This window comes from Mobula birostris, unplaced genomic scaffold (genome assembly GCF_030028105.1).
Source record: "Mobula birostris isolate sMobBir1 unplaced genomic scaffold, sMobBir1.hap1 scaffold_804, whole genome shotgun sequence".
Classification (NCBI taxonomy): Eukaryota; Metazoa; Chordata; class Chondrichthyes; order Myliobatiformes; family Myliobatidae; genus Mobula; species Mobula birostris.
Genome location: NW_027278521.1, coordinates 111,616 through 182,867, shown reverse-complemented (window position 1 = coordinate 182,867; position 71,252 = coordinate 111,616). Strand labels below are relative to the sequence as shown.

Genomic DNA, 71,252 nt, shown 5'->3' with positions numbered 1-71,252 from the left:
TTTCATTGAACAAAAGACAACTTTTATATCTACCAACTACGTCTCTCCAGTGACTTTGTTCACATTACAACGTTCTGTACTCCATCCTATTCTCTACATAAAACAACGAATGAAATGATTCTGTTCTTTTGCTTCAACCCATGATAATTTCATCATTCATATTCCTTGGGGGTCCCACCTACCAACCCCATCCTAGCCCATTTGGAAACATAGGTCCTTCTGCAGAGAACTGCGCCATTAAAGTCTTTTTGAGGCAGAAAGAGATTGAATGTTTGTATTTGGGGGAGAGACAATCAAGAATCAAGAATTAAGATGGTTAAGCAGGAAGTGGAAGTGAGGTCAAAGATCAGATCACGCCATGGTAACGTGTGCTTATACAGGTCGGGGCACTGGGGCATCTGTAAGGATGGTACATCCTTCCCATGGAATACATGGGTTTTCCTCAAGTGCTCCAGTGTCCCCCCACCACCGAAAGGCTTACTGGTTGGTAGGCTAATTGGTCATTGTAAATTGTTTTGTGATTAAGCCAGGATTAAATCGGGGTTTGCTGGGTGGCACGGCTCGAAGGGCCTGAAGGCTCCATTCTGCACTGTATCTCAATAAATAAATACAATTAAATCAGGTCCTGTCACAGGGACTCAAACTGAAACATTGACAATTCCTTTCTCTCTACAAATACTGCTCGACTGGCTGCTCATTTCTTGCTTCAGATCTGCCATGATCTCATTGACCGAGGGAGAAGGACAGAAACTGAGGGGCAAAGGGCCCAGATGCTGATATTATTTACTGCTCTAAAATGGATACACAGTACCTTGAAAAAGTATTACCCCCAACCTTTTGTTCACATAAATCCATATTACAACCAGAGATTTTGATCAATTTAACTTGAGAATTTTTATTTGTGAATCAAATGCTCTTTTTTTTCACAGTAGAGCCCAAAAAAAACACGGGAAGTTGTAAAGCATGAAAAACTAAAAAAATTAAAACTAATGTCAGCAGTTCAAAGGTATTCATCTGCTTTTGCTCAGTACTTGGTTGAACCACCTCTCTATACCTAATACATCATTCCTACTGTAAAGTATGGTGGAGGTAGCATTAGCATCATGCTATGGGGATGCTTTTCAGCAGCAGGGACTGGTATTCTGGTCTGGGTTGGGAATACGGAGAGATGCTGGATAAAAACCTACCAGCCTCTGCCAGAAAGCTTAAACTGGGGAGGAAACTCCTCTTTCCACAGGACAACGATCTAAAGCACACTGACAGAGCAACCATAGAGTGGCTTCAAGTAAGAAAATTGATGTTTTTGAGTGGCCCAGTCGAAGTCCTGACCTTAACCTCATCGAACATTTCTGACAAGACCTCAAGGTTGCTGCCCATGATTGATCTCCAACTAACCTGGCACAGCTTGAGCAATTTTGCAAAGAGGTATGGGCAAATCTTGCTCCATCATGTTGTACAAAGCTGACAGGGACTTATCTAAAAAGACTACGGGCTGTAACAGCAGTGAGAGGAGGTTCATCCAAACACTGAGCAAAGGCAGATGAATACTTTTGAACTGCTGATATTTCAGGTTTCGAATTTTTAGTTTTTCACGCTTTACAATATTCCCTATTTTTTTGGGCTCTACTGTGAGAAAAAGAAGAAAGTGATTCAGAAATAAAATTCTCAGTTAAATTGATCAAAATCCCTGGTTGTAGTATTTAATTATGCGAACAAAGGGTTGGAGGCTGAATACTTTTACAAGGCACAGTACCTGTATAATTCTGAACACTGATACCACCTCCAGGTACAAATGCAGCCCCAACACTGATGGCTATCTCTTCTTCACGCCTTCTCATCACAAGCCTTCATATGCCTGATACATCCCCCCATGCAGCCACAGTCCCACAGTGAATTCTATTGCTCCTGCTTTAGACACAGATTCAAAATGAACACTAATTTGTTACAGACATTAACGACGGTTACATCCTTCTCTAACACTGACACTACCTCATACTGACAATGTCACAGACATTGGTTTCAAGATGTTCAGAATATCCTGAGAAATTTTGGAACAGCATTTATTAAAAAATGGAATATGTTTTGAATACGTGTCGTATGGAGAGTGGAGGAGTGGTGCACTGACTGCTATTTGAGTTGTGGTTGGCAAATTTTCTTGAGCCATGGACCTGTTGCTAGGAGACTATCAGTTAAAGATCATCCTGATGGCCAGATTCACTGGATAAGCGAAAGACATGCATTTGAAATCAGATGCAAGTTTGGAATGAATTCTTGACAGAAAAATCCGCACAAATCTGCAGGAAGGAGACCACAGTAATTGTGCACGTTTGCTTCTGAATGAATGAATGAATGAATGAATGTGAGAAAAAGAATGGAATGATGAAGTGGGGGGAGAAGCAGATGATGGCAGAGAGGGTGAGAAAGGGAAAGGGAGGGAGAGGGAGAAAGGTTTAGGGAGAAGGAGAGAGAGAAAAAGGGAAAGAGAAAGAGAGGGATTAGGGAGTGAAGGTGGGAAGGAAGAAGGAAAGAGGGAGGGAGAGCAAGGGGAGATAGAGGGAGAAAGGATAAAGGAGAGAGAGAAGGGGAAAGGGAGAGAGAAGGAGAGAGAAAGGGGAAGGGAGATGGAGAGAGAGAGATGCAGACAATGTATTTGTGAATTGGGGAAAGATACAGAAACAAGGAAGAGAGGAAAGGAGTTAGGTAAAAGACAGCAGATAGAGATAGAAGCAAGGAGAAAGCAAAATGTATTTGGATTAAGATCTGTGCTTGTGGACTGCTGTTCTAGGTGCCCGTCACAGGCTCTGGTCTCCAGCCAGTGATTCCCACCCACTCGTTGATCCCAGGGCTGACTCCAATATTACTGTATATTTCCTACTTGCTTCTCTGTATTAGTGAAGGATTACTCTTGAGAGAAAGAAGAGACAACGAATTATCCTTGCAGTGCTGGGGTTCATGTGCTGAATGAAGGCAATGCATGTTGTTGCTGGGCAGGGAATCCCAGGATGAAAGATTAATGTGTGTGACTTGGAGGGAGCCAGAATGAGCCACAGTTCCAATATACCTGCTGCCCTTATCCCTCTGGACATTACAGATCACATGGAAAGGAGGCAATGGCAGACGAATTAGAAAGGTACTTTACCACAGTTTTCACCATGGAGGATCAAAGTAACATCCCAGAAGTAGCATTAACTTGGGAATTGGAAGGGAGGGAAGAACTCAGCAAAGTTACAACCACCAGAGCAGTGGTTGAGCAAATTGTTGGAGCTGAGGTCCAACAAGGACCTGTTGCTAATGGTCTTCATCCTAGGATGGTAAAAGAAATGTATAACAAGGGAGTTGATATGTTTGTTTCAATTTTCAAAAATTCCCTAGATTCACAAAGTTTCATTGGATTTGAAAATAGCAAACGTGACACAATTATTTGAAAGGGGACTCAGAAGACAGGAAATTACAAGACAGTTAGCTTAAGATCTGCCTGAGGGAGAACGCTTGACGCTATTATTAAATACATTGTAGAAGGAGGCTTAGAAAAAATTTAAAGTAATCAAACAAAATCAACATAGTTCTTTGAAAGGGAATTGATTTTTGACCAATTTATTGGAGTCGTTTGAAAAAATAACATGTACTGCAGATAAAGGGGAATTGATAGATACACTGTACTTAGATCTCCAAAAGGAATTTAATAAGGTGCCACACAAAGGTTATTGCAGAAAATTGAAGTTTGTGATGTAGGCAGTGATATATTGGCACGGCTGAAAGATTAGCTAGCCTGCAGGAAACAGCGACTAGACCTTCTCTGGTTGGTAAGATACGAGCCACCTGGTGATGTAGTCAGAAATGCACAGGCAGCACTTCCCAGTCTCCAACCTGCTCACAGGAGTCACCTGCCACTCGTTTCTAACTCATCACCTGCAGCCTATTTAAATCCAGCTCTCATCCACAGTCCTTGTTCACTCAATGAACCAGCCAGCCACAACCTGTTGCTCCTAACCTTCAGCTAACTTGTTGCCTGTTGTGTTTAGTATCTGTTCTCTTGTTTTGTGATCTGTTATTTGCAGTTTATTTGTAAGGTATCATTTACTGCTAAATAATCTCTGCTGCTCTGTGTTTGGGTCAGGTCTCCTTAACATTTCCTGAACTAGCGATTAACCCAGAAGAGTTTGCTTGCCTAAAGGAGTCATTTGTCAAAAAGAGCAGCAGGGATCCATTGACCATCTGCTCACCACTTTCAACCAGCTTTCTGTCTCGATACAGCTCCCTTAACCTCCACACCCTCCACCCCCAAGAGTATGAGCATCGTTGGAGAAACAATTTGTGCACTTACTGCAGACCAGCTGATCACCCGTGCACCAAATGCCCACTGCTTCCGGGAAATGGCTCCACCAGGTAGAGACGAGGGGTCTCCTATCTGATGAGCTCCCCCAGCCCCTCAGTCCAGCACCATAGCCCAACACACTTTCTCTGTCTTCTTCCACACACCAACAGTTCTACGTGCACAGCAGGCAACTTTCTGGACCAGACTCTGTGTGTGCAGATTGAACTCCTCTCTGAGCCCATTCCACATCCCTTCTCTGCCATGGCCATTGATCAACATCCCTTGGGGTCTGGGCTGGTCTGAGTGTGCACATGGCCCAAACACATGAGCACCGGAGAGCAGCACGAGGCCATCCAAATCCCCCCGATCGACTCACTCAACTCTCCTCTCATCATGACTTACCCCAGCCCTCCACTCAGAACCCTCAGATCGCCTGGCTATCTGGTTCACTGCTGAACTGGGATCCCAGCTGCTGGCAACCTCACTCTGTAAATCCGTGGAGACAGAGGAAACCCTGGACAAACTGCTACAGGAATACCATGACTTAGCCATTGCCTTCAGCGAAAGGGAAGCCAGCACCCTACTGTCTTACAGACCACACAACTGCGTGATTGATTTCCTTCCGGCACCCCATCTCCCTGAGGTTGCCTATTCTCCCTCTCCCCTCCTGAGACCCAAACTATGAATGACTATATTGCCAAAGTGCTACAACATGGCTTAATTTGCCCATCCCAGTCTCCAGCTGGTGCAGGATTCTTCCTTCTCAAAAAGAAAGATGGGAGGGTGATCTTCATCCCTGCATTGACTACCATGGACTCAACAATATCGCTATCGAGAACCAGAAACCACTACCCTCTTCCCTCGATGGATAGTGCCTCTGAACCACTCTGTGGGGCTCAAATCTTCACCAAACTGAATCTTCGGTGTATTTTCAAACTGATCTGCATTTGCCAGCGAGATGAGTGGAAGATGGTGTTCATAACACCCACTGGCCACTACAAGTACTTAGTAATGCCTTTTGGAATTTCCAACAGTCCAGCCATTTCCAAGCCTTCACTAACAAGAGGCATGCTACCTCTGTCTCTCTACCTATGTCTATCTCAATGACATCCTCATCTTCTCTAAGGACCCCCAAGACCATGTCTGTCTCATCTAGTTAATGTCTTCTCAAAGACCAAATGTATTGCAAATTAGAGAAATGCCAGTTCCACACCACAATCCTTTCCTTCCTGGGTCACGTCCATTCACCCCAGTGTCTAATCATAGACCGAGAGGAAGTGCGTGCTGTCATTGAATGACCCCACCCACGCTCTCTCAAACAACTACTGTGCTTCTTGGGCTTTTCCACTTCTACTGCTGTTTTAACAGAGACTACAGCCAAATCATGCTCCTCTCACCTCCCTACCTCACAGATAATCTGGTCTGTTGCAACAGACCACGGTTTCAAGAAGCTCAAGAGATGCTTGACCATCACTCACATTCTACACCGTCCAAACCCCCACAGGCCTTTTGTGGCAGAGATGGATGCATCTGCTAGGGCAATCTCTTCCAGCAAGCACTAGATGGAAGACATACTCTTGTGTCTTCCTCTCCTGCACGTTCAACTCCACACAGTTTTGCCTGATGACCTGGAGAGTCATTCCATAAGACGCTTATCGTTACGGATTGCCAGAGTGATAAGGCTTTTGAGGTCAGTGAGCATCTCCCAGATAGACATCTCGCAATAGGCCTTGGAGGAGTAGAGACATTGGCTGATGGGAAACACCAAGCTCTTCCTGATCTGGTCTGACCACCAGAACCTGATATCCATTTAAGAGACCTGCCAGCTTAACCCATGTCAGGCTCACCATCTCCATCTGACCCAGCTCCCGGAACACTAAGGTGGATGCCCGTTCGTACCAGTTTTACACAGCAGAAGCAGAGATTGACCCTCAGCCCATCATTCCATCCTCCCAGATCCTCACCCTGATCATCTGGGACTTTGAAGATGGCAGGTGAAGCTAGGCGGGTGGGAAAGGTAAAGGGTTGGAGAAGAGGGAATCTGATAGGAGAGGAGAGTGAACAATGACAGAAAGGGATGATGGAGGGGGACCAGAGAGAGGTGATAGGCAGGGAAAGAGAAGAGGTAAGAGGCCAGAGTGGGGAATAGAAGAAGAGAGAAGGGGGCAGGGATTTTTTTTAACAGAAGGCAAGTTTGATTGTAGCCTCAACTCTCCATTCCTGCATACATGGTGAACCCCCCCCCCACCCCCTTTTGTTATCAGGAATTAACTTCTGTCTGTTTGTGTCATAAGCAAGTTTAGTGACCACACCTTCACTGCCTTATTCCAAGTCATTTGCAAAAAGTATAAAAATGGAGGCCACATCTATTGGGAAATATAGAGGAGGTTGATCCAAAGGCAGAACTGTGGAGACAAATTAGCAGTAAACAAAATTTTACAAATAAACTACAAAATAACGAGCCATGAGGGGCCACAAAACAAGAGAGAACAGGTACAGAAAACAACAGGCAACAAGTTAACTGAAGGAACGACTGGTAGAGGCTGGCTGGTTCGATGGGTGAACAAGGACTGTGGATGAGAGCTGGGTTTAAATAGGCTGCAGGTGATAAGTTAGTAACAAGTGGCAGGTGACTCCAGGTAACTGGGTGGAGACTGGGAGGTGTCTGCCTGTGCAGACATGACAGGACCTCATATCCCATCCCTGGCCGGCATCTCATGGCCCAGGATGAGCTGGATGGACCAGATGGATCTCTCAATGAGTGATGGATCCAAGATGAACAGGGCGGCTCTGACTCTTGCATCCTGTGCATGTGGTTTAGCACACAGCTTCATGTGCTCTGGAGCTGTATGCATTTTGAAACCTCGCTGAAAATTGTTTCTGATGTTGCTTTAATCTCATTTGCGTGTGCCTTCCCTCAGCCGCACTCTGGTGGCTCCCAGACTGAATATCTGATTCTGCTGGTTCCAGCCCTAATTCTCGTGTCACACATGCCTAGTCCTGCTTCTTCCCAGCACTGCTCCCTATTCCTGGTTCTGTTGGTTTTCAGACCCAATTTCTATCCCAGATCCTGCAGCTTTCCAGCCCCTGTCACTACCCTTGTCCTCCTGTTTCCCAGGTCGAATCCCCACCCCAGATCCTGCCAATTTCCAGCCAAAAATCCCTGACCCTGCTTTTCTCCCCGAGCTGTTTTCGGCTCTGTATTCATGCCACGATCAAGCCTTGTTCTCCCCATTCAAATCCAGTGCCAGTCACAGGTTGTCTCAGGTTGTGTAGTTGAGAAAAAGGAAATTTAAAAAAAACAGGAAGAATCATTGTGGCAGAGGAACAGAGAGAATCTGAATCACAAAGGAAGTGTGAAAGAATTTCAGCATTGAGAGTCACATATTGGGAAATCTGGACATGAGATTTCACCTCCAGGATTACAAGGCTATTTTACAATATCAAATATTTTATTCCTCTTTGAATCAGGGAAGATGTTGAGATTCCATTAAATGATATAAGGAGAGATTCATGAAATTGAACTTAAGCTCCTCAAATTAAGAATTTGATTGATGAAGTCCTAATGATATTTCAGTGCATACACAGTACTATATATTTCCTGTTGAGATTTGAGTGTCACCGACAATGTCAGTCCACAAAGTTTCCTAACAAATAACAAGCAAGCTTGGAGTGATACTCAGCTGTGTTTACCTAACAATCTTCTGCATAATTATTCATTCTTATACTCATCAGGTGTGAAACCACGTCAGTGTGGGCTGGAACTATGATAGACCTGACAAGAGAACAGCATGTTCCACTTTTAGAAGAGACATTACCCAGTCCTGTTATTGCTCTGGTGCCTTTGTGGCTTAAGGATGAGGACAGATACCACAACAACTCACATTCATATCTAGTTCTGACACAGAAATAATTGGTGTGGTACTCACAGTGAGTCAGGTCGACAATTCTAGAGCTTATAAGTTTCAGAATGAGATCAGAATTTAGAAGAATTTTCACCTCTAACCTCAGCCTTGTGTCCCAGCAATAGATGATAATATTAGGGCAATTAGAACCTGTCTAAAGGATCTGGTAAACATTTCGCTGGAGAACAGAGTGAGAGGTGGCCCGGAGAGGCTGGCATCCGATGCCCTCCCTCAGAAAAGCAGGCCTGTTGGTGGCTGCTGCACAGTCCGTGAGTGAAGTGCTGGCTGCCAGTTTACCTGGGGACTGTCTGCTCACCTGAAGTGAGAAGCTGGGAGGTGATAAGTGGGAAGAGGTGAAGGACTGAAGAACAAGGAATCTGATAGGACAAGAGAACAGGTGGGAGGAAAACCAGACTGGCAAATGGAAAGAGGGTGGATGTGGGGGATTCACTAATTCATTAATTAGTGAAATTGATGTTCATATCATCATGTTGCAGGCCAAACCTGAGTGTTGGCCTTATTGTGGCAGCAGAGGAAGCCATGGACAGACAAGTAGGAATGGGAAGCAAATTAAAATGGGTGTAGAGGAGGCAAACGGGGAGCATTTTGTTGAGCACCTTCTGTCTGTTGCAAAAGGTAGGCTATCCCAGTGGACATCCATTTCAATTTGGCTTCTTATTCCCCCCCACTTCTCTCTTCTTCTGTTCCCCATTCTGGTTTCCCTCTCACCCATTTTCTTCTCCTTGCCTGCCCATCACTTCCCTCTGGTGCACCTATTGCTTCTCTTTCTCCCATGGTCTCCTGTCCTCCCCTGTCAGACTCCTTCCTTAGCCCTTCACCTCTTTCACCTATCACCTCCCAGCTCACTCACCCTCTTGCCTGACCCCTCAGCTGATTTCACCCATCACTTGCCAGCTTGTACTCCTTCCCCTTCCCCCTCTGGCTTCTTTCCAGACCTGATGAAAGGCCTCAGCCCGAACTGCTAGTTCCAGCCCAAACCAGATCATCAAGTTCACTGATGGCTGGCCCCATCAACAACGATGATGAGATGTTGTTCAGAGAGGGGTCAGAGCGGCTGGTAGAATGGTGTGAGCACAACAACCTGAGTCTCAAAGTGGACAAGACCAAAGAGGTGACTGTGGACTTTAGGAAGGTGCAGGCCGGCCACTCCTCGCTGCACATTAAAGGCTCCTCCAGAGAGAGTTAGGAACACCAAGTTTCTGAGAGGGCACATAATGGGTGATATCACCTGGTCCCTCAACCCACTTCGTTGGCCAAGAAAGCACAGCAGCATCTCCACTTCCTGAGGAGACTGAGGAGAGCAAGGCTCCCCAGTCCCCAGTTTTTACAGGAGCACCACTGAGAGTGCCCTGACCAGCTCCATCACCATCTGGTCTGGGAATGGCAAGACATCTGGCCACAAGACTCTGCAAAGGACTGAGAGGATCATTGGGGTCTCTCTTCCGCCCACCGGAGATATTTTTCAGGAACGTCACTTGCACAGGGCCCTTAGCATTGTCAATGATCCCTCCCATCCATCCAACAATCTCCTTCACCCCCAACCATCAGGTAGAAGGTACTGTACGATTAGGACAAGGACTGTTAGGATGGGAAACAGCTTCTTCCTCCAGGCCATGAGACGACTGAACTCCCTGCCACCACCAAGGTCTCATCACGTATGAAGAACCAGTAGCATTATACTGTTTACTTTTTAACTTTTATTGTAAATGTCCCTTATTATTTGTTAATCTATTTGTGGTAATATTCCCTTGTGTTGTGTGTGAGTTATATATATTGTGTTGAGCACCTTCGTCCAGAGTAATGTTGTTTCATTTGGCGGTGTACCTGTATGCCATTGAATGACAATAAACTTGAACTTGAAGTTGAACTCGAAATGTCAACTGTTTATTCCCTTCCATAAATGCTGCCTGACTTGCTGAGTTCCTCCAGAATTGTATGTGTGTTGCTTAGGCACACATCCTGCTCTGTGCTGATGTACCCCACAGCTGGTGACCGAGAGGATTCAAAGCCCCAGAAGCCAAGAGCAGCAAGCGAGAACACCTTGATAATCCACTTCAAGCCAACCGGATGGAAAAACTTATTTTCAGCAGAAGCACGGGACATCAACCAATATAAATATCCAAGCATTTCACAACTCCATTTAATATCCTCCTTTGCAATCAGGGTGTTCTTGGGCTATATTCTTACTTGGATTTGAAAAGGTCCTGAGGGAGAGACGTTACTCGGAGGGATTTGAACAGTGAGAAGGGAACGGATGGGCTTACAGCCGCCTTACCTGGACTTGCAGTCAGAGGAATACGCTCCCTCCCCAGCTGCAGGCTGACGAACTGACTGGCGATTCTGGAACTGCTGCATCGTGCAGCTTCTGGGCACCAATACGAGCAGGGTGGTGTGCTGAGTTGGAGGAAATTATGCAAGTCTAAAAGAGGAAAACCAGTAACATCAACTAGTGAAGAAATAAGCACCATTAGAGTGACACTGTGTTCAGAACTTTTCCGACTCAGCATCTGTGGCACACCCACTTATACATTGCGGTCACACTGTGCCAGCACCAAACTCCCAGCTTTACCTGCTGTGATCATTTGTGACTCCACTCAAACACCGTGGATGAAGGGTTAAGGGTCCAATGCACTCTTCAGATCAGATTCAGTTTATTCAAACTATAGAACAGATGGTTAGTGTTTCTGCACAATGATCCACTTTCTATTCATAAACTATGTAAATATACTTGCACTAACTTCCCCCTAGTACACACCACACAGAAACACAGAACCCTTACTGGAATACGTTGCACAAAAGAGAACATCCCTTTCGAAGTATAATGTATGGGTATACAAAGCCCCTCTTTGAATTCACTGCAGGCACATGGGACGTGCAGCATGGATGCTTGGAAACTTCCCTGAAGCACAGTCAATGGATACACACACCCAATCCTAGAAAACATTGCTTGGACCTCTCCGGGAGTAGACGACGTAAGTAAACAGAGCCCTAAATGGAACACACTGCATGTGTACACAGAACCACCCCTGGAATACTTTGCTAGGAGAACCATTCCTCAAGGCTGCAGGAATCGTTGATACAATACATACCAACAGTACATTGAATTTCTATAACAACCAACGTTATGACGAGCTACGTACAGGCCTCCGAACAGCAGCCAAGATGTAGAGTACAAATTACAGTGGGAGACAGAAAAAGCATGTCAAAAGGACAATGTTATGATAGTCATGGGGGATTTCAATATGTGGATAGATTGTGAAAATCAGGTTTGCGCTGATTTTGAATCCCAAGAGAGGGAATTTGTAGAATATTTACAGGATAGCTTTTTAGAGCAGCTTGTGGTTGAGCCCACTAGGGGATCTGCAATTCTGGATTGGGTGTTTTGCAATAAACTAGATTGGATTAAGGAGCTTTAGGTAAAGGAACCATTAGAAGGCTATGATCATAATATGGTAAGACCCACTCTGCAATTTGAGAAGTTAAACGTATCAGTATTATAGGCTGTTGGAGCAGTGCTGCCAGGATAATCAAGGACACGACCCACCCAGCCAACACACTTTTCGCCCCTCTTCCCTCCGGGAGAAGGCTTAGGAGCTTGAAGACTCGTACGGCCAAATTTGGAAACAGCTTCTTTCCAACTGTGATAAGACTGCTGAACAAATCCTGACCTGGATCTGGGCCATTACCCTCCAAATATCCAGACCTGCCTCTCGGTTTTTTGCACTACCTTACTTTCCCTTTTCTATTTTCTATTTATGATTTATAATTTAAATTTTTAATATTTACTATCGATTTGTACTCCAGGAAGCACGAAGAGCAGAATCAAATATCGCTGTGATGATTGTATGCTCTGGTATCAATTGTTTGGCGACAATAAAGTATAAAGTATATTACAGTGGAGTAAAGGGAATTACAGAGACGTGAGAGAAGAGCTGGCCAAAGTTGATTAGAAGGGGACTCTAGCAGGGATGACAGCATATGGCTGGAGTTTCTGGGAGCAATTCAGAAGGTGCAGGATAGATACATCCCAAAGAAAAAAGTATTCTAAAGCCAGGATGACACAACTATTGCTGACAAGGAAAGTCAAAGCCATCATAAAAGCAAAAGAGGACATACAATAGTGCAAAAATTAGTAGGAAGTTAGAGATTGGGAAGCTTTTAAAAACCTTCAGGCAACTAGAAATGCCATAAGGAGGGAAGAGATGAAATATGCAGGTAGGGCAGCCAATAATATCAAGGAGGATACCAAATGTTTTTTCAGATATATAAAGAGTAAAAGAGAGGCGAGGATAGATATTGGACCATTGGAAAATGGCGCTGGAGGGGTAGTAATAGGGGACAAAGAAATGGCAGATGAACTGAATAAGTACTTTGCATCAGTCTTCACTATGGAAGACAGTAGCAGTATGCCATAAGTTCGAGAGTGCTGGTGGCAGAAGTGAGTGCAGTTGCTATTACGAAGGAGGAGGTGCTTCGGAAGCTGAGAGATCTGAAGGTAGATAAATCATCTGGACCAGATGGTGTACACCCAACAGTTTGAAAGAGGTAGCCGAAGAGATTGTGGAGGCATTAGTAATGACCTTTCAAGAATCAATCGATTTTGATATTGTTCCAGAAAACTGGAAAATTGCAAATGTCACCCCACTCTTCAAGATGAGAGGGAGGCAGAAGAAAGGAAACTATAGGCCAGTTAGTCTGAACTCCATGATTGGGAAGATGTTGGAGTTGGTTGTTAGGTTTGTGGCTTCAGAGTACTTAGGAGACACATGGTACAATAGGCCAAAGTCAGCATGGTTTCCTTAAGGGAAAAGCTTACCTGACAAATCTGGTGGAATTCTTTGAGGAAATAACAAGCAGGATAAACAAAGGGAAATTGGTGGATGTTGTGTACTTGGATTTCCAGAAGGCTTTTGATAAGTTGCTGCACATGAGGCTGCTTAACAAGTTAATAGCCCGTGGTATTACAGGAAAGGCACTAGCATGGATAGAGCATTGGCTGATTGGCAGGAGACAAAGAGCTGGAATAGAGGGAGCCTTTTCTGATTGGCTGCCAGAACCTAGTGGTGTTCCACAGGAGTCTGTCGAGACTGCTTCTTTTTACGTTGTATGTCAATGATTTGGATGATGGAATTTGCAGAGGATATGAAGACAGGTGTAGGGGCAGGTAGTGTTGAGGAAGCAGGGAGACTGCAGAAGGAGGTAGACAGATTAACAGAATGGGCAAATAAGTGGCAGATGAAAGACAGTATCAGGCACTTCGGTAGAAGGAATAAAAGTGTAGACTATTTTCTAAACAGAGAGGAAGTTCAAAATCAGATGTGCAAAAGGATTTGGGAGTCCTCGTGCAGGATTCCCTAAAGGTTAACTTGCAGTCTGGGTCCATGATCAGGAAGGCAAATGCAGCGTTAGCACTCATTCCGAGAGGACTGAAATATAAAAACAAGGGCACAATACTGAGGCTTTAAAAGGCAATGTGAGGCCTCACTTGAGGTATTGTGAACAGTTTTGGGCCCCTTATCTAAGTAAGGATGTGCTGACATTGAAGAGGGCTGAAGGGAGTTTCTTGTAAATGATTCCAAGAATGAAAGGCTTATCACATGAGGAGTGTTTGATAGCTCTGGGCCTGTACTCACTGGAATTTAGAAGAATGAGGTTGGGGGTGGGGGAATTCATTGAAACCTATTCAACATTGAAGGGCCTAGATAGAGTGGATGTGGGGAGGATATTTCCTATAGCAGGGGAGTCTGGGACCTCAGAATAGAGGGACGTCCATGTAGATCGAGTTGAGGAGAAATTTCTTTAGCCAGAGGGCAGTGAATCTGTGGAATTTGTTGCTCCAGTCTGTGGAGGCCAGTCACTGGGTATATTTTTGATTAGATTATGAGAACACTCAGTCCTCTTTTATTGTCATTTAGAAATGCATACATGTGTTAAGAAATGATACAATGTTCCTCCGGAGTGATATCACAGAAAACAGGACAGACCAACACTAACACTGACAGAACCACATAATTTAGGGGCAGATTATAGCAGAGGTGTAAACACAAAATAATCTGCAGATGCTGGGGTCAAAGCAACGCTCACAACACGCTGGAGCAACTCAGCAGGTCGGGCAGCATCCGTGGAAACGATGAGTTGATGTTTCGGACCGGAACCCTTCATCAGGACTGCAGGGGAAAAGGGTAGAGGCCCTATAAAGAATGTCGGGGGAGGGTGGGAAGGAGAAGGCTGGTAGGTTCCAGGTCAAAAACCAGTAAGGGGAAAGATAAAGGGGTGGGGGAGGGGAGGCAGGGAGGTGATAGGCAGGAAAGGTGAAGAAAGAACAGGGGAAAACACAATGGGTAGTAGAAGGAGGCGGAACCGTGAGGGAGGTGATAGGCAGCTGGGGGAGGGGGCAGAGTGACATAGGGATAGGGGAAGGGAGGGGGAGGGAATTACTGGAAGTTGGAGAATTCTATCTTCATACCAAGGGGCTGGAGACTACCTGGACAGTATATGAGGTGTTGCTCCTTCAACCTGAGTTTAGCCTCATCATGGCAGTGGAGGAGGCTATGTATGGCCATATCTGAATGGGAGTGGGAAGCAGAGTTAGAGAACGTAGAAAATAGGTGCAGGAGTAGGCCATTTGGCCCTTCGAGCCTGCACCGCCATTCAGTATGATCATGGCTGATCATCCAACTCAGAACCCTGTACCAGCCTTCCCTCCATACCCCCTGATCCCTTTAGCCACAAGGGCCATATCTAACTCCCTCTTAAATATAGCCAATGAACTGGCCTCAACTGTTTCCTGTGGCAGAAAATTCCACAGATTCACCACTCTCTGTGTGAAGAAGTTTTTCCTAATCTCGGTCCTAAAAGGCTTCCCCTTTATCCTCAAACTGTGACCCCTCGTTCTGGACTTCCCCAACATCGGGAACAATCTTCCTGCATCTAGTCTGTCCAATCCACAGGATTATGGTGTCAGCCAACTCTGTCATGGGTTGAGGACATCTTCAAGAGACAACATCTCAGCAAGCTGGAATCCGTCATTAAGAACATTCACCATTTGGGCATGCCCTATTCTCATGACTACCATCAGGAGGGAGGTATAGTACCCTGAAGACCTACAATCAATGATTTAGAAACAGCATCGTCTCCAGCATCAGATTCCTGAATTGTCCATGAACATAACATTGTTTTTCCTTTATTCTGCACTATTTCTTTACTTATGTAGTTTTAATGTATTTTACTGTACTGCTGCGGCAAAACATCATATTTCTCATTATGTACAGCATTGGTAATAAAACTGATCCGGATTCTGATTCTGATGATAGGAGTTGCTACAAGTTATTTCATGCTATTTAGTCTAGCCCATCTGTTACCTTTGGGATATTGTAAAGAGAATGCAGATAGTCATGAGTGCTGCCAGTCCATCACTCAAATCAGACCCCTGTCCATTGAGTCTACTTACAATTCCTGCTCCTCAGAAAAGCAGCCAACATAATCATGGACAATTCCCATCCCAGTCATTCTTCTCTCCTTTCCTTTTGAATAGAAGTTACCAAAGCTTGAGAGCACACACTTACTGACTCAAAGACCATAGAACCATAGAACCATAGAACCATAGAAACTACAGCACAGAAACAGGCCTTTTGGCCCTTCTTGGCTGTGCCGAACCATTTTCTGCCTAGTCCCACTGACCTGCACACGGACCATATCCCTCCATACACCTCCCATCCATGTACCTGTCCAATTTATTCTTAAATGTTAAAAAAGAACCCGCATTTACCACCTCGTCTGGCAGCTCATTCCATACTCCCACCACTCTCTGTGTGAAGAAGCCCCCCCAATGTTCCCTTTAAACTTTTCCCCCCTCACCCTTAACCCATGTCCTCTGGTTTTTTTCTCCCCTTGCCTCAGTGGAAAAAGCCTGCTTGCATTCACTCTATCTATACCCATCATAATTTTATATACCTCTATCAAATCTCCCCTCATTCTTCTACGCTCCAGGGAATAAAGTCCTAACCTATTCAACCTTTCTCTGTAACTGAGTTTCTCAAGTCCCGGCAACATCCTTGTAAACCTTCTCTGCACTCTTTCAACCTTATTTATATCCTTCCTGTAATTTGGTGACCAAAACTGAACACAATACTCCAGATTCGGCCTCACCAATGCCTTATACAACCTCAACATAACATTCCAGCTCTTATACTCAATACTTCGATTAATAAAGGCCAATGTACCAAAAGCTCTCTTTACGACCCTATCTACCTGTGACGACACTTTTAGGGAATTTTGTATCTGTATTCCCAGATCTCTCTGTTCCACTGCACTCCTCAGTGCCTTACCATTAACCTGTATGTTCTACGTTGGTTTGTCCTTCCAACGTGCAATACCTCACACTTGTCAGTATTAAACTCCATCTGCCATTTTTTAGCCCATTTTTCCAGATGGTCCAACTCCCTCTGCAGGCTCTGAAAACCTTCCTCACTGTCTACTACACCTCCAATCTTTGTATCATCAGCAAACTTGCTGACCCAATTTACCACATTATCATCCAGATCATTGATATAGATGACAAATAACAATGGACCCAGCACTGATCCCTGTGGCACACCACTAGTCATAGGCCTCCACTCAGAGAAGCAATTCTCTACCACCACTCTCTGGCTTCTTCCATCGAGCCAATGTCTAATCCAATTTACCACCTCTCCATGTATACCTAGCGACTGAATTTTCCTAACTAACCTCCCATGTGGGACCTTGTCAAAGGCCTTACTGAAGTCCATGTAGACAATATCCACTGCCTTCCCTTCATCCACTTTCCTGGTAACCTCCTCGAAAAACTCCAACAGATTGGTCAAACATGACCTACCACGCACAAAGCCATGTTGACTCTCCCTAGTAAGCCCCTGTCTATCCAAATGCTTGTAGATTCTGTATCTTAGTACTCCCTCCAATAACTTACCTACTACTGATGTTAAACTCACCGGCCTATAATTTCCCGGATTACTTTTCGATCCTTTTTTAAACAACTGAACAACATGAGCCACTCTCCAATCCTGTGGCACTTCACCCGTAGACAGCGACATTTTAAATATTTCTGCCAGGGCCTCCGCAATTTCAACACTAGTCTCCTTCAAGGTCCGAGGGAACACCCTGTCAGGCCCCGGGGATTTATCCACTTTAATTTTCCTCAAGACAGCAAGCACCTCCTCCTTTTCAATCTGTACAGTTTCCATGGTCTCACTACTTGATTCCCTCAATTCCATATATTTCATGCCAGCTTCCTTAGTAAATACAGACGCAAAAAACCTATTTAAGATCTCCCCCATTTCCTTTGGTTCCGCACAAAGCCGACCACTCTGATCTTCAAGAGGACCAATTTTATCCCTTACAATCCTTTTGCTTTTAATATACTTGTAAAAGCTCTTTGGATTATCCTTCACTTTGACTGCCAAGGCAACCTCATGTCTTCTTTTAGCCCTCCTGATTTCTTTCTTAAGTATTTTCTTGCACTTCTTATACTCCTCAAGCACCTGATTTACCCCCTGTTTCCTATATATTTCATACAACTCCCACTTCTTCTTTATCAGAGTTGCAATATCCCTTGAGAACTAAGGTTCCTTATTCCTGTTCCATTTGCCTTTAATCCTGACAGGAACATACAAACTCTGCACTCTCAAAATTTCCCCTTTGAAGGCTTCCCACCTATCAATCACATCTTTACCAGAGAACAACCTGTCCCAATCTACGCTTTTTAGATCCTTTCTCATTTCTTCAAATTTGGCCTTCTTCCAATTCAGAACCTCAACCCTAGGACCGGATCTATCCTTGTCTATGATCAAATTGAAACTAATGGTGTTATGATCACTGGAACCAAAGTGCTCCCCTACACAGACTCCTGTCACTTGTCCTAACTCGTTTCCTAACAGGAGTTCCAATATTGCATCCCCTCTAGTTGGTCCCTCTATATATTGATTTAGAAAACTTTCCTGAACACATTTTACAAACTCTAAACCATCTAGACCCCTAACAGTATGGGAGTCCCAATCAATGTATGGAAAATTAAAATCCCCTACCACCACAACTTTATGTTTCCTGCAGTTGCCTGCTATCTCTCTGCAGATTTGCTCTTCCAAGTCTCGTTGACTATTGGGTGGTCTGTAATACAATCCCACTAATGTGGCCATATCTTTCCTGTTTCTCAGCTTCTCTCTCTCTCTGTTTTCACACCCCTGAATGAACGTCCCATGCAATAAATATGAACTCTTGATCTCCCAGTCCAGCTCAGAGACCCTTCCCTTTTATTTCTTTTTAACCTACTCTGCATTTTCTCTGTATCTATGACACTACATTCTGTTTCTTTTACTGCCTCAATGTCCTTATGTATGGCATAATCTGCTCTGATTGCACACAAATTGAAATTTTCTCAATGTACGTCAGTACACATGATAATAATAAACCAACACCAATACCAATAATATTTTCTGTGTGCTGCACTGTGAACTGTATTGTAAAGTATTGGTTTAATTTATCTGCCTTTCTTTATTTTCTGTTATGAATTCCCATCTCACTTTTCCCATCTACACCTTCCTTTTTGTATATCTATATCAGCTTTTTGCTGCTTCTATTGATACTACACGCCAGATTTCTCTCATAATAAGCTTTCTCTCTCATTAGCTATTTAGGCTTTTGCTGCTGGCTCCTCAAGCTTTACTAGTTCTCTGTTCTATCACTATTCCTTGCAGTAGTTTTAGGTTTATTGTTATCACTGAGTTTCTTTGGCACTGATGGTTATCTATTTCATTGAATCCCTCTTTCTAATTAGGTAATTTTTCTGTTGAGTATTATGATCTAGGTGTTTAAATATCTATCACTGTTCACCCATGAAAAAAACATAGAAAACCTACAGCACAATACAGGCCCTTCGGCCCACAAAGCTGTGCTGAACATATCCTTACCTTAGAAGTTACCTAGGGTTACCCATAGCCCTCTATTTTTCTGAGCTCCATGTACCTGTCCAGGAGACTCTTAGAAGACTGTATCGTATCCACCTCCACCACCATCGCCAGCAGCCCATTCCATGCACTCACCGCTCTCTGCATAAAAAACTTGCTCCTGACATCTCCTCTGTACCTACTTCCAAGTACCTTAAAACTGTGCCCTCTCGAGCTAGCCATTTCAGCCCTGGGGAAAATGCCTCTGACTATCCACATGATCACTGCCTCCTATCAGGTCAACTCTCATCCTCCATCACTCCAAGGAGAAAAGGCCGAGTTCACTCAAACTATTTTCATAAGCCAAACTCCCCAATCCAGGCAACATCATTGTAAACGTCCTCTGCACCCTTTCTATGTTTTCCACATCCTTCCTGTAGTGAGGCGACCAGAACTCAGCACAGTACTCCAAGTGGGGTCTGACCAGGGTCCTATATAGCTGCAACATTACCTCTCTGCTCTTAAACTCAATCCCACGATTGATGAAAGCCAATGCATTGGATTCCTTCTTAAACACAGAGTCAATCTGCACAACAGCTTTGAATGTTCTATGCACTTGGACCCCAAGATCCCTCTGATCCTCCACACTGTCAAGAGTCTTACCATTAATACTATATTCTGCCATCATATTTGACCTACCAAAATGAATCACCTCACACTTATCTGAGTTGAACTCCATCTGCCACTTCTCAGCCCAGTTTTGCATCCTATCAATGTCCTGCTGTAACCCCTGAAAGCCCTCCACACTATCCACAACACCCCCAACTTTTGCGTCATCAGCAAATTTGCTAACCCAACCCTCCACTTCCTCAACACACATGAAAGTTGCCGGTGAATGCAACAAGCCAGGCAGTATCCCCAGGAAGAGGCACAGTCAATGCCCCAGGCCGAGAGCCCCCACCAGGACCAACCGAAAGAAGAAACAGCAAGAGACCTGAATGTGGGAGGGAGAGAGGAGATCCAAAATGATAAGAGAAGACAGGAAGGGGAGGGATGGAGTCAAGAGCTAGACAGGTGATTGGCAAAAGGGATATGAGAGGATCATGGGATCCCTTTAGGATTTTGTACGTTTCAATAAGATCCCCCCTCAACCTTCTAAATTCCAATGAGTATAAGCCTCGTCGATCCAGTCTTTCATCATATGAAAGTCCTGCCATCCCAGGAATCAATCTGGTAACCCTTCTTTGTACTCCCTCTATGGCAAGGATGTCTTTCCTCAGACTAGGGGACCAAAACTGCACACAATACTCCAGGTGTGGGCTCACCAAGGCCTTGTACAACTGCAGTAGTACCTCCCTGTTCCTGTACTCGAATCCTCTCGCTATAAATGCCAGCATACCATTCACCTTTTTCACCACCTGCTGTACCTGCATGCCCACTTTCAATGACTGGTGTATAATGACACCCAGGTCTCGTTGCACCTCCCCTTTTCCTAATCGGCCACCATTCAAATAATAATCTGTTTTCCTGTTCTTGCCACCAAAGTGGATAACCTCACATTTATCCACATTAAATTGCATCTGTCATGAATTTGCCCACTCACCCAACCTATCCAAGTCACCCTGCATCCTCTTAGCATCCGCCTTGCAGCTAACACTGCCGCCCAGCTTCGTGTCAACACTTCGAGTTGAAGTGGGTGGCTACTGGGAGACCCTGTCTGTTTTGGCGGACGGAGCGGAGGTGCTCGACGAAGCGGTCCCCCAACCTGCGTCGGGTTTCACCAATGTAGAGGAGGCCGCACCAGATGCAATAGATGCCCCAACAGACTCACAAGTGAAGTGTTGCCTCACTTGGAAGTACTGTTTGGGGCCCTGAATGGTGGCAAGAGAGGAGGTGTAGGGACAAGTATAGCATTTGCGCTTACAGGGATAAGTGCCAGGTGGGAGATGCGTGGGGAGGGACTTGTGGACCAGGGAGTCGCGGAGGGACTGATCCCTGCAGAAGGCGGAGAGGGGTGGAGAGGGAAAGATGTGCTTAGTGGTGGGATCCTGTTGAAGGTGGCGGAAGTTGCGGAGGATAATGTGTTGGATCCGGAGGCTGGTGGGGTGGTAGGTGAGGACAAGGGGAATTCTGTCCCTGTTGTGGTGGCGGGAGGATGGGGTGAGAGCCGAAGTGCGGGAAATGGAGGAGATGCAGGTGAGGGCATCATTGATGACAGCAGAAGGGAAACCATGATCCTTAAAGAAAGAGGACATTTGAGATGTCCTGGAACGGAAAACCTCATCCTCGGAGCAGATGCGGCGGAGGAGGAACTGGGAATAGGGAATGGCATTTTTTCATGTGGCGGGGTGGGAAGAGGTATAGTTGAGGTAATTATGAGAGTCAGTGGGCTTGTAGAAGATGTCAGTGGACAGTCTTTCTCCAGAGATGGAGACCAAGAGATCGAGAAAGGGGAGAGAAGTGTCCAAGGCAGACCAAGTGAATTTGAGGGCTGGGTGGAAGTTAGAAGTAAAGTGGATGAAATTGACGAGCTCAGCATGGGTGCAGGAAGCAGCACCAATGTAGTCGTCAATGTACCGAAGGAAAAGTTGGGGAGCAGTACCAGAATAGGTTTGGAGCACAGACTGTTCCACATAACCAACGAAGAGGCAGGCGTAGCTGGGTCCCATGCGAGTTCCCATAGCTAAACCCTTGGTCTGAAGAAAGTGGGAAGAGCCAAAAGAGAAGTTATTGAGTGTGAGAACCAGTTCCGCCAACCGGGGGAGGGTAGTGGTTGTGAGGTCTATTCTCCAGGAAGTAGCGGAGGGCTTTGAGGCCTGCTTGATGGGGAATGGAGGTGCATAAGGATTGGACATTCAAAGTGAAAATGAAGTGGTTGGGACCGGGGAACTGGAAGTTATTGAAGAGGTGGAGGGCATGGGATGTATCCCGGATGTAGGTGGGGAGGGACTGAACTATGGGAGACAAAATGGAGTCCAGGTAGGCAGATACAAGTTCGGTGGGACAGGAGCAGGCAGAAACTATGGGTCTAGCGGGACAGTCAGGCTTGTCAGGCTCACCCCATCCTCCCACCACCACAACAGGGACAGAGTTCCCTTTGTCCTCACCTACCACCTCACCAGCCTCCGGATCCAGCACATTATCCTCCACAGCTTCTGCCACCTTCAACAGGACCCCACCACTAAGCACATCTTTCCCCCTCCAACCCTCTCCGATTTCCGCAGGGATCGGTCCCTCTGTGACTCCCTGATCCACACATCCTTCCCCACGGATCTCCCACCTGGCACTTATCCCTGTAAGCGTAAGTGCTACACCTGTCCCTACACCTCCTCTCTTGCCACCATTCAGGGCCCCAAACAGTCCTTCCAGGTGAGGCAACACTTCACTTGTGAGTCCGTTGGGGTCATCTTTTGCATCCGGTGCTCCCGGTGCGGCCTTCTCTACATTGGTGAAACCCGACGCAGATTGGGGGACCACTTCGTCGAGCACCTCCGCTCCGTCCACCACAACAGACAGGATCTCCCAGTAGCCACCCACTTCAACTCTGCTTCCCATTTCCATTCAGCTATGTCCATACATGGCCTCCTCCACTGCCATGATGAGACTAAGCTCAGGTTGGAGGAGCAACACCTCATATACCGTTTAGGTAGTCTCCAGCCCCTTGGCATGAACATAGAATTCTCCAACTTCCAGTAATTCCCTCCCCCTCCCTTCCCCTAACCCTATTTCACTCTGCCCCCTCCCCCGGCTGCCTACCACCTCCCTCTTGGTTCCGCCTCCTTCTACTACCCATTGTGTTTTCCCCTATTCTTTCTTCACCTTTCCTGCCTATCACCTCCCTGCCTCCCTTCCCCCACCCCTTTATCTTTCCCCTTACTGGTTTTTCACCTGGCACCTACCAGCCTTCTCCTTCCCACCCTCCCCCTACCTTCTTTATAGGGCCTCTGCCCTCTCCCTCTACAGTTCTGACAAAGGGTTCCGGCCCGAAACGTTGACTGTTCGTTTCCACAGATGCTGCCCGACCTGCTGAGTTCCTCCAGCGTGTTATAGCAGAGGTGGATAGATTCTTGATAAATCAGGGTATGAAAGGCTATGGGAAGAAGGCAGGAGAATGGAGCTGAAAGGGAAATAGATCAGGCAGCCATGATCAAATGCTGGAGCAGACTCGATGGGCCAAATGGACTAATGCTGTACCTATGTCTTATGAGTGTGCAGGGCAGCACCAGTATTAAGTTCCGCAGAATTACTCCTTAGGATTACATATTTTGGAGGACAGAATCACTTCAAGAATATATTGCAAGGGTACATGGAAGACCTTCAGGAATCCATCACACAAACAGAGAGGGTTCCTCTGCTGCATGGATACACAGAATTCCAGAAATAGACTGCATGGTAGAGGAAATCCCTCCAAGATTACACTGCATGGGAACAAAAACAAAACACCTCAGGAATGCGTACATAGATTAAAATGAAAACCTTACCCACCCCCTCCCCATCACTCCGAATACACTGCTCAGGTGAATAGATCTCTCTCCTGGAAAGCACTGTATGGGTACAATTAAAAGGTCCAGGAATCCACAGCACAGGTACAGGGAACCTCTGCTTGAACAGACTACACTAGTTCACAAAACATTTCCTGGAATCTATTGCAAAGGTACATAGAACCTCTACTAGAAAACTGGATGTGGGGACCCAGGAACCCACCCACTCAGGAATCAATGGCAAGGTGCACATGTCACCTCCTGAAATAAGCACCCCTCTGGCAGTGTACCAAATGGTTATTACAGAGGACATAGAAACCTACAGCACATCACAGGCCCTTCGGCCCACAATGTTGTGCCGACCACGTAAACTACTCTAGGAACTGCCTAGAATTTCCTTAGCGCACAGCCCTCTATTTTTCTAAGCTCCATGTACCTATCCAAGAGGCTCTTAATAGACCCTATTGTATCCGCCTCCACCACCGCCTGCAGTGCATTCAACGCACCCACCGCTCTCTGTGTGAAAAACTTACCCCTGACATCCCCCCGTACCTACTGCCAAGCACCTTAAAACTATGCACCCAGTGCTAGCCATTTCAGCCCTGGGAAGAAAGCCTCTGACTATCTACATGATCAATGCCCCTCATCATCTTATATAAGAACTGCTTTGGAATACACTGGAGTTACACAGAATCACTCCGAGGACGTATGGCATGGTATTCCTTCAGCAATGCAAGACAAGATAAAGAGAACTTGGGGAATACACTGCAGAGATATACAGATACAAATGTAACGCCCTGGGAAAGGTTTCACTGTCAATGTAATGGTTTCTCTGTAGCAGCAGTGTTTGGGTTATGGCTAGAGATAACAGGGGCTTTGGAATGTGCACCGTCCAATGAAGGGAGTGTTTTTTTCTTGTGTGCCTGAGAGCGGGTTGTTCTAGATCTTTTGTTCGATGGAAGATGGAGAGGGAAGATGCTGGAATGGAGAGGTCGTAGACTGCAGGACGGAGTGGACTTGGATGGGGCTGGGAGTCGATGACGCCCGGGGGAAATCGATGGAGGACTAACGGACGGGAAACCGTGAGCTCCAACGTGTGCATTAGACTGTTTCATTAAAATGGGCCCTTTTCTTTCTGTTTTCTTTACCAACCCTATAGTGAAATTAAGAATTATAAAACTAAATCATTTAATTGCGTAGGGTGTACTGTCTGTTATTCTGTGATACTGATTTGTAACGGGGGAACAGATCACACAGCATCCTCACAACAAGAGGTTTTGCACCTCAGATTTCACACGTTTGGCGGGGCAGAGACAGTCTTCCCGGACAAACCTGAAGGTTACACAAAGCATGCGTACTACAATACATAACTCCTGTATTTGCTGTGCAGTTGCACAGAATTCCTCTGAGAATAAAAAGCACGTACACAAATCTCTCCTCAGAAATGAACTGCACCTGGCCAGCCCCTCCCCCCTTTTCATTAGCATTTTCTACACGATACCCGGTATCTCTCCTGGAATATATTGTTACGGTGTGGGGGATCCTTTTGGAAACATGAATAGAGGGAAATCCTAGGAATAAACTTCACGAGCGGATAGAACCCCTCTGGGAATAAACGGGATCAATTAACTTTGTGAATACCATTGTTTGAAAGCTGTCTGGAAATAAGCTGAACGACTCCAAGAGTATACTATTATAGTTCCACAAAGCCACTGGAAAATGCGCACAAGCCGACAGGGAATAGAATGGCAGCATAGAATTCTCTGTGTGGGCTTAATGAACCCCTCTGGCATAAATCCTGTCTGGTATGATCCTCTCGGGAACTGCAGAATTCCTTTGAGACACAGAGAACATCCTGGAACACATTGCACAGGTACATAGAATTCCTTCTGGAATATCCTGCAAAGGTACACAGAAGCCCTCCCAGAATACAGCCCAGCGTCTCCAGGAAGAACAATGCCCGAATACAAAGAATCCCTCCAGGCTCATGGAATCACCTTGTGTATACACACTGTACAAACGCATGGAATTCCTCCAGAAACACTTAGCATGGGTTCACTGGATTACTGTGGACATGCACTAAGTACACAGAGTTGCCTGGGAATCACTACTTAGGCAGAGAAGCATTTTTAACAGTGTTCAGCCTTGATCCATAGAATCCACCTTTCAGCATAAAAATAAAAAAGTAGGCATCTGTTAGTCTCATGAGACCATGGATTTGCGTCTGGAAGGTTTCCAGGGGGCAGGCCTGGGCAAGGTTGTATGGAAGACCAGCAGTTGCCCATGCTGCAAGTCTCCCCTCTCCACACCATCGATGTTGTCCAAGGGAAAGGCACTAGGGCCAATACAACTTGGCACCGGTGTCATCGCAGAGCACTGTGTGGTTAAGTGCCTTGCTCAAGGACACACACGCTGCCTCAGCTGAGGCTCGAACTAGTGACCTTCAGATCACTAGACCGACGCCTTAACCACTTGGCCACGCGCCAACACTCAAATGCTGCTCCGGAAATGTACTACAAGGGTACATGGAGCTTCCAAAGGAATGCACAGCACAGCTGCACAGAATGCCCCTTGAAGTATAATGTATGAAGACACAGAATGGGTCTGGCTAAACACAGTAGAGATTTAATGAAGGACAATCAATCGCTTAGAATGCTTTGGAGGCTGTAACCAGCAGGACGGATGAGGGTGGACCAGTGGACGTTGTGGCTTTGCTATGTATCTGTGATTTTCAAGGGGCTTCGAAGTTGCCACACCAGATAATAAATCAGACTTAGAGTACACCATGTTGGGGGTAATATACTGCCCCATACTGAGCTTTGGTTAACAAACAGATACCACAGATTAAGGACAAACAGGTTCTGAATTCTGACAAAGTTCTTCAACATGAAATGTTAACCCAGTTTCCGTTTCACTGATATTGCCTGACTTGCAAAATGCTCTTCTCCTATTGATCTTTCAGGACCAAACGAGTCGATAGTGTTTTCAGGGAGTGTGGTCAGTGAGATACCACAGGGAAGGGTGTGGGCACCCCAGCTTTGAATATTCTGTATCAACAACTTGGATGAAGCAGCCGGGTGTAATATATAAAAGTTTTTTGGTGATGCAAATCTAGGCACTAATGTGGACTGTGAGGAAGATATAGAGAGGTTTCAGGGGAATAAATGCCTGGATAAGTGAATAGGTGACGGCATGGCAGATGGATTATAATGTGGGAAAAATGTGATGTTATTCAGTTTGGCAGAAGAAAATAGTTAACACGAAATATTTTTGAAATGCTGAGACACTGAAAAATTTTGGTGTGTAGAGGGACCTGCTGTCCTTGTACACAAATTACTCGAAGTTAATGGATTAGTGTAGTGTGGCATGTGGCCAAGTGGTTAGGGCATTGGACTAGTGATCTGACTATGTGTGTCCTTGAGCGAGTCTACCCAGCTGAGAATGGGTACCGGCAAAAATGCTGGGGGTTAACCTCGCGATAGAATCCAGGGGGGAGTCTCGTACTCTCAGTCGCTTCATGCCATGCCACAAGGCTTGTGACAGACTTTTAAAAAAATGGATTAGTACACCAAGCAGTTAGCAAGTCAAATGGTATGGTGGCCTTAATCTCAACATGATTTGAGAAGAGGGGATAAGTGGCCTGCTGTCTAGTGAGAATGCACCAGGAATATTCTGTTCCTCTCTGGTCTTACTACCTGAGGAAGAATATACATGATAGTCATGGAAGGCTCACCAGATTGCTTCCGAGGATAGGGGGTTTGTCCTTTCAGGACAAGTAAAGTGTCTGGTCAATCTTGAGTTTAGAAGAATAAGAGATGATCTCATTGAAACATGCAAAATTCCTACTGGGCTTGACAGGGATAGTGTTTCCCCGGAAAAGAGCCGAGACCCAATGTCCAGCATCCAGGATTGAGATGAGAAGGCATTTCTTCATTTCGGGATTGGATGACTCTTTGGAATTATCCATCCAAGGACATGGTGGAAACAGCCACTGTCTCTAGATTAGAGAAAGAGATAAAAAAGATTTTCAAATACAGCATTAAAAGAAGGGATTTGGGATGTTTGCAGAAGAGTGATACTGAGTTGAAGTAACCACTATGAAGGACTTCATTCCTTGAAGCATTAGAGACTTAGAGGTGATCTTATAGAGGTGTATAAAATCATGAGAGACATCGATAGGTTGAATGCACTCAATCTTTTTTTCCCAGAATTGGGGAATCAAGAACTCGAGGGCATGGGTTTAAGGTAAGAGGAGAAAGATTTAAAAGCAACTTGAGAGGCAACTATTTTTTACACAAAGGGTGGTATCTATGAGGAATCAGCTGCCAGAGAAGTTGTTGAGGCAGGTACAATAACAATTTTTAATTCGCAGTTAAACAGGTACATGGATTGGGAAGGCTGAGGAGATTATTGGCTAAACACGGGCAAATAGGACTAACTTGGATGGGTGATCTTGGTCGGCATGGACCAGTTGGGCTGAAGGACTAGTTTTCTTGTTGTAGAACTTGATGTTTGCAGCACTGCAGCTTGATAGCTTCATGATTCTCTGCAAAGACAGGAGAGCTGGGTCTTTTAAAGGCAGGGGAAGTGGGGTATGCCTTATGATTAAGTCATCGCAATGCACACATGTGGTACTCTGACTCAGTCCTGCTCACCCAACCCAACATCTCGTAGTCAAATGTCATCCAGTTTATCTGCCAAACGAGTCTTCCGCCATCATCCTGGTAGTGATGTCCATTCTACCTCAGGTCAACGTCAGGCAGGCTCTGGAGAAACTGAGCATTGTAATCAGCAGACTCGAAACTTTACCCATCACTGAGGGAGATTTCAACCAGGCCAGCCTCTGAACAACTACTACCAACATATTACTTGTGGAACCAGAGGAGCCAACATATTTGATCACTGTTATAACACCATCAAGTACGGTGACCATACAAACCCACGTCCACACTTTGGAAAGTATAATCATCTGGCTGTACTTCTACTCCCAGAGTATAGGCAGAGATTAAAGACCGCAGCACCACTGATGAGGACCGAGAAAGTATGGTCAATGGAGGCAGAGGAGTGCTTACAGGACTGCTTTGAGTTGGTGGACTGGACAAAATTCAGGGTTTCATCTTTGAATATGAATGAATAAGCCACAGTTGTCACCAACTTCATCAAGATCTTTGTGGATACTCACAACACACTGGAGGAACTCAGCAGGTCGGGCAGCATCCGTGGAAATGATCAGTCAACGATTCGGCCGGAACCCTTCATCAGGACTGTAGGGGAAAGGAGCAGAGGCCCTATAAAGAAGGTGGGGGAAGGGTGGGAGGGAGAAGGCTGGTAGGTTCCAGGTGAAAAACCAGTAAGGGGAAAGATAAAGGGGTGGGAGAAGGGAGGCAGGGAGGTGATAGGCAGGAAAGGTGAAGAAAGAATAGGGGAAAACACAATGGGTAGTAGAAGGAGGCAGAACCAAGAGGGAGGTGGTAGGCAGCTGGGGGAGGGAGCAGAGTGAAATAGGGTTAGGGGAAGGGAGGGGGAGGGAATTACCGGAAGTTGGTGAATTCTATGTTCATACCAAGGGGCTGGAGACTACCTAGACGGTATATGAGGTGTTGCTCCTCCAACCTGAGTTTAGCCTCATCATGGCAGTAGAGGAGGCCATGTATGGAGATATCTGAATAGAAGTGGGAAGCAGAGCTGAAGTGGGTAGCTACTGGGAGATCCTGTCTGCTTTGGTGGACGGAGTGGAGGTGCTCGACGAAGCGGTCCCCCAATCTGCGTCGGGTTTCACCGATATAGAGGAGGCCGCACCGGGAGCACCGGATGCAATAGATGACCTCAACAGACTCACAAGTGAAGTGTTGCCTCACTTGGAAGTACTGTTTGGGGCCCTGAATGGTGGCAAGAGAGGAGGTGTAGGGACAGGTGTAGCACTTGCGCTTACAGGGATAAGTGCCAGGTGGGAGATCCGTGGGGAGGGACGTGTGGACCAGGGGGTCGTGGAGGGACCGATCCCTGCGGAAGGCGGAGAGGGGTGGAGAAGGAAAGATATGCTTAGTGGTAGGGTCCTGTTGAAGGTGGTGGAAGTTGCGGAGGATAATGTGCTGGATCCGGAGGCTGGTTGCTCATATGATAAGCCTGCCAATTCTGGAATCATTTTCACGAACCTCCTTTGCACCCTCTGAAACATCAGCACATCCTTTTTCAGATAACAGGAACAAAACTGCTCACAATACTCCAAATGAGCACTTACCAGCACCCTATAAAGCCTTAACATTACATCCTTGCTTTTATATTCTAATCCTCTCAAATCTACTGTGAGAGATTTGGGAGGTTGGTCATGGCTAGAATCAACTCCTGCCGAAGCAAGGACTTGGACATGCTGCAATTTGCCTATCGCCACAATGGGTCTACAGTAGATGCAGCCATACTGGCTCTTCACTTGGCCTTGAATCACCTGGACAATAGCAACCCCTAAGTCAGGCTGTTGTTTTTAGACTTCAGCTCAACATTCAACACAGTCATGCCCTCAGTTCTAATTAGCAGGCTCCGAAACCTAGGTCTCTGTACCTCCCTCTGCAACCTGATCCTTCACTTCCCCACCAGGAGACCACAGTCTGTGTGGATCAGAAATGACATCTCCTCCTTGCCAGTGCACTTCAAGGATGTGTGCTTAGCCCGTTGTTTTACTCTCTCTATGACTACGAATGTGTGGTAAGGCACAGCTCAAACACCAGCTATAAATTTGCTGACAACACAGCCGTTGTTGGTGGAATTTCAGGTGGTGAGGAGAAGGCATGCAGGAGCAAGATGGATTAGCTGGTAGAGTGATGCCCCAGCAATAACCTTGTACTTGGAATCAGAAAGACCAGGGAATAGATTGTGGACTTCAGGAAGTGGAAGTCGAGGGAATGCACACTAGTCCTTGTCGAGGGATCGGGAGTGAAAGGGGTTTCAAGTTCCTGGGTGTCAACATCTCTGGGTATCTGTCCCGGGCCCAACATTTAATGTAATTACAGAGAAGGCAAGTCAGCAGCTATATTTCATTGAGAGTTTGGGGAGAATTGGTATATCACCAAAGACACTCATGAATTTTTGTGGATGCATCGTGGTGAATATTCTAACTGGTTGCATCACTGACTGGTGTGGAGGAGCCACTGCACAGGATTGGAAAAAGCTGCAGAGAGCAGTGAATTCTTCCAGCTCCATCATGGGCATTGGCTTCCCAGCAACGAGGCAATGCATCAGGAGAGCAGCATCCATCATTAATCACCCAGGACAAGTCCTCTTCTCATTGCTCCCGTCGAGGAGGAGGTACAGGAGCATGAAGACACACACTTTGCAGGAACAGCTTCTTCTCCTCCGCCTTCAGATTTATGAATGGACAAAGAACCCATGAATATTACTTCAGTATTCTTCCTCTTGTTTTGCACTACTTATTTAATTTCATTTTCTTTTTTAATATGTACTTCTTATTGTAACTTATAGTTTTTGTTATTATGTGTTGCAATGCACATCTGCTGAAACAACAAATTTCATGACATATGCTAGTGATATTTAACCTGATACTGATTCTGACTCTAGGATCTCACTAGATGGCAGATCAGGCAAGAGTGGCTGAATGGTCAACTCCAGCTATATTTTATGATCTTAGGAGTCAATGATTCAGTGTACTCGGAGAGCTATCAGTAGAGCAATGCAATGAATCCCAGCATTTCCCCCCACTCCCACCGCCAGCTTCCATTCTTTCTCTGGACACTTGCAAAGTATTCTCCCTCAAGGTCTTCTCCAATTCCCTTCTCGACTGCAAGATCCAGTTCATAAGTATGCTCCGTAAAAATGTTTATCCTTATATTCTCCTTGAACCTTTGGCCCCAAAATTTAACCCCCTGCCTCATTAATACTCAGTCTGCATTAAATCATGGAACACATCCAAGAGTATACCAGAAGGGTACACGGAACCAATATGAAATACTACTCTGAGAATACGTAACAAGGGTGCATAGACTCTTTTGGAGTTACCTGTAGAATTCTCTGGGAACACACCGCCTGGAATACACCATGTGGGTTCATGAAACCAACACAATGGAAATGCACAACCTGGGCACAGAACCTCTCCAACTGCAGACTATTTTGGTACATAGAAGATAATACAATCCACAAATATACAAGAAGAGTCACCAAACGTTGCCAGAGAAGTAGCATTTCAGCTGCAAGGAGAGACGGGGTGGGGGTGGGGGAGGTTATTAGTGAGATTGGATTTCTTTTTCTTTGAGGAGAGAAGACTCAGGAGGGGTAGCGGAACTGTTTAAGATATAGAGCATCATGACTGGTATAGGTAGGAAAGCAGGTGAGAATATTTTCTCCATAGCAGAGGGGTCCGAAGGGAATAGACATAAGAGAGGGCCCTCGAGGAAGATCAGAGGATAGTTGAAATCTGAACATAATGCCTGTTAGAGGCAGGTAGTCTCGAGTATTTTAAGAAATACTTAGGTGAACATTGGAAACCAAATAGAAGTTTACAGGCTGCATTAAAAAATCGGATTAGAGTAGGTAGATTCTTGTTGGCTGTCACAGTCACGCTGGGCTGAAGGGCCTATTTCTATTCTCTACGACTCAATGACACTGCACAGGTACACAGCACTTCTTCTAAATATAATACATACCGGTGCTCAGACAGTCCAAAGGTGCACGGAGCCAGCATGGGAATAAACTTCAAAGGTATTAATAACACCTCAGGGAATATGCAGATATTAGCAGTACTGTATCTGTCAGAGACCTGGATATTGGGACTACCTGTAGAGGGAGAGAGTATATTCTCAGAGGAATCCCTGCCATGCATCCTTAGAGAAATTCTGTCTACCTGTGCTCTCAATACCCTGAGATGTTTTATATACCTGGCTGCATATTCCCAGAGGTCCTTTGATGTCCTGGTGCCCAGCATACCAGGACGTGTTCTCACAGTATCCAATCCTCCAGTCGTGATCTAGTAGGGCCCAGCCCACTTATTGAGAACTGTTGCAATGGGATCTAGCCCACTGACAGGTGGTCCAAGGGGATCTAGCCCTTCAACAATGTCCAGCTCTCCTGCAGGTGGTCTCCCATTTTTGGCTGTTTTCCAGCCTGGTTCTCTAGAATGTTCTCCACTTGTCTCACTGTGTGCATCAGAGCAGAGAGTCGGCATCCAATGAGCCATTCTCCAGCAGGTGCTCAGCCCTTTAACAGCTGATAGTCCATCCTCCAACGGGTGGCCTTGCAGCCACCCGGGTGGATTCTCCAACCCTCCTGAGTTTTCCAGGCGTCCCATGCCACAGGTGTTTTCCCAGCCCACCTCACCACCACCTTCCAGCCGAAACAGTCGCCCAGCTGCTTCGTCCTCTAGCAGGAAGGTTGCTGGTTGCTGGTCCACGACAGCAGGGTATCTGGCAGTCAAAGGCTTCTCTGCTCAGTGTAAACCCCATGGTTGTGACTCTGCCATGGCACATTATGGAGACTGCAAATACTTAATTGTGTGTGGTTTTCTCTAACGCAGCGGGGAAGAGCAGGAAACAGACAGTCGTTAGGTTGAACCCTTATGCCGAATTATGTGTTTAATTGCGTTTTAGTAAGGTTAATATATGCGGATTGGCAAGTGGACATGCTATTCGCTTGCTGGGGCTGGGTATCTCAGCAGCTTCGGCTGGTATCCAGGCCAAGTGGAAATGTTGCAACTAATTTGGAAGTCAGCCCGCATGCCAGGATTGGAACCAAAGGCACCAAATGCCAATGATGTGGGCACAGGGGAAGGAAAAGGTAATGTACCAATCAAGGATTCTCGAAAACCGTGTTGTGGTAGAAAGGAAGGAAATGTACTGTACGCAGTCAATCTTCACAAGCAGAGAACCCGCCAGTCCATCAGCCTCATCCATCCGCTGGGCGTTATTGACGATTCATACTTCGGTCTTGTGACATTCCACTTGTTGCTCCCTCCCACACATCTTCGGGTAAGTGTGTCCCCACTTCCCAAATGCGTGTTGTGAAATCGGCCCAGACATACCCACGGCTGCCGTTCTTCGGCGAATTAAATCCCATGAGCTGGTTCCTCAAGGAAGCTCAGGGCAGTTGAGGCGGCGCTTTGATCCGACATTCTGGACTGAACTTTGTTTCACTGTGTCTGGGTAAATCAGTCTCGCCAGCATGGTGAGCTACTTGCCATCCCTGCTGTGTGCGGCACCTGTTTGTGACTCTGTTACTCAGCAAGGAGACAGTAATTATTCCTAACGCGACTGCTCTTTCAGCAAACACAACGACTGGCGGAGAGTGGGGTGGGTGGAGAGCACGGGGTTTTGAGCTTTTGAGGTTAAAATCGATTAAAGTGAAATATAACGAAAAAGGGAGATCTGCGTGGGAAAGCTAGCTCGACGTGGAACTCGATTAGAAACATTCAAGGGGGTTAGAACAGAGGAGAGTGAGGAGGAGCAGACGGCTAGTGATGGAGTGGTGCAAATGCACCCGGAGTGAGACTGTCGAGACGCAATAAGCGGAGCTCGGTCCACCTCTCATTCACACTGTAAACAGCACAGAGTCTGGCGTCATAGACTGGGGCAAGATAGCGAGAGGGAAGTGACAGAGCGGGGGCGGGGGGAGAAATGGAGGCAGACGGGCAGACACAGACATAGGTAGAGACATACGCACACTGGTACTGAGAGGGCGCGACAAGACGGCGAGGATACTGGGAGGGAAGGGTAGTTGAAAATGAGACTGGGGAGGGAGAAGGAAGAGACTTCGATGCACTTCAATAAAAGGGGGAAAACAACCAATCCTGTGGATTTTCCCAATCCAAATAGACACATGAAATATGAGGTGTTCGGACGAAAAGGATGAGGGATTGAGGAGGCGATTGGGGGGGGGGGTCAGATGGAGACAGGATACAGCGAGGGAGATAGACAGAAGGAGACATACACAGAGAAGATAAAAAAACAAGGGACAGAATAGTGTGAGAGAGGGACAGAGTGGGGGGTGGGGGAAGGAAGGAGGGATATTCCTACAGGTAGAAATAAAGTCTTTGGAAAGGCAGCGGCTGCCGCAAAGTGAAACCTCTTGACTGCGAACGCACCGCTCCGATCATGCTCCCCACCCACTTCCACCCCAGGTGCCCCACCTGCACCAGCCTCCCCTGGCCCCAGTCTCGGGGCTCCTTACCTGCTGCAGCCGGTCACTGCCTCGGGCACTCTTGACAGTTCGAGACACATCGCGCTGAGGATGGAAGAAGCAGAGAGGAGCCGCCTACAGGGCGAGCCAACCTATCAGAACTTTGGGAAAGCGTCCAGACACAAGGGCGGGGCCAAAGTTTCCCGGTTCAGAAATACCAGTTCATCCTCCCACGAGTGGCGTCAATCAGACCCCAAGGCATCGAATCCTGCTTTCACACATTCATTTCATCTTAGTTCAGTTTAGAAATCAGTGCTACTGCGGGTCCTTTCTCACAACGATGTCCATTCCAGCTCTGTCAAAACCGGCATTCACTCTCCAAATTCTTCATTTATTACGCTTCTCTCCAAACCAATTGCTATTATCGAAACAAATCTTGTCCAAATTATAGTGTTGATCAAAACACTAATTTATTACACCTACCTCCAAACTCGCCCCCCAGTCCTCTTGAAAACTGTTATTTAATATGTTATTACGAATAAAAGTTACAGTATTGTCAAATTAGTGTTTTATAAAGCCCAGTCCAAACCAGTATTTGATATAAGTCTAATCATAATCCTTGTTAATTATATCCCCTGGCAAACCAGAATTTATTTCAGTCTTGCCAATCAGTGTTTATTAAAATCCCAAACAAACCAGGGTTTATTACTTTCCTGAAACAAGAGTCCTGATGAAGGGTCTCGACCGGAAATGTCAACTGTTCGCTCTTTTCCATTGATGCTGCCTGGCCCGCTGAGTTCCTCCAGCACTTCGTGTGTGTTGCTTTATTACATCCCTGTCCAATTAATGTTTAATTTTGCCCAATCCAAACGAAGATTTAATATAGTTCCCCAAACATTGTTACTTATATCTTGGCCCATTAAAAACATTGTGAATTACAGTTTAATTAAAACCAAATTTCATTATATGCAGATCAAATCAGTGTTTATCACAGTCCTGTTGAAGCCAATGTTGATGAAAGTCCAATACGCACCAATTTTCATTATATAACCCTGTACAGATCAGTGCTTGTTAATGTTCAGTACAAACTATTTAGAATCAAGTCCAAACTGGATAGCTCCATATGAACATACAGTACAGACTATGGGAAGAATAGGTCACTTGGCATTTGGATCCTTCTGCATCGTATAATATGTTCTTGGCTGACCTGTTTCATACTATAATCTCAACTCCCATTCTTATCCATCTTTCAACTTTTACCCTCTTGTTTATCAGATATCTGCCTATCTCTGAATTCAAAATAATCATAGACTCTGCTTCACAAACAAAAGAAAATCTGCAGGTGCTGCAAATCCAAGCAACAGACACAAAATGCTGGAGGAATTCAGCAGGCCAGGCAGCATCTGTGGAAAAAAACACAGCCGACGTTTTGGGCTGAAACCCTTTGACTCTACTTCCACTGCCATTTAAGGAAAAGTGGTCTAGAGATTTACTGTTCTTTGAGTGAAAAAAGATAGCTCATCTCTCTCTTAAATGGATGACTCCTTTATTTTTAAACAGTGAGCCTTAGTTCTAGAATCTCCTGTAAGAGAAACCATTCTCTCCAAATTCACCATGTCAAGTTGTCTATATGATCCCTCAAGAGGGAATTTCATTGACATATATATTTCAACCAAGTTCCTTCTCTCCTTTCTACAGTCCAACAGGCACAACTTTCTTCAAAAGGCAATCCTCCAACTCCAGGAAATTTCAGATTCCCAGATTATAATAAGCAAAATGCAAAAAAAATCTGTAGATGAAATATCTTTGACCTGAAATGTTAACTTTATTTTCTGCAGATCCTGCCTGACCTATGAATATTTCCAACAATTTTTATTTCAATTGATTACAGCACTGTCAAACTAAAGCTTTTTTTTACAGTCCTCTCCAAACCTAGGTTAACAATAGATAAAAGCAGCTTTCATCATAGTCTAGTCAAGAAGAATGACTCTTAAGGTGCTTTGGAAACAATTGTTCATCACTACCCAACGCAGGTTATTACAACCTTGTCCAAACCTATGGTTGATACAGTCCAGTTCCAATAAGGTTTCATTACAACCTAGTCCAATCTAGTGTTTTATTGACCAATTCAATCCAGAATGAATTATACCCATCCAAGCCACTGCATATTAAATTCCAATGTAGCCTAATCTAAACTAGAGTTTATTACACAAGTTTCCAAATAAATGTTAATTACAGCATAGTCAACCATACCCTAGAACAAATCAGAATTGCAGAGTTGTTATAACACAGAAAATGACTGTTAGGCTAGCCAAATTCAAATTGTCCCTACTAAGAAAATCCCGTTGCCCCCAGCTTCCTGACTGTTCCCCAAAACTTTTTATTTTTTCAGATATTTTGTATACTAAATTATGAGGGGTACAGATAGGGTAAGTGCAAACATTTTTCACCGAGGTTAAGTGAGACTGGAACTAGAGTTTATGGGTTAAGTAAGAGTGAAAGGTGAAATGTTTCAGTGGAACTTGAAGGGAAAGTTCTTCATTCAAGAAGTGGTGAGAGTGGGAATGAGCTGCCAGTGAATGTGGTGGATGCAGCTTCCATTTCAACATTTAAGAGAAATTTGAATAGGGAGGGGCATGGAGGGCTTTGGTCCAGATGAAGGTCGATGGGGCGAGGCAAATCAATAGTTCAGCATGGACTAGATGGGCCAGCTGGTCTGTTTCTGTGCTATAGTATTCTATGACTATGACTCTCTACTTATTGACTCCCTTTTGAATGCTACAATCGAAACTGTCTCCAAAGCTGCCCTGGCAGTGTGTTTCAGACCTTAACCACTGCACTAAAATGTTAACACGAGGAAATCTGCAGATGCTGGAATTTCAAGCAACACACATAAAAATTGCTGGTGAATGCAGCAGGCCAGGCAGCATCTATAGGAAGAGGTGCCTCTGCCTGGCCTGCTGCATTCACCAGCAATCTTTATGTGTGTTGCATTAAAATGTTGTTTCTTTTGTAAATCACCTTTAATCATGACCACTGTAAACTGCCCCCTAGTGTATGTGACTGGGAGAGAATCTGGGGGGAGCAATGGGACAATAGGTTACAGGGAAATTAGTGGTGAATGTGGTTGCCCTGTGAACTGGCATAGGCCCAATGTGCTGAAGTGGCTTCCTTCTGTGTCATACAGAAACAACCCCCAGTTATTTGCCCCTCTGCCAATGCAAAACAGCTTCCTTTCATATCCTTGGTGACTTAAATACCCATTAGATCCCCTTGCAGCTTCCTCTGGTCCAGGCAGAGCAGCCCCAGTTTCTCCAGTCCATCCACATAAACAAAGACATATTTGTACATCCCTCGAATCAGTTTAGTAAATCTCTTTTGCATGCTCCCAGAAGCCTTTATATCTTTCTTAAAGCATAGTACCCAGAACTGGACTGTATTTCAGCTGTGTTCTTCTATATTTGTAGAGCAAGGAAGTCACCATGAAACTTTACACTGGTTCTACCGCACTTGGGGTTCTGGAATGGAACAACTGTGGATAAAGCCAAGCATTGTATTCACTCTATTAACCACCTCCTCAGCCTGTCCCTTCACTTCCAATAAAATACACAACGCACCTTCAGGTCTCTGTTTCAGTACTCCTTTTAAAAATGTTCCCTCAATTTAGATTCACTCTTCTAATTTTTCTACCAAAGATGTAACACTTTACATTTCTCAGCATTAAATTCCATCTTCCACCAACCATTCCTGAACCTGTTTTATTCCTACCCTTCCCAGTTCACAACACATAAATGGATCATGACACTAGTCAATGCAATTAGTATTTATTATAGAATAATCCAACTCAGGCATTACCATTGACAAAGCATCTTCAGCCTGAAGCATTAATTCTGTCTCTCTTCCTCCAGAAGCTTCCTGACCTGCTGAGTTTTTCCTTTTTCCCTTTATAAGTTCAGTTTATTATAGCACAGTCCAAATCATTTTTGTAGGTCAGGACAAAAGAGAGGTTATTACAATTCTGTCCAAACTAAATCATCATCAAGTTCAAACCAATACTTATCTTCATTTTCTCTAAATCTGTGTTCAGTATTGCCGAAAAATAATTGTTTATTACAGCACAGACAAGGCATCATTTACTTCAGCCCAGCTCCAAACCGTATGTGGCATTCCTGCCCAAGCCAGTGTTTATTACAATGAGAGATAATTGCAGTCCAGTTGACAGTAGATAATTTTTTGACCAAGTCCACAGCAGAGTTTAAACAAACCAATGTAGATTATAGCCTTGTACAAATGTCAGTTTATTCAAGTCCAGTCCAAACCACTATCTATTACAGCCCAATGCAAATCAATATTTACCACTACCCTGTACAGAACAGTGTTTTACAGTGTGATGCTAACCTGTGTTTATTACCACCCTGTCCAAACTAGTGTTTGTTAGGTCCTAAAAAATATATTTGCTGTAGCTTTGTCTGGAGCACTGTTAAGGAATTAATGAAACAGAAGAAAAAGAAGCATGAGGAGCCTTGAAGAGCCTTTGCTTCATTCACTAAGATTGTGAGTAAACATTTGTATTATCTCCACTTTTCTCCCATCTTAAACAACTATCCTCTCAGCCTTTTGACTCTCTCAAGTATGAATTCTATTGCCACCAGCCTTGATTATACCTGTTGGATATCCAGAGTTCTCTCGTATAGTAAATAATTACGAATAAATTCTCTTCCTCACAATTCAGTTTGTCCAGATCCTAACTGTGAAACAGTGGGATTGAAATGCATCCTCAGTCACATGCAATATGGTTGCTCAAGTTTGTCGTAATTCTAAATAATTTATAAACCACCATAAGTTACAATTCCAAGCAAATATACAAGTGTTTTTATAGAGCTCTCCGGTTTAGCACTCTAAGCTGTCAATCAAATTAGTGCAAATCAGTGCATATAGAGTTCTGTTCAAAATAGTGCAACAAAAAGAACAGAAAGTTGGAAAAACTTAACAAGTGAGGCAGTATCTGTGGAAAGAGAAGCAGTTAATGCTTTGGGTCAAAGACCCTTCTATTTTCTGGTTTTATTTTATAGTTTCTTTGATTTTAATACTCTGATAACCAAGTGCAAATTAACATTTATGACAGGCCAATCTAAGCCACTCTTGTACAAATGATACTTACAGCTCTGTACAGAACTACAGTTATTCTTGACATGGTGGATGTGGGGAAGATATGTCCTCTTAGACCAGAAGACCATAAGACATAGCAGCAAATTTAGGCCATTCAGCCTACTGGGTTTGCTCCGCCAACCCATCATGGCTGAAGCAGTCTTGAATATTTTCAGTCCTGGGCAGATAGATGCTTTTCAAAAAGAAAGATTAGTTTTCTTTGTGAACACAGTGAAATGCGTCATTTTGTGACAAATCAAATCAGTGAGGATTGTCTGGGGGCAGCCTGCAAAAATCGCCATGCTTCTGGCACCAAAATAGCAACTCCACAGCTCACTACCCTTAACTCCACTGACACCTTGGAAAGAGGGAGAAAACTGATGGAAATGTACACAGTCAAGGAGAGAATGTACAAACACTTCACAGACAGTCGCAGAAATCAAACTTAAGAAAGGAAGTGAAAGATTACTGCTGTTAAGTGAGAATGCAAAATTGAGTTTCTAATCAAATCAGATATGATTAAAAGGCACAGCAAGTTTGAGGGTTTAAAAGGCCTAATTCTGCTCCTCGTACGTATTATCATTATTTTTTATTTCAGTCTGTCCATACCAATTTCATCTATCTGTCAGAATCAGTATTCACTGCTGTCCTGGTCAAACACAGAATTATTACAGCCCTGAGCAAATGTACAGTTTCTAAATCCACAGATATAATTCTGACCAAACACATAAACATTCTGTCCACTCAGCAGGCCAGGTAGCAGCTCTGGAAAAGAGTATAGTCCACATTTTGGGCCGAGACCCTTGAGCAGGACTGAGAAAAAAGTTGAGGAGTCAGAGTAAGAAGGTGTGGGGGGGGGGGGTAATGGAGGAAGAAGTACAAGGTGGTAGGTGAGAGGTGAAACCAGGAGAAGGGGGAAGGGTGAGGTAAAGAGCTGAGAAGTAGGCTGGTGAAAGAGATACAGGGCTGGAGAAGGGGGAAGATGACAGGAGAGGGCAGAAGGCCATGGAAGAAAGAAAAGGGGTAGATGCACCAGAGGGAGGTGATGAGCAGGTAAGGAGATAAGGTGAAAGAGGAAAAAGAGGTACTGGGTAGGTTAACTGGTCATTGTATATTGTTCAGTGGTTAGGTTAGAGTTAATCAGGTTTGCTGGAGCAGCGTGACTCGAAGGGCCAGAAGGGCCAACTCCACACTCTATCACTAACAAATAATTATGCATTACAGAGTGGTGTGCAGAAGAGCATCTCTGAACACACAACAGGTCGAACCTTGAAGTGAATGGGATACAGCAGCAGAAGACCGCAAGTGTAGCCACTTTACTAGGTACAGGAGGTATCCAATAAAGTGGCTTCTGAGTGTAAAATACGAGCTGCTGTGGTGGAATACAGGGCTGTGCAATGTTATCAGTTCTCAGGGCCTCCGGATTCAATGCCAGCAGCCTATCTAGCTAGCCGGCCGGTGGTGTAGTGGCATCTGCACTGGGCTTTGAGGCGAGTGGGCTCAGGTTCGAACCTGGCCAGCTCCTTGCACACTTTCCATCCATGCTGGGCTGAGTATCGAGCTAGCAACTCGGCCCCATGAGAAAACAGACGAATGCTAAAGAAACGGCAAGGTTGCCAACTGATGCGCCTTAAGGCACAGAAGGAAAAAGAAACTTATTCAGCGGACATAAGATTAGCATTTGAATCTTTCTTGATCCAAACTCACTCATCTTCAGGGATAGATGTCTTTTCTATTTTTGTTCAAGTTTGGTTTTTGTATCAAGGTCTATGGCTTTAAAGATATTTTTGTTTGCCAATGACACAGAACAGGATGTGGGGACTTCAACGTTCCCTCTATAATTCTTTTTCCAGCTACATGGACCAACGATTGTTCTGAGCAGGAAATTTTTACACGGCCTGAGAAGTGTGCAGCACTTTAATGAAATATTATATAAAAGAAAGTTCCACCTGCATGGCAACAAAGGCTGTGTGCATGGGAACATTTCAGTCAAAGCGCGGCCATACACCCACGCAGCTTAGAGGGAACAGTAGTGGAGAGGAGTCCCAATGCTTCAACTCCAGTTTAGTTAGACCTGAGGTCTGTATAACCAGTAGAAGTGGTTTATCTTTAGTTGGATTTTGAAAATATCTTCCTCTTGATCCTGCATACCATGCCTGATGGTTTGGGCATTTAGATTTTGTTTTAGATTATGAGGACACGCAGTCCTCTTTTATTGTCATTTAGTAATGCATGTATTAAGAAATGATACAATGTTCCTCCAGAATGATAGCACAGAAACACGAGACAAACCAAGACTAAAAAACTGACAAAAACCACTTAATTATAACATATAGTTACAACAGTGCTAAGCAATATTGTAATTTGATAAGAACAGACCATGGGCACGGTAAAAAAAAGTCTCAAAGTCTCTTGAAAGTCCCATCATCTCACACAGACGGTAGAAGGAAGAAAACTCTCTCTGCCATGAACCTCCAGCGCCGCAAACTTGCGGATGCAGCACCCTGGAAGCACCCGATGACAGCCCACTCTTGAGTCCGTCTGAAAACTTGGAGCCTCCGACCAGCCCTCCAACACCGAGCACCAAGCACCATCTCTGCCTAGTGCTTCAACCCCGGCCCCAGCAACAGGCAATAGGCAAAGCCGAGGATTTGAGGCCTTCCTCTCCGGAGATTCTTGATCGCATAGTAGCAACAGCAGCGAAGCAGGCATTTCAGAAGTTTCTCCAGGTGTTCCTCTGTGCTTCTCACGTCTGGCTCCATCAAATCAGAACTGTGCACAGCAGCTACTTACCAAATACAATATCATTTCGGAGCGGCCGCGCGCACTACGTCGCGCCACCATCTTCTCCTCCCCTCCCCAATATGTGAATACAATCAGAATGTTGCATCTTGCTGGGGATTTTCCTGATATTTCTGAGCAGAGAGAATTTAGAACAGGTGAACTTGAAATATTTGCCTGATAATACCCAGATCTACCAGCTTGAGGTGACATATTGGGTTCAAGTGATGTGCACACAGGGTTGGGGAGGTGTGCAAAAATAGTCCAGGAGGATGGGGGATCTGCTGTTGATGTGCAGATAAGGACATTGATGGGACTCAGAGTACTAGACACTTGGTGCATGGACAGGCTTGCTGGAAGGTCAATTGAGTGTTATCTCTGAGTTAGTGCCAGGATTTCTCATCAGGCCAAAATGTTTAATGAGTTTCTCCCTCCACAGTTGCTGTCTGACCTGCTGAGCTTTTCTGGCATTCTACATTTTTACTTCAGATTTTCTACATCTGCAGATGTTTGCTTTCCAATTTGTGTGTGTGTGTGTGTGTGTGTGTGTGTGTGTGTGTGACCTGCTACGTGCTGCTTGATGGCAGTATTGTGAATGAGTGACTTCTCCTACAGTAATCTGCTGAGGGCCAGATCAGAGGCATTCAGGTCTGGCGACCAAGACAGTTACATGGTTCAGGTAAGATTTCCAGAAAGCCATCACATGGTTAAAGTGGCAATTCCAAACTAAACTTGAATCAATAATGAATGCTTGACAGTTGTGGTAGGGCTTGAATGCTTTCACCTCTTACAAAGTGAAATCAGATGATGTCGATGACAACAGGACTTTGCTTCCAGATGAGCTCAATGCCTTCTATGCTTGCTTTGACCTTGAAAACCTGGAGGAGCCATCATGAACTCCCTCAGCCCCGGATGACCCTGTGTTTTCAGTCTCCGAAGCTGATGTGAGAGCATCCTTCAGGAAGGTGAGCCTGTGAAAAGCACCCGGCTCCGATAGCATATCTGGTGAGCACTAAAGACCTGAGCTGATCAAATGGCTGGTGTGTTCACTGACATCCTTAAACCTCTCGCTTCAGTAGTCTGAGGCACTCACTCACTTCAAGCAGACTCCAATTATATTGGCACCTAAGAAGAACGTGGTAACATACCTCAGTGACTATCATCCAGTGGCACTTACAACCATGGTGATGAAGTGTTTTGAGAGATTGGTGATGAAATATTTCAACTCTTGCCTGAGAAGTGACTTGGATCCACTCCAATTTGCCTACCGAAACAACAGGTCCACAGCAGATCTCATTTCATTGGCTCTTCTCTCAACCCTAGAGCATCTGGACAGCAAAGGTGCATACATCAGGAAATCCTTTTTTGACTACAGCTTGGCATTCAGCACTATCTTCCCCTCAAAACTAATTGCTAAACTTCAAGACCTTGGCCTCAATACCTCCTTGCTCAATTGGATCCCTGATTTCCTCACTTGGTGACCCTAATCAGTGCAGATTGGCAACAACATCTCCTCCACTATCTCCATCAACACAGGTGCACCAAAAGACTCTGTGCTTAACCCCCTGCTCTACTCACTTATTACTTATGGCTGTGGGGCTAAGCTCAGCTCCAATGCCATATTCAAGTTTGCTGATGACACCACTGTTGTTGGCCAAATCAAAGATGGTGACGAATCAGCATATAGGAGGGAGATTGAAAATCTGGCTGAGTGGTGTCACAACAACAACCTCTCACTCAATGTCAGAAAGACCCAGGAGCTGATTATTGACTTCAGGAGGAGGGAGTCCATGAGCCAGTCCTGATAGGGGGAATTGGAATTGGGGCGGGTCAGTAACTTTAAACTCCTCAGTGTTGTTATTTCAGACGACCTTTCCTGGGCCCAGCAAGTAAGTGCAATTATGAGGAAAGCACAGTAGTGGTTCTACTTCCTCAGAAACTTGTGATGATTGGGCATGACATCTAAAACTTTGACAAACTTCGATGGATGTGCGGTGGAGAGGATATTGACGGCTGTATCATGGCCTGGTCTGGAAATACCTGCAGAAAATCTGACAAAAAGATAGTGGATATGGCTCAGTCCATCACGGGTAAAGCCCTCACCACCATTGAGCACATTTATTCAGGGTGCTGTTGACCAGAGTCAGTCAGAGATGAGTTATTCAGAGCAGAGTCAGTACAACTCAGTCAGAAAAGAGTTTGTCAGAGAGAGACAGTAGGAGCAGTACAGTCAGATATGAATCAGTCAGAGAGAGTCAGTCAGAGATGAGTCAGTCAGAGAGAGTCAATCAGAGAGAGTCAGTCAGAGAGAGTCAGTCAGAGATGAGCCAGGCCATCCCAATCAGGGAAGAGTCAGTCAGAGCAGGGTCAGTCACAGCAGACAAGAGAAGCTCTGCAGATGCTGGAAATCTGAGCAACACACACAAAATGTTGGAGGAACTCAGCAGGCCAGGCAGCACCTATGGAAAAAGGGTTTCAGCCCAAAATGTCGACTGTACTTTTTTCCATAGATGCTGCCTGGCCTGCTGAGTTCCTCCAGCAGTTTGTGTGTGTCAGTCAAGCAGAGCCGGCTAGAGCAGATTCGGTGAGAACATCTTAGTCAGGTCAGAGTTAATCAGATTGAGTCAGTCACAGCAGATCAATCACAGCAGAGTCAGTCAGGGCAGCTAAGTTAAAGCAGCTTAGTCAGACCAGAATCAAAGCAGTCAGTCAGAACAACTCAGTAAGAAAAGAGTCTATCAGAGCAGAGACAGTTAGCGGAGTACAGTCAGAGAAGAGTCAATCAGAAAAGGGTCAGTCACAGCAGATCAATCAAAGCAGAGACAGTCAGACCAGCTTAGTTAAAACAGAGTCAAAACAGTCAGAGATGCACAGTCAGAGCAGTTAGTCAGAACAACTCAGTAAGAAAAGAGTTTGTCAGAGCAGAGGCAGTCAGACCAGTACAATCAGAGATAAGTCAGTCAGAGCAGAGTACGACAGAACAGCCCAGCTGGGACAGAGTCAGTCTGTGCACATTCAGACAGAGCACAGTCAGTCAGAGCAGATTCAGTGAGGTGAGAAGTCAGTCGGAGCAGTCAGTGATTGTGACTCAGTCGGAGCAGAGCCTGTCGGAGCAGGATTAGTCAGTGCAAAGTCATTCAGCGCAGTATCAGTCAGAGCAGAGATACACAGAGCAGAGTCAGTCATAGCAAGAATGAAAGATGCCGAGTCAGAGCAGTCAGTCAGTGCAGACTCAGTCAGAGCTGAATCGGACAAAGCAAAGTAACTCAGAGCACAGTCAGTCAGATCAGAGCCAACAGAGCAGAATCAGTCAGTGCAGATTCAGTGAGGTGAGAAGTCAGTCAGAGCAGTAAGTGATTGTGACTCAGTCGGAGCAGAGCCTGTCAGAGCAGAATCAATCAGTGCAAAGTCATTCAGCACAGAATCAGTCAGAGCAGAGTCAGTCAGAGCAGAGTCAGTTAGAGCAGAGTCAGTCAGAGCAGATTCAGTCAGAGCAGGGTCAGTCAGAGCAGGGTCAGTCAGAGCAGATTCAGTCAGAGCAGGGTCAGTCAGAGCAGAGTCAGTCAGAGCAGAATCAGTCAGAGCAGATTCAGTTAGAGCAGAGTCAGTCAGAGCAGAGTCATTCAAAGAAGTGTCAGTCACAGCAGTCTGTCAGAACAGAGTGGGTCAGAGCAGAGTCAGTCAGAGCAGAGGCAGTTAGAGCAGAATCATTCAGAGCAGATTCAGTCAGAGCAGTGTCACTCAGAGCAGAGTCAGTCAGATCAGAGTCAATCAGAGAAGAGTCACACAGAGCAGATTCAGTCAGAGTAGAGTCAGTTAGAGCAGATTCAGTCAGGACAGAGTCAATGAGCAGAGTCAGTCAGAGCAGCGTCAGTCAGAGAGAGTCAGTCAGAGATGAGCCAGGCCGTCCCAATCAGGGAAGAGTGAGTCAGAGCAGGGTCAGTCACAGCAGACAAGAGAGGATTTGCAGATGCTGGAACTCCGAGCAACACACACAAAATGTTGGAGGAACTCAGCAGGCCAGGCAGCACCTATGCAAAAAAGGTTTCAGCCCAAAATGTCGACTGTACTTTTTTCCATAGATGCTGCCTGGCCTGCTGAGTTCCTCCAGCCGTTTGTGTGTGTCAGTCACAGCAGAGCTAGCTAGAGCAGAATCAGTCAGAGCAGAGTCAGTCAGAGCAGGGTCAGTTAGGACAGAGTCAGTTAGGACAGAGTCAGTCAGAGCAGAGTCAGTCAGAGCAGAGTCACTCAGAGCTGAGTCACTCAGAGCAGAGTCAGTCAGAGCAGAATCAGTCAGAGCAGAGTCAGTCAGAGCAGAGTCAGTCAGAGTAGAGTCAGTCAGAACAGAGTCAGTTAGAGCAGAATCAGTCGGAGGAGAGTCAGTCAGAGCGAAGTTAGTCAGAACAGTGTCAGTCAGACAGAATCAATCAGAGCAGAGTCATTCAGGGCAGAGTCAGTCAAAGCAGAGTCAGTGAGAGCAGAGTCAGTCAGCATAGGGTTAGTTAGAGCAGTGTCAGTTAGAACAGAATCAGTCAGGGTAGAGTCAGTCAGAGCAGAATCAGTCAGAGCAGAGATAGTTAGAGCAGAATCAGTTGGAGGAGAGTCAGTCAGAGCGAAGTTAGTCAGAAAAGTGTTAGACAGAATCAGTCAGAGCAGAGTCATTCAGGGCAGAGTCAGTCAAAGCAGAGTCAGTCAGAGCAAAGTCACTCAGAGAAGAGTCAGTCAGCGCAGAATTAGTCAGAGCAGATTCAGTGAGGTGAGAAGTCAGTCAGAGCAGTCAGTGATTGTGACTCAGTCAGACTAGAGGCTGTCGGAGCAGAATTAGTCAGTGCAAAGTCATTCAGCGCAGAATCAGTCAGAGCAGAGGCAGTCATAGCAAGAATGAAAGATGCCGAGTCAGAGCAGTCAGTCAGTGCTGAGTCAGTCAGAGTAGGGTCAGTTAGAGCAGAGTCAGTCACAGCAGAGGCAGTCAGAGCAGAGGCAGTCAGAGTAGAGTCAGACAGAGCAGAGTCAGTCAGAGCAGATTCAGTCAGGGCAGTCAGTGATTGTGACTAAGTTGGAGCAGAGGCTGTCAGAGCAGAATCAGTTGGTGCAAAGTCATTCAGCACTGAATCAGTCAGAGCAGAGATACACAGAGCAGAGTCAGTCATAGCAAGAATGAAAGATGCAGAGTCAGAGCAGTCAGTCAGTGCTGAGTCAGTCAGAGCTGAATCAGACAAAGCAGAGTAACTCAGAGCAGAGTCAGTCAGAGCAGAATCAGTTAGAGCAGAGTCGGTTAGAACAGGGTCAGTCAGAACAGAGTCAGTCAGAGCAGAGTCAGTCAGAGCAGAGTCAGTCAGAACAGAGTCAGTCAGAGCAGAATCAGTCAGAGCAGAGCCATTCAGAGCAGAGTCAGTCAGATCAGAGTCAGTCAGAGCAGAGTCTGTCAGAGTAGATTCAGACAAAGCAGAGCAACTCAGAGCAGAGTCAGTCAGAGCAGAGACAGTCAGAGCAGAGTCACACAGAGCAGATTCTGTCAGAGTAGAGTCAGTCAGAACAGAGACAGTCAGAGCAGCGTCAGTCAAAGGGAGTCAGTCAGAGATGAGCCAGGCCATCCCAATCAGGGAAGAGTCAGTCAAAGCAGGGTCAGTCACAGCAGAGAAGAGAAGATCTGCAGATGCTGGAAATCCGAGCAACACACACAAAATGTTGGAGGAACTCAGCAGGCCAGGCAGCACCTATGGAAAAAATGTTTCAGCCCAAAACGTTGACTGTGCTTTTTTCCGTAGATGCTGCCTGGCCTGCTGAGTTCCTCCAGCAGTTTGTGTGTGTCAGTCACAGCAGAGCCAGCTGGAGCAGAGTCAGTCAGAGCAGAGTCAGTCAGAGCAGAGTCATTCAGAGCATGGTCAGTCAGAGCAGAGTCAGTCAGAGTAGCTAAGTTAAAGCAGCTTAGTCAGAACAGAGTCAAAGCTGTCAGTCAGAACAGCTCAGAAAGAAAAGATTCTATCAGAGCAGGGACAGCTAGAGGAGTGCAGTCAGAGAAGAGTCAGTCAGAAAAGGGTCAGTCACAGCAGATTAATCAAAGGAGAGCAGAATCAGCCCAGTTTGGACAGAGTCAGTGAGTGCACATTCAGACAGAGCACAGTCAGTCAGAGCAGATTCAGTGAGGTGAGAAGTCAGTCAGAGCAGACAGTGATCATGAATCAGTCGGAGCAGAGCCTGTAGTAGCAGAATCAGTCAGTGCAAAGTCATTCAGCGCAGAATCAGTCAGAGCAGAGATACACAGAGCAGAGTCAGTCATAGCAAGAATGAAAGATGCCGAGTCAGAGCAGTCAGTCAGTGCTGAGTCAGTCAGTGCAGAGTCAGTCAGAGCTGAACCAGGCAAAGCAGAGTAACTCAGAGCAGAGTCAGTCAGGTCAGAGTCAGTCAGAGCAGAGTCAGTCAGGTCAGAGTCAGTCAGAGCAGAGTCATTCAAAGAAGTCTCAGTCACAGCAGTCTGTCAGAACAGAGTGGGTCAGAGCAGAGTCAGTCAGAGCAGAGGCAGTTAGAGCAGAGTCATTCAAAGCAGATTCAGTCAGAGCAGCGTCACTCAGAGCAGAGTCAGTCAGAACAGTGTCAGTCAGAACAGAATCAGTCAGAGCCGAGTCAGTCAGATCAGAGTCAATCAGACAAGAGTCACACAGAGCAGATTCAGTCAGAGTAGAGTCATTCAGAGCAGATTCAGTCAGGGCAGAGTCAATGAGCAGAGACAGTCAGAGCAGCATCAGTCAGAGAGAGTCAGTCAGAGATGAGCCAGGCCATCCCAATCGGGGAAGAGTGAGTCAGAGCAGGGTCAGTCACAGCAGACAAGAGAGGATTAGCAGATGCTGGAACTCCGAGCAACACACACCTATGGAAAAAAAGGTTTCAGCCAAAAATGTACTTTTTTCCTTAGATGCTGCCTGGCCTGCTGAGTTCCTCCAGCCGTTTGTGTGTGTCAGTCACAGCAGAGCCAGCTAGAGCAGAGTCAGTCAGAGCAGAGTCAGTCAGAGCAGGGTCAGTTAGAACAGAGTCAGTCAGAGCAGAGTCAGTCAGAGCAGAGTCAGTCAGAGCAGAGTCACTCAGAGCTGAGTCACTCAGAGCAGGGTCAGTCAGAGCAGAATCAGTCAGAGCAGAGTCAATCAGAGCAGAGTCAGTCAGAGTAGAGTCAGTCAGAACAGAGTCAGTTAGAGCAGAATCAGTCGGAGGAGAGTCAGTCAGAGCGAAGTTAGTCAGAACAGTGTCAGTCAGACAGAATCAATCAGAGCAGAGTCATTCAGGGCAGAGTCAGTCAAAGCAGAGTCAGTGAGAGCAGAGTCAGTCAGTGTAGGGTTAGTTAAAGCAGTGTCAGTTAGAACAGAATCAGTCAGAGCTGAGTCACTCAGAGCAGGGTCAGTCAGAACAGACTCAGTCAGAGCAGAGACAGTTAGAGCAGAATCAGTCGGAGGAGAGTCAGTCAGAGCGAAGTTAGTCAGAACAGTGTCAGTCAGACAGAATCAGTCAGAGCAGAGTCATTCAGGGCAAAGTCAGTCAAAGCAGAGTCAGTCAGAGTAGGGTTAGCCAAAGCAGAATCTGTCAGAGCAGAGTCAGTTAGAACAGGGTGAGTAAGAGCAGACTCAGTCAGAACTGAGTCAGTCAGATCAGAGTCAGTCAGAGCAGAGTCTGTCAGAGTAGATTCAGAGCAAGCAGAGTAACTCAGAGCAGAGTCAGTCAGAGCAGAGGCAGTCAGAGTGGAGTCAGTCAGAGCAGATTCAGTCAGGGCAGAGCCAGTCAGAGCAGATTCAGTCAGGGCAGAATCAGTCAGAATAGAGTCAATCAGAGTAGAGTCAGTCAGAGCAGAGTCAGTCAGAGCGAGTCTGTCAGAGCAGAGTCAGTCAGAACAGAATCAGTCAGAGTAGATCTACTCAGAGCAGAGCCAGTGAGAGCAGATTCAGTTAGGGCAGAGTCAATGAGCAGAGTCAGTCAGAACAGAGACAGTCAGAGTAGAGTCAGTCAGAGCAGTGGCAATAAGAGTAGAGTCAGTCAGAGCAGGGTCTGTCACAGCAGACAAGAGAGGATCTGCAGATGCTGGAAATCTGAGCAACACACACAAAATGTTGGAGGAACTCAGCAGGCCAGGCAACACCTATGGAAAAAAGGTTTCAGCCCAAAACGTCGACTGTACTTTTTTCCGTAGATGCTGCCTGGCCTGCTGAGTTCCTCCAGCAGTTTGTGTGTGTCAGTCACAGCAGAGCCAGCTAAGCAGAGTCAGTCAGAGCAGTACCAGTCAGAGCAGAGTCAGTCAGAGCAGAGGCAGTTAGAGCAGAGTCAGTCAGAACAGAATCAGCCAGAGCAGAGTCATTCAGAGCAGATTCAGTCAGAGCAGAGTCATTCAGAGCAGAGTCAGTCAGAATAGTGTCAGTCAGAGCAGAATCAGTCAGAGCGAATCAGTTAGATCAGAGTCAGTCAGAGAAGAGTCACACAGAGCAGATTCAGTCAGAGTAGTGTCAGTCAGAGCAGAGGCAGTCAGAGCAGAGACAGTCAGAGCAGAGTCACACATAGCAGATTCAGTCATAGTAGAGTCAGTCAGAGCAGTATCAGTCAGAGCAGAGACAGAGTAGAGTCAGTCCGAGCAGAGTCAATGAGCAGAGTCAGTCAGAACAGAGTCAGTCAGAGTAGAGTCAGTCAGAGCAGATTCAGTCAGGGCAGAGTCAATGAGCAGAGACAGTCAGAGCAGCGTCAGTCTGAGAGAGTCAGTCAGAGATGAGCCAGGCCATCCCAATCAGGGAAGATTCAGTCAGAGCAGGGTCTGTCACAGCAGACAAGAGAGGATCTGCAGATGCTGGAACTCCGAGCAACACACACAAAATGTTGGAGGAACTCAGCAGGCCAGGCAGCACCTATGGAAAAAAGGTTTCAGCCCAAAACGTCGACTGTACTTTTTTCCGTAGATGCTGCCTGGCCTGCTGAGTTTCTCCAGCAGTCTGTGTGTGTCAGTCACAGCAGAGCCAGCTAAGCAGAGTCAGTCAGAGCAGTACCAGTCAGAGCAGAGTCAGTCAGAGTAGCTAAGTTAAAGCAGCTTAGTCAGAACAGAGTCAAAGCAGTCAGTCAGATGCACAGTCAAATCATTCAGTCAGAACAGCTCAGTAAGAAAAGATTCTATCAGAGCAGAGACAGCTAGAGGAGTACAGTCAGAGAAGAATCAATCAGAAAAGGGTCAGTCACAGCAGATCAATCAAAGGAGAGACAGTCAGACCAAAGTCAGTCAGAGCAGCTTATTCAGAACAGAGTCAAAGCAGTCAGAGCTGCACAGTCAGAGCAGTCAGTCAGAACAACTCAGTAAGAAAAGATTTTGTCAGGGCAGAGACAGTCAGAGCAGTACAGTCAGAGATAAGTCAGTCAGAGCAGAGTAGGACAGAGCAGCCCAGCTTGGACAGAGTCAGTGAGTGCACATTCAGACAGAGCATAGTCAGTCAGAGCAGATTCAGTGAGGTGAGAAGTCAGTCAGAGCAGACAGTGATTGTGACTCATTCGGAGCAGAGCCTGTAGTAGCAGAATCAGTCAGTGCAAAGTTATTCAGCGCAGAACCAGTCAGAGCAGAGATACACAGAGCAGAGTCAGTCATAGCAAGAATGAAAGATGCCGAGTCAGTGCAGTCAGTCAGTGCAGAGTCAGTCAGAGCTGAATCAGGCAAAGCAGAGTAACTCAGAGCAGAGCCAGTCAGATCAGAGTCAGTCAGAGCAGAGTCACTCATAGCAGAGTCAGTCAGAGCAGAGGCAGTTAGAGCAGAATCAGTCAGAGCCGAGTCAGTCAGAGCAGAGTCACTCATAGCAAAGTCAGTCAGAACAGTGTCAGTCAGAACAGAGTAAGTCAGAGAAGAGTCACACAGAGCAGATTCAGTCAGAGTAGAGTCAGTCAGAGCAGAGGCAGTCAGAGCAGAGACAGTCAGAGCAGAGTCAAACAGAGCAGATTCAGTCACAGTAGAGTCAGTCAGAGCAGTGTCAGTCAGCGCAGAGAGAGAGTAGAGTCAGTCAGAGCAGAGTAGAGTCAGTCAGAGCAGAGTCAGTCAGATCAGAGCCAGTGAGAGCAGATTCAGTCAGGGCAGAGTCAATGAGCAGAGTCAGCAGGGCAGAGTGAGTCAGAGAGAATCAGTCAGAGATGATCCAGGCCATCCCAATCAGGGAAGAGTTAGTCAGAGCGGGATCAGTCACAGCAGACAAGAGAAGATCTGCAGATGCTGTAAATCCGAGCAACACACACAAAATGATGGAGGAACTCAGCAGGCCGGGCAGCACCTATGGGAAAAAGGTTTCAGCCCAAAACATCGACTGTACTTTTTTCCGTAGATGCTGCCTGGCCTGCTGTGTTCCTCCAGCAATTTGTGTGTGTCAGTCACAGCAGAGCCAACTAGAGCAGTGTCAGTCAGAGCAGAGTCAGTCAGAGCAGAGTCAGTCAGAGCAGAATCAGTCAGAGCAGAGTCAGTCAGAGCTGAGTCAGACAGAGCAGGGTCAGTCAGAGCAGAGTCAGTGAGAGTAGAGTCAGTCAGAACAGAGTCAGTTAGAGCAGAATCAGTCAGAGGAGATTCAGTTAGAGCAAAGTTAGTCAGAACAGTGTCAGTCAGACAGAATCAGTCAGAGCAGAGTCATTCAGGGCAGAGTCAGTCAAAGCAGAGTCAGTCAGAGCAGAGTCAGTCAGAGCAGCATCAGTTAGAGCAGAGTCAGTCAGAGCAGAGTCACTCAGAGAAGAGTCAGTCAGAGCAGATTCAGTGAGGTGAGAAGTCAGTCAGAGCAGGCATTGATTGTGACGCAGTCGGATCAGAGGCTGTCGGAGCAGAATCAGTCAGTGCAAAGTCATTCAGCGCAGAATCAGACAGGGCAGAGATACACAGAGCAGAGTCAGTCATGGCAAGAATGAAAGATGCTGAGTCAGAGCAGTCAGTCAGAGCAGAGTCAGTCAGAGCAGAATCTGTCAGAGCAGAGTCAGTTAGAACAGGGTGAGTATGAGCAGAGTCAGTCAGAACGGAGTCAGTCTGAGTAGAGTCAGTCAGAGCAGATTCTGTCAGAGTAGATTCAGACCAAGCAGAGTAACTCAGAGCAGAGTCAGTCAGAGCAGGGTCAGTCAGAGCAGAGTCACTCAGAGCGGAGTCAGTCAGAACAGTGTCAGTCAGAACAAAGTCAGTCAGAGCAGAATCAGTCAGAGGAGAGTCAGTCAGAACAAAGTCAGTCAGATCAGAATCAGTCAGGGCAGAGTCTGTCAGAGTAGATTCAGACAATGCAGAGCAACTCAGAACAGAGTCAGTCAGAGCAGAGACAGTCAGAGCAGAGTCACAGAGAGCAGATTCTGTCAGAGTAGAGTCAGTCAGAGCAGAATCAGTCAGAGCACAGTCAGTCAGCGCAGAATCAGACAGAGCAGAGATACACAGAGCAGAGTCAGTCATGGCAAGAATGAAAGATGCTGAGTCAGAGCAGTCAGTCAGAGCAGAGTCAGTCAGAGCAGAATCTGTCAGAGCAGAGTCAGTTAGAACAGGGTGAGTATGAGCAGAGTCAGTCAGAACGGAGTCAGTCTGAGTAGATTCAGACCAAGCAGAGTAACTCAGAGCAGAGTCAGTCACAGCAGGGTCAGTCAGAGCAGAGTAACTCAGAGTGGAGTCAGTCAGAACAGTGTCAGTCAGAACAAAGTCAGTCAGAGCAGAATCAGTCAGGGCAGAGTCATTCAGAGCAGAGTCAGTCAGATCAGAGTCAGTCAGAGCAGAGTCTGTCAGAGTAGATTCAGACAATGCAGAGCAACTCAGAACAGAGTCAGTCAGAGCAGAGACAGTCAGAGCAGAGTCACAGAGAGCAAATTCTGTCAGAGTAGAGTCAGTCAGAGCAGAATCAGTCAGAGCACAGTCGGTCAGAGCAGATTCAGTCAGAGCAGAGTCAATGAGCAGAGTCAGTCAGAACAGAGACAGTCAGAGTAGAGTCAGTCAGAGCAGTGGCAGTAAGAGTAGAGTCAGTCAGAGCAGGGTCAGTCACAGTAGACAAGAGAAGATCTGCAGATGCTGGACTGATGCCTGGCCTGCTGAGTTTCTCCAGCAGTTTGTGTGTGTCAGTCACAGCAGAGCCAGCTAGAGCAGATTCGGTGAGAGCAGCTCAGTCAGGGCAGAGTTAATCATAGTGAGTCAGTCACAGCAGATCAATCAGAGCAGAGTCAGTCAGAGTAGCTAAGTTAAAGCAGCTTAGTCAAAACAGAATCAAAGCAGTCAGACAGATGCACAGTTAAAGCAGTCAGTCAGAACAACTCAGTAAGTAAAGAGTCTATCAACGCAGAGACCACTAGAGGAGTGCGGTCAGAGAAGAGTCAGTCAGAAAAGGGTCAGTCACAGCAGATCAATCAAAGGAGAGCAGAATCAGTCAGAACAGAGTCATTCAGAGCAGAGTCAGTCAGAGCAGAGTCAGTCAGAGTAGGGTCAGTTAGAATAGAATCAGTCAGAGCAAAGTTAGTCAGAGCGCAGTCAGTCAGAACAGTGTCAGTCAGAGCAAAATCAGTCAGAGCAGAGTCAGTTAGAGCAGGGTCAGTCAGAGCAGAGTCAGTTAGAGCAGAATCAGTCAGCAAAGATTCGGTGAGTTGAGAAGTCAGTCAGAGCAGTCAGTGATTGTGACTCAGTCGGAGCAGAGCTGGTCGGAGCAGAATTAGTCAGTACAAAGTCATTCAGCGCAGAATCAGTCAGAGCAGAGATACACAGAGCAGAGTCAGTCATAGCAAGAATGAAAGATGCCAAGTTAGAGCAGTCAGTCGGTGCTGAGTCTGTCAGAGCTGAATAAGACAAAGCAGAGTAAATCAGAGCAGAGTCAGTCAGAGCATAATCAGTCAGAGCAGAGTCAGTCAGAACAGCGTCAGTCAGCGCAGAGTCAGTCAGAGCAGAGTCAGTCAGAGCAGATTTAGTGGGAGCAAAGTCAGTCAGAGCAGAGTCTGTCAGAGTAGATTCAGACAAAGTAGAGTAACTCAGAGCAGAGTCTATCAGAGCAGAGGCAGTTAGAGCAGGGACAGTCAGAGCAGAGTCAGTCAGAGCAGAATCAATCAGAGCAGAGTCAGGTAGAGCAGAGTCAGGTAGAGCAGTGTCAGTCAGGGCAGTGTCAGTCAGGGGAGGGTCAGTCAGAGCAGAATCCGTCAGCGCAGATTCAGTGAGGTGAGAAGTCAGTCAGAGCAGGCATTGATTGTGACGCAGTTGGATTAGAGGCTGTCGGAGCAGAATCAGTCAGTGCAAAGTCATTCAGCGCAGAATCAGACAGAGCCGAGATACACAGAGCAGAGTCAGTCATAGCAAGAATGAAAGATGCTGAGTCAGAGCAGTCATTCAGAGCAGAATCTGTCAGAGCAGAGTCAGTTAGAACAGGGTGAGTAAGAGCAGAGTCAGTCAGAACGGAGTCAGTCAGATCAGAGTCAGTCAGAGCAGAGTCTGTCAGAGTAGATTCAGACCAAGCAGAGTAACTCAGAGCAGAGTCAGACAGAGCAGAGGCAGCCAGAGCAGAGGCAGCCAGAGCAGAGACAGTCAGAGCAGAGTCACACAGAACAGATTCAGTCAGAGTGGCATCGGTCAGAGCAGAAGCAGTCAGAGCAGAGACAGTTAGAGCAGAGTCACACGGAGCAGTGTCAGTCAGAGCAGAGTCTGTCAGAGTAGATTCAGACAAGCAGAGCAACTCAGAGCAGAGTCAGTCAGAGCCGAGACAGTCAGAGCCGAGACAGTCAGAGCAGAGTCACACAGAGCAGATTCAGTCAGAGTAGAGGCAGTCAGAGCAGAGTCAGTCAGAACAGAGTCAGTCAGAGTAGATTCAGTCAGAGCACAGTCAGTCAGAGCAGAGTCAGTCAGAGCAGTGGCAGTCAGAGTAGAGTCAGTCAGAGCAGATTCAGTGAGAGCAGAGTCAGTCAGAACAGAGACAGTCAGAGCAGAGTCAGTCAGAGCAGTGGCAGTAAGAGTAGAGTCAGTCAGAGCAGGGTCGGTCACAGCAGACAAGAGAAGATCTGCAAATGCTGGAAATCTGAGCAATGCACACAAAATGTTGGAGGAACTCAGCAGGCCAGGCAGCACCTGAGGAAAAACGGTTTCAGCCCAAAATGTCGACTGCACTTTTTGCCATAGATACTGCCTGGCCTGTTGAGTTCCTCCAGCAGTTTGTGTGTGTCAGTCACAGCAGAGCCAGCTAGAGCAGATTCGGTGAGAACAGATCAGTCAGGGCAGAGCTAATCAGAGTGAGTCAGTTACAGCAGATCATTCAGAGCAGAGTCAGTCAGAGTAGCTAAGTTAAAGCAGCTTAGTCAGAACAGAGTCAAAGCAGTCAGTCAGATGCACAGTCAAAGCAGTCAGTCAGAACAACTCAGTAAGAAGAGTCTATCAGAGAAGAGACAGTCAGAGCAGTACAGTCAGAGAAGAGTCAGTCAGAAATGGGTCAGTCACAGCAGATCAATCAAAGCAGAGACACTCAGACCAAAGTCAGTCAGAGCAGCTTAGTCAGAACAGAGTCAAAGCAGACAAAGATGAACAGTCAGAACAGCCAGTCAGAAGAACTCAGTAAGAAAAGAATTTGTCAGAGCAGAGACAGTCAGAGCAGTACAGTCATAGATAAGACAGTCAGAGCCGAATAGGACAGAGCAGCCCAGCTTGGACAGTGTCAGTCAGTGCACATTCAGAGATAGCACAGGCAGTCAGAGCAGATTCAGTGAGGTGAGAAGTCAGTCAGAGCAGTCAGTGATTGCGACTCAGTCGGAGCAGAGCCTGTCAGAAGTGAATCAGTCAGTGCAAAGAGATTCAGCGCAGAATCAGTCAGAGCAGAGATACACACAGCAGAGGCAGTCATAGCAAGAATGAAAGATGCTGAGTCAGAGCAGTCAGTCAGTGCTGAGTCAGTCAGAGCTGAATCAGACAAAGCAGAGTAACTCAGAGCAGAGTGAGTCAGAGCAGAATCAGTCAGAGCAGGGTCAGTCAGAGCAGAATCAGTGAGAGGAGAGTCAGTCAGAGCAGAGTCAGTCAGAGCGGAGTCAGTCAGAACAGAGTCAGTCAGAGCAGAAACAGTCAGAGCAGAGTCAGTCAGAGCAGATTCAATTAGAGCAGAGTCAGTCAGAGCAGAGTCACTCAGAGCGGGGTCAGTCAGAACAGGGTCAGTCAGAGCAGAGTCAGTCAGAGTGGAGTCAGTCAGAACAAAGTCAGTCAGAGCAGAATCAGTCAGAGCAGAGTCATTCAGAGCAGAGTCAGTCAGAGCAGAGTCAGTCAGAGGAGAGTGAGTCAGAGTAGGGTCAGTTAGAGCAGAATCAGTCAGAGCAAAGTCAGTCAGGGCAGGGTCAGTCAGTGCAGAATCAGTCAGAGCAGAGTCAGTCAGAGGAGAGTGAGTCAGAGTAGGGTCAGTTAGAGCAGAATCAGTCAGAGCAAAGTCAGTCAGGGCAGGGTCAGTCAGTGCAGAATCAGTCAGAGCAGAGTCAGTCAGAGCGCAGTCAGTCAGAACAGTGTCAGTCAGAGCAGAATCAGTCAGAGCAGAGTCAGTTAGAGCAGAATCAGTCAGCAAAGATTCGGTGAGTTGAGAAGTCAGTCAGAGCAGTCAGTGATTGTGACTCAGTCGGAGCAGAGCTGGTCGGAGCAGAATTAGTCAGTACAAAGTCATTCAGCGCAGAATCAGTCAGAGCAGAGATACACAGAGCAGAGTCAGTCATAGCAAGAATGAAAGATGCCAAGTTAGAGCAGTCAGTCGGTGCTGAGTCTGTCAGAGCTGAATAAGACAAAGCAGAGTAAATCAGAGCAGAGTCAGTCAGAGCATAATCAGTCAGAGCAGAGTCAGTCAGAACAGCGTCAGTCAGCGCAGAGTCAGTCAGAGCAGAGTCAGTCAGAGCAGATTTAGTGGGAGCAAAGTCAGTCAGAGCAGAGTCTGTCAGAGTAGATTCAGACAAAGTAGAGTAACTCAGAGCAGAGTCTATCAGAGCAGAGGCAGTTAGAGCAGGGACAGTCAGAGCAGAGTCAGTCAGAGCAGAATCAATCAGAGCAGAGTCAGGTAGAGCAGAGTCAGGTAGAGCAGTGTCAGTCAGGGCAGTGTCAGTCAGGGGAGGGTCAGTCAGAGCAGAATCCGTCAGCGCAGATTCAGTGAGGTGAGAAGTCAGTCAGAGCAGGCATTGATTGTGACGCAGTTGGATTAGAGGCTGTCGGAGCAGAATCAGTCAGTGCAAAGTCATTCAGCGCAGAATCAGACAGAGCCGAGATACACAGAGCAGAGTCAGTCATAGCAAGAATGAAAGATGCTGAGTCAGAGCAGTCATTCAGAGCAGAATCTGTCAGAGCAGAGTCAGTTAGAACAGGGTGAGTAAGAGCAGAGTCAGTCAGAACGGAGTCAGTCAGATCAGAGTCAGTCAGAGCAGAGTCTGTCAGAGTAGATTCAGACCAAGCAGAGTAACTCAGAGCAGAGTCAGACAGAGCAGAGGCAGCCAGAGCAGAGGCAGCCAGAGCAGAGACAGTCAGAGCAGAGTCACACAGAACAGATTCAGTCAGAGTGGCATCGGTCAGAGCAGAAGCAGTCAGAGCAGAGACAGTTAGAGCAGAGTCACACGGAGCAGTGTCAGTCAGAGCAGAGTCTGTCAGAGTAGATTCAGACAAGCAGAGCAACTCAGAGCAGAGTCAGTCAGAGCCGAGACAGTCAGAGCCGAGACAGTCAGAGCAGAGTCACACAGAGCAGATTCAGTCAGAGTAGAGGCAGTCAGAGCAGAGTCAGTCAGAACAGAGTCAGTCAGAGTAGATTCAGTCAGAGCACAGTCAGTCAGAGCAGAGTCAGTCAGAGCAGTGGCAGTCAGAGTAGAGTCAGTCAGAGCAGATTCAGTGAGAGCAGAGTCAGTCAGAACAGAGACAGTCAGAGCAGAGTCAGTCAGAGCAGTGGCAGTAAGAGTAGAGTCAGTCAGAGCAGGGTCGGTCACAGCAGACAAGAGAAGATCTGCAAATGCTGGAAATCTGAGCAATGCACACAAAATGTTGGAGGAACTCAGCAGGCCAGGCAGCACCTGAGGAAAAACGGTTTCAGCCCAAAATGTCGACTGCACTTTTTGCCATAGATACTGCCTGGCCTGTTGAGTTCCTCCAGCAGTTTGTGTGTGTCAGTCACAGCAGAGCCAGCTAGAGCAGATTCGGTGAGAACAGATCAGTCAGGGCAGAGCTAATCAGAGTGAGTCAGTTACAGCAGATCATTCAGAGCAGAGTCAGTCAGAGTAGCTAAGTTAAAGCAGCTTAGTCAGAACAGAGTCAAAGCAGTCAGTCAGATGCACAGTCAAAGCAGTCAGTCAGAACAACTCAGTAAGAAGAGTCTATCAGAGAAGAGACAGTCAGAGCAGTACAGTCAGAGAAGAGTCAGTCAGAAATGGGTCAGTCACAGCAGATCAATCAAAGCAGAGACACTCAGACCAAAGTCAGTCAGAGCAGCTTAGTCAGAACAGAGTCAAAGCAGACAAAGATGAACAGTCAGAACAGCCAGTCAGAAGAACTCAGTAAGAAAAGAATTTGTCAGAGAAGAGACAGTCAGAGCAGTACAGTCATAGATAAGTCAGTCAGAGCCAAATAGGACAGAGCAGCCCAGCTTGGACAGTGTCAGTCAGTGCACATTCAGAGATAGCACAGGCAGTCAGAGCAGATTCAGTGAGGTGAGAAGTCAGTCAGAGCAGTCAGTGATTGCGACTCAGTTGGAGCAGAGCCTGTCAGAAGTGAATCAGTCAGTGCAAAGAGATTCAGCGCAGAATCAGTCAGAGCAGAGATACACACAGCAGAGGCAGTCATAGCAAGAATGAAAGATGCTGAGTCAGAGCAGTCAGTCAGTGCTGAGTCAGTCAGAGCTGAATCAGACAAAGCAGAGTAACTCAGAGCAGAGTGAGTCAGAGCAGAATCAGTCAGAGCAGGGTCAGTCAGAGCAGAATCAGTGAGAGGAGAGTCAGTCAGAGCAGAGTCAGTCAGAGCGGAGTCAGTCAGAACAGAGTCAGTCAGAGCAGAAACAGTCAGAGCAGAGTCAGTCAGAGCAGATTCAATTAGAGCAGAGTCAGTCAGAGCAGAGTCACTCAGAGCGGGGTCAGTCAGAACAGGGTCAGTCAGAGTGGAGTCAGTCAGAACAAAGTCAGTCAGAGCAGAATCAGTCAGAGCAGAGTCATTCAGAGCAGAGTCAGTCAGAGCAGAGTCAGTCAGAGGAGAGTGAGTCAGAGTAGGGTCAGTTAGAGCAGAATCAGTCAGAGCAAAGTCAGTCAGGGCAGGGTCAGTCAGTGCAGAATCAGTCAGAGCAGAGTCAATCAGAGCGCAGTCAGTCAGAACAGTGTCAGTCAGAGCAGAATCAGTCAGAGCAGAGTCAGTTAGAGCAGGGTCAGTCAGAGGAGATTCAGTGAGGTAAGAAGTCAGTCAGAGCAGTCAGTGATTGTGACTCAGTCGGAGCAGAGTCTGTCGGAGCAGAATTAGTCAGTGCAAAGTCATTCAGCGCAGAATCAGTCAGAGCAGAGATACACAGAGCAGAGACAGTCATAGCAAGAATGAAAGATGCCGAGTCAGAGCAGTCAGTCAGTGCAGAGTCAGTCAGAGCTGAATCAGATAAAGCAGAGTAAATCAGAGCAGAGTCAGTCAGAGCATAATCAGTCAGAGCAGAGTCAGTTAGAACAGCGTCAGTCAGCGCAGAGTCAGTCAGAGCAGAGTCAGTCAGAGCAGATTCAGACAAAGCAGATTAACTCAGAGAAGAATCAGTCAGAGCAGAGTCAGTCAGAGCAGAGTCACACAGAGCAGTTTCAGTCAGAGTCAGGTAGAACAGAATCAGTCAGAGCGGAGTCAGTCAGAACAGAGTCAGTCAGAGCAGAATCAGTCAGAGAAGAGTCAGGTAGAGCAGAGTAAGTCAGGGCATGGTCAGTCAGAGCAGAATCCATCAGAACAGAATCAGTCAGAGCAGATTCAGTGAGGTGAGAAGTCAGTCAGAGCAGTCCGTGATTGTGACTCAGTCGGAGCAGAGGCTGTTGGAGCAGAATCAGTCAGTGCAAAGTCATTCAGCGCAGAATCAGTCAGAGCAGAGATACACAGAGCAGAGGCAGTCATAGCAAGATTGAAAGATGCCGAGTCAGAGCAGTCAGTCAGTGCTGAGTCAGTCAGAGCAGATTCAGACAAAGCAGCGTCAGTCAGAGCTGATTCAGACAAAACAAATTAACTCAGAGAAGAATCAGTCAGAGCAGAGTCTGTCAGAGTAGATTCAGACAAAGCAGAGTCACACAGAGCAGATTCAGTCAGAGTAGAGTCAGTCAGAGCACAGTCAATGAGCAGAGTCAGTCAGAGTAGATTCAGTCAGAGTAGATTCAGTCAGAGTACAGTCAGTCAGAGCAGAGAAAGTCAGCGCAGTGGCAGTCAGAGTAGAGTCAGTCAGAACAGAGACAGTCAGAGTAGAGTCAGTCAGAGCAGTGGCAGTAAGAGTAGAGTCAGTCAGAGCAGGATCGGTCACTGCAGACAAGAGAAGATCTGCAGATGCTGGAAACCTGAGCAACACACACAAAGTGTTGGAGGAACTCAGCAGGCCAGGCAGCACCTGAAAAAAAATGGTTTCAGCCCAAAACGTCGACTGCACTTTTTTCCATAGATACTGCCTGACCTGCTGAGTTCCTCCAGCAGTTTGTGTGTGTCAGTCACAGCAGAGCCAGCTAGAGCAGATTCGGTGAGAACAGATCAGTCAGGGCAGAGTTAATCAGAGTTAGTCAGTCACAGCAGATCAATCAGAGCAGAGTCAGTCAGAGTAGTTAAGTTAAAGCAGCTTAGTCAGAACAGAGTCAAAGCAGTCAGTCAGATGCACAGTCAAAGCAGTCAGTCAGAACAACTCAGTAAGAAAAGAGTCTATCAGAGCAGAGACAGTCAGAGCAGTACAGTCAGAGAAGAGTCAGTCAGAAAAGGGTCAGTCACAGCAGATCAATCAAAGCAGAGACAGCCAGACCAAAGTCAGTCAGAGCAGCTTAGTCAGAACAGAGTCAAAGCAGACAGAGATGAACAGTCAGAATAGTCAGTCAGAAGAACTCAGTAAGAAAAGAGTTTGTCAGAGCAGAGACAGACAGAGCAGTCAGTCTGAACAACTCAGTAAGAAAAAGGTTGGTCAGAGCAGAGACAGTCAGAGCAGTACAGTCATAGATAAGTCAGTCAGAGCAGAGTAGGACAGAGCAGTCCAGCTTGGACAGAGTCATTCAGTGCACATTCAGAGAGAGCACAGAGAGTCAGAACAGATTCAGTGAGGTGAGAAGTCAGTCAGAGCAGTCAATAATTGTGACTCATTCGGAGCAGAGCCTGTCAGAGCAGAATCAGTCAGTGCAAAGTCATTCAGCGCAGAATCAGTCAGAGCAGAGATACACAGAGCAGAGGCGGTCATAGCAAGATTGAAAGATACCGAGTCAGAGCAGTCAGTCAGTGCTGAGTCAATCAGAGCAGATTCAGACAAAGCAGCGTCAGTCAGAGCTGAATCAGACAAAACAGATTTACTCAGAGAAGAATCAGTCAGAGCAGAGTCTGTCAGAGTAGATGCAGACAAAGCAGAGTAAATCAGAGCAGAGTCAGTCAGAGCATAATCAGTCAGAGCAGAGTCAGTTAGAACAGCGTCAGTCAGCGCAGAGTCAGTCAGAGCAGAGTTAGTCAGAGCAGACTCAGTCGGAGGAGAGTCAGTCAGAGCGAAGTCAGTGAGAACAGTGTCAGTCAGACAGAATCAGTCAGAGCAGAGTCATTCAGGGCAGAGTCAGTCAAAGCAGAGTCAGTCAGCATAGGGTTAGTTAGAGCAATGTCAGTTACAGCAGAGTCAGCCAGAGCAGGGTCAGTTAGAGCAGAGTCAGTCAGAGCAGAGTCACTCAGAAAGAGTCAATCAGAGCAGAATCAGTCAGAGCAGAATCAGTGAGAGCAGATTCAGTGAAGTGAGAAGTCAGTCAGAGCAGTCAGTGATTGTGACTCAGCTGGAGCAGAGGCTGTCGGAGCAAAATGAGTCAGTGCAAAGTCAGAACAGAGTCACTCAGATCAGAGTCAGTCAGAATAAAGTCAGTCAGAGCAGAATCAGTCAGAGCAGAGTCATTCAGAGCAGGGTCAGTCAGAGCAAATTCAGTTAGAGCAGAATCAGCCAGAGCAGGGTCAGTGAGAGCAGACTCTTTCAGAGCAGACTCAGTCAGAGGAGAGTCAGTCAGAGCAGAGTCAGTCAGAGCAGGGTCTGTTAGAGTACAGTAAGTCAGAGCAGAGTTAGTCAGAGAATAATCAGTCAGAGCAGAGTCAGTCAGAGCCGAGTCAGTTAGAGCAGAGTCAGTCAGAGCAGAGTCATTCAGAGCAGAATCAGTCAGAGCAGAGTCAGTCAGAGCAGAGTCAGTTAGAGCAAATTCAGTTAGAACAGAGTCAGCCAGAGCAGGGTCAGTTAGAGCAGAGTCAGTCAGAACAGAGTCAGTCAGAGCAGAATCAGTGAGAGCAGACTCTTTCAGAGCAGACTCAGTCAGAGGAGAGTCAGTCAGAGCAGAGTCAGTCAGAGCAGGGTCTGTTAGAGCACAGTACGTCAGAGCAGAGTTAGTCAGAGAATAATCATCAGAGCAGAGTCAGTCAGACCAGAATCAGTCAGAGCAGAGTCACCCAGAGCAGGGTCAGTCAGAGCAGAATCAGTCAGAGCAGAGTCAGTCAGAGCAGAGATAGTCAGAGTAGAGTCAGTCTGAACAGAGTCAGTCAGAGTAGGGTCTGTCAGAGCCGAATCACTCAGAGCAGGGTCTGTCAGAGCAGAGTCAGTCAGAGCAGAGTTAGTCAGAGCAGACTCAGTCGGAGGAGAGTCAGTCAGAGCGAAGTCAGTGAGAACAGTGTCAGTCAGACAGAATCAGTCAGAGCAGAGTCATTCAGGGCAGAGTCAGTCAAAGCAGAGTCAGTCAGCATAGGGTTAGTTAGAGCAATGTCAGTTACAGCAGAGTCAGCCAGAGCAGGGTCAGTTAGAGCAGAGTCAGTCAGAGCAGAGTCACTCAGAAAGAGTCAATCAGAGCAGAATCAGTCAGAGCAGAATCAGTGAGAGCAGATTCAGTGAAGTGAGAAGTCAGTCAGAGCAGTCAGTGATTGTGACTCAGCTGGAGCAGAGGCTGTCGGAGCAAAATGAGTCAGTGCAAAGTCATTCAGCACAGAATCATTCAGAGCAGAGATACACAGAGCAGAGGCTGTCATAGCAAGAATGAAAGGTGCCGAGTCAGAGCAGTCAGTCAGTGCTGAGTCAGTCAGAGCAGAATCAGACAAAGCAGAGTAACTCAGAGCAGAGTCAGTCAGAGCAGAGTCAGTCAGAGCAGAGTCAGTCAGAACAGGGTCAGTCAGCGCAGAGTCAGTCAGAGCAGAATAAGTGAGAGGAGAGTCAGCCAGAGCAGAGTCAGTCAGAACGGAGTCAGTCAGAACAGAGTCAGTCAGAGCAGTATCAGTCAGAGCAGAGTCAGTCAGAGAAGAGTCAGTCAGAGCAGGGTCAGTCAGAGCAGGGTCAGATAGAGCAGAGTCAGTCAGAGCAGAGTCAATGAGCAGAGTCAGTCAGAGTAGAATCAGTCAGAGCACAGTCAGTCAGAGCAGAGTCACTCAGAGCGGGGTCAGTCAGAACAGGGTCAGTCAGAGCAGAGTCAGTCAGAGTGGAGTCAGTCAGAACAAAGTCAGTCAGAGCAGAATCAGTCAGAGCAGAGTCATTCAGAGCAGAGTCAGTCAGAGCAGAGTCAGTCAGAGGAGAGTGAGTCAGAGTAGGGTCAGTTAGAGCAGAATCAGTCAGAGCAAAGTCAGTCAGGGCAGGGTCAGTCAGTGCAGAATCAGTCAGAGCAGAGTCAGTCAGAGCAGAGTCAGTCAGAACAGGGTCAGTCAACGCAGAGTCAGTCAGAGCAGAATCAGTGAGAGGAGAGTCAGCCAGAGCAGTGTCAGTCAGAGGAGAGTCAGTCAGAGCAGTCAGTCAGAGTAGGGTCAGTTAGAGCAGAGTCAGTCAGAGCAGAGGCAGTCAGAGCAGAGACAGTCAGAGCAGAGTCACACAGAGCAGATTCAGTCAGAGTAGAGTCAGTCAGAACAGAGACAGTCAGGGTACAGTCAGTCAGAGCAGAGTCAGTCAGAGCAGTGGCAGTAAGAGTAGAGTCAGTCAGAGCAGAGACAGTCAGAGCAGAGTCAGTCAGAGTAGAGTCAGTCTGAACAGAGTCAGTCAGAGTAGGGTCTGTCAGAGCCGAGTCCGTCAGAGTAGGGTCAGTCAGAGCCGAGTCACTCAGAGCAGGGTCTGTCAGAGCAGAATCAGTCAGAGCAGAGTCACTCAGAGCAGAGTCAGTCAGAGCAGAGTCAGTCAGAGCTGAGTCAGTTAGAGCAGAGTCATTCAGAGCTGAGTGGCTCAGAACAGAGTCACTCAGATCAGAGTCAGTCAGAATAGAGTCAGTCAGTTCAGAATCAGTCAGAGCAGAGTCATTCAGAGCAGAGTCAGTCAGAGCAAATTCAGTTAGAGCAGAGTCAGCCAGAGCAGGGTCAGTTAGAGCAGAGTCAGTCAGAACAGAGTCAGTCAGAGCAGAATCAGTGAGAACAGAGTCTTTCAGAGCAGAGTCAGTCAGAGGAGAGTCAGTCAGAGCAGGGTCTGTTAGAGTACAGTAAGTCAGAGCAGAGTTAGTCAGAGCAGAATCATTCAGAGCAGAGTCAGTCAGACCAGAATCAGTCAGATCAGAGTCACCCAGAGCAGGGTCTGTCAGAGCAGAATCAGTCAAAGCAGAGACAGTCAGAGCAGAGACAGTCAGAGTAGAGTCAGTCTGAACAGAGTCAGTCAGAGTAGCGTCTGTCAGAGCCGAGTCAGTCAGATTAGGGTCTGTCAGAGCCGAGTCAGTCAGAGCATGGTCAGTCAGAGCCGAGTCACTCAGAGCAGGGTCTGTCAGAGCAGAGTCAGTCAGAGCAGGGTCAGTCAGAACAGAGTCAGTCAGAGCAGAATCAGTCAGAGCAGAGTCACTCAGAGCAGAGTCAGTCAGAGCAGAGTCAGTCAGAGCAGAGTCAGTTAGACCAGAGTCAGTCAGAACAGAGTCACTCAGAACAGAGACACACCGATCAGAGTCAGTCAGAGCTGAATCAGTCAGAGCAGAGACATTCAGAGCAGAGTCAGTCAGAGCAAATTCAGTTAGAGCAGAGTCAGCCAGAGTAGGGTCAGTTAGAGCAGAGTCAGTCAGAACAGAGTCAGTCAGAGCAGAATCAGTGAGAGCAGAGTCTTTCAGAGCAGACTCAGTCAGAGGAGAGTCAGTCAGAGCAGAGTCAGTCAGAGGAGAGTCACTCAGAGCAGAGTCAGTCAGACCAGAATCAGTCAGAGCAGAGTCACCCAGACCAGGGTCTGTCAGAGCAGAGTCAGTCAGAGCAGAGTCAGTCAGAGCAGAGACAGTCAGAGTAGAGTCAGTCTGAACAGAGTCAGTCAGAGTAGGGTCTGTCAGAGCCGAGTCAGTCAGATTAGGGTCTGTCAGAGCCGAGTCAGTCAGAGCAGTGTCAGTCAGAGCCGAGTCAGTCAGAGCAGGGTCTGTCAGCGCAGAGTCAGTCAGAGCAGGGTCAGTCAGAACAGAGTCAGTCAGAGCAGAATCAGTCAGAGCAGAGTCACTCAGAGCAGAGTCAGTCAGAGCAGAGTCACTCAGAACAGAGTCGCTCAGAACAGAGTCACTCCGATCAGATTCAGTCAGAATAGAGTCAGTCAGAGCAGAGTCAATCAGAGCAGAGTCAGTCAGAGCAAATTCAGTTAGAGCAGAGTCAGCCAGAGCAGGGTCTGTCAGAGCCGAGTCAGTCATTTTAGAGTCTGTCAGAGTCGAGTCAGTCAGAGCAGGGTCAGTCAGAGCCGAGTCACTCAGAACAGTGTCTGTCAGTGCAGAGTCAGTCAGAGCAGAGTCAGTCAGAGCAGGGTCAGTCAGAACGGAGTCAGTCAGAGCAGAATCAGTCGGAGCAGAGTCACTCAGAGCAGAGTCAGTCAGAGCAGAGTAAGTCAGAGCCGAGTCAGTTAGAGCAGAGTCAGTCAGAACAGAGTCGCTCAGAGCAGAGTCACTCCGATCAGAGTCAGTCAGAATAGAGTCAGTCAAAGCAGAATCAGTCAGAGTAGAGTCAGTCAGAGCAGGGTCAGTCAGAACAGAGTCAGTCAGGGCAGAATCTGTGAGAGCAGAGTCTTCCAGAGCAGACTCAGTCAGAGGAGAGTCAGTCAGAGCAGAGTCAGTCAGAGCAGGGTCTGTTAGAGTACAGTAAGTAAGAGCAGAGTTAGTCAGAGCAGAATCAGTCAGAGCAGAGTCAGTCAGACCAGAATCAGTCAGAGCAGAGTCACCCAGAGCAGGGTCTGTCAGAGCAGAGACAGTCAGAGTAGAGTCAGTCTCAACAGAGTCAGTCAGAGTAGGGTCTGTCAGAGCCGAGTCAGTCAGATTAGGGTCTGTCAGAGCCGAGTCAGTCAGAGCAGGGTCAGTCAGAGCCGAGTCACTCAGAGCAGGGTCTGTCAGAGCAGAGTCAGTCAGAGCAGGGTCAGTCAGAACAGAGTCAGACAGAGCAGAATCAGTCAGAGCAGAGTCACTCAGAGCAGAGTCAGTCAGAGTAGAGTCAGTCAGAGCCGAGTCAGTTAGAGCAGGGTCATTCAGAGCCGAGTGGCTCAGAACAGAGTCACTCAGATCAGAGTCAGTCAGAATAAAGTCAGTCAGAGCAGAATCAGTCAGAGCAGAGTCATTCAGAGCAGGGTCAGTCAGAGCAAATTCAGTTAGAGCAGAATCAGCCAGAGCAGGGTCAGTGAGAGCAGACTCTTTCAGAGCAGACTCAGTCAGAGGAGAGTCAGTCAGAGCAGAGTCAGTCAGAGCAGGGTCTGTTAGAGTACAGTAAGTCAGAGCAGAGTTAGTCAGAGAATAATCAGTCAGAGCAGAGTCAGTCAGAGCCGAGTCAGTTAGAGCAGAGTCAGTCAGAGCAGAGTCATTCAGAGCAGAATCAGTCCGAGCAGAGTCAGTCAGAGCAGAGTCAGTTAGAGCAAATTCAGTTAGAACAGAGTCAGCCAGAGCAGGGTCAGTTAGAGCAGAGTCAGTCAGAACAGAGTCAGTCAGAGCAGAATCAGTGAGAGCAGACTCTTTCAGAGCAGACTCAGTCAGAGGAGAGTCAGTCAGAGCAGAGTCAGTCAGAGCAGGGTCTGTTAGAGCACAGTACGTCAGAGCAGAGTTAGTCAGAGAATAATCATCAGAGCAGAGTCAGTCAGACCAGAATCAGTCAGAGCAGAGTCACCCAGAGCAGGGTCAGTCAGAGCAGAATCAGTCAGAGCAGAGATAGTCAGAGTAGAGTCAGTCTGAACAGAGTCAGTCAGAGTAGGGTCTGTCAGAGCCGAATCACTCAGAGCAGGGTCTGTCAGAGCAGAGTCAGTCAGAGCAGGGTCAGTCAGAACAGAGGCAGTCAGAACAGAATCACTCAGAGCAGAGTCACTCAGAGCAGGGTCAGTCAGAGCAGAATCAGTCAGAGAAGAGTCAGTCAAAGCAGAGTCAGTCAGAGCCGAGTCAGTTAGAGTAGAGTCAGTCAGAACAGAGTTGCTCAGAACAGAGTCACTCCGATCAGAGTCAGTCAGAATAGAGTCAGTCAGAGCAGAATCAGTCAGAGCAGAGTCATTCAGAGCAGAGTCAGTCAGAGCAAATTCAGTTAGAGCAGAGTCAGCCAGAGCAGGGTCAGTTAGAGCAGAGTCAGTCAGAACCGAGTCAGTCAGAGCAGAATCAGTGAGAACAGAGTCTTTCAGAGCAGAGTCAGTCAGAGGAGAGTCAGTCAGAGCAGAGTCAGTCAGAGCAGGGTCTGTTAGAGTACAGTAAGTCAGAGCAGAGTTAGTCAGAGCAGAATCAGTCAGAGCAGAGTCAGTCAGACCAGAATCAGTCAGAGCAGAGTCACCCAGAGCAGGGTCTGTCAGAGCAGAGAAAGTCAGATTAGGGTCTGTCAGAGCCGAGTCAGTCAGAGCAGGGTCAGTCAGAGCCGCGTCACTCAGAGCAGGGGGCAGAGTCAGTCAGAGCAGGGTCAGTCAGAACAGAGTCAGTCAGAGCAGAATCAGTCAGAGCAGAGTCACTCAGAGCAGAGTCAGTCAGAGTAGAGCCAGTCAGAGCCGAGTCAGTTAGAGCAGAGTCATTCAGAGCCGAGTGGCTCAGAACAGAGTCACTCAGATCAGAGTCAGTCAGAATAAAGTCAGTCAGAGCAGAATCAGTCAGAGCAGAGTCATTCAGAGCAGGGTCAGTCAGAGCCGAATCACTCAGAGCAGGGTCTGTCAGAGCAGAGTCAGCCAGAGCAGGGTCAGTTAGAGCAGAGTCAGACAGAACAGAGTCAGTCAGAGCAGAAACAGTGAGAGCAGAGTCTTTCAGAGCAGAGTCAGTCAGAGAAGAGTCAGTCAGAGCAGAGTCAGTCAGAGCAGGGTCAGTTAGAGTACAGTCAGTCAGAGCAGAGTTAGTCAGACCAGAATCAGTCAGAGCAGAGTTATCCAGAGCAGGGCGGTCAGAGCAGAATCAGTCATAGCAGAGTCAGTCAGAGTAAAGTCAGTCTGAACAGAGTCAGTCAGAGTAGGGTCTGTCAGAGCCGAGTCAATCAGAGCAGGGTCTGTCAGAGCAGAATCAGTTAGCGCAGAGTCACTCAGAGCAGAGTCAGTCAGAGCAGAGTCAGTCAGAGCCGAGTCTGTTTGAAGAGAGTCATTCAGAGCCGAGTCGCTCAGAACAGCGTCTCAGATCAGAGTCAGTCAGAATAGAGTAAGTCAAAGCAGAATCAGTCAGAGCAGAGTTACTCTGAGCAAATTCAGTTAGAGCAGATTCAGCCAGAGCAGGGTCAGTTAGAGCAGAGTCAATCAGAACAGAGTCAGTCAGAGCAGAATCAGTGAGAGCAGAGTCCTTCAGAGCAGAGTCTGTCAGAGGACAGTCAGTCAGAGCAGAGTCAGTCATAGCAGTGTTAGTTAGAGTACAGTCAGTCAGAGCAGAGTTAGTCAGACCAGAATCAGTCACAGCAGAGTCAGTCAGACCAGAATTAGTCACAGCGGAGTCACCCAGAGCAGGGTCAGTCAGAGCAGAATCAGTCAGAGCAGAGTCAGTCAGAGCAGAGTTAGTCAGAGCAGACTCAGTCGGAGGAGAGTCAGTCAGAGCGAAGTCAGTGAGAACAGTGTCAGTCAGACAGAATCAGTCAGAGCAGAGTCATTCAGGGCAGAGTCAGTCAAAGCAGAGTCAGTCAGCATAGGGTTAGTTAGAGCAATGTCAGTTACAGCAGAGTCAGCCAGAGCAGGGTCAGTTAGAGCAGAGTCAGTCAGAGCAGAGTCACTCAGAAAGAGTCAATCAGAGCAGAATCAGTCAGAGCAGAATCAGTGAGAGCAGATTCAGTGAAGTGAGAAGTCAGTCAGAGCAGTCAGTGATTGTGACTCAGCTGGAGCAGAGGCTGTCGGAGCAAAATGAGTCAGTGCAAAGTCATTCAGCACAGAATCATTCAGAGCAGAGATACACAGAGCAGAGGCTGTCATAGCAAGAATGAAAGGTGCCGAGTCAGAGCAGTCAGTCAGTGCTGAGTCAGTCAGAGCAGAATCAGACAAAGCAGAGTAACTCAGAGCAGAGTCAGTCAGAGCAGAGTCAGTCAGAGCAGAGTCAGTCAGAACAGGGTCAGTCAGCGCAGAGT

At 46.7% G+C, this 71,252-nt stretch overlaps 1 long non-coding RNA gene and 1 pseudogene across 1 annotated transcript; one reads left to right on the top strand and one right to left on the bottom strand.

Annotated features, from left to right (window-relative positions):
* Window positions 1-10,527: 10,527 nt before the first annotated feature.
* LOC140193750 (uncharacterized) lies at window positions 10,528-34,838 on the bottom strand. The gene is made up of 3 exons (XR_011884930.1): window positions 34,811-34,838; window positions 27,375-27,638; window positions 10,528-10,660 (listed from the first exon to the last, which is right to left on the bottom strand). It is a non-coding gene; the product is annotated as an uncharacterized lncRNA (long non-coding RNA).
* An 8,445-nt stretch (window positions 34,839-43,283) lies between these two features.
* On the top strand, window positions 43,284-60,845 carry LOC140193751 (uncharacterized; annotated as a pseudogene).
* Window positions 60,846-71,252: the final 10,407 nt, after the last annotated feature.